Source organism: Parasteatoda tepidariorum, chromosome 8, assembly GCF_982258835.1.
Source record: "Parasteatoda tepidariorum strain Cologne lab strain chromosome 8, Ptep-v5.0, whole genome shotgun sequence".
NCBI classification, from domain to species: Eukaryota; Metazoa; Arthropoda; class Arachnida; order Araneae; family Theridiidae; genus Parasteatoda; species Parasteatoda tepidariorum.
The window spans coordinates 110,959,466-111,020,413 of NC_141762.1; the positions used below are offsets into that span (position 1 = coordinate 110,959,466).

At 32.2% G+C, this 60,948-nt stretch overlaps 1 long non-coding RNA gene across 1 annotated transcript; it reads left to right on the forward strand.

Annotated features, from left to right (window-relative positions):
- The first annotated feature begins 27,247 nt into the window (after positions 1-27,247).
- On the forward strand, positions 27,248-56,840 carry LOC147806687 (uncharacterized). Its single transcript, XR_015428510.1, has 2 exons — positions 27,248-56,227; positions 56,298-56,840. It is a non-coding gene; the product is annotated as an uncharacterized LOC147806687 (long non-coding RNA).
- Positions 56,841-60,948: the final 4,108 nt, after the last annotated feature.

The window sequence follows — 60,948 nt, forward strand, 5'->3', positions numbered from 1 at the left end:
AGCACTGTGAGAGCCGTGGTGTGGTTGTTTGCGCCACAGGAAAAGATGATTGTAGACTCGGTGGTCAGGGGTTCGGTCCTAGTCACGGATTAATTTTTAATTTTTTTTTCTATTTACTTTATTTCATTTTTTAAAATTTATTTTTCGATATTTCAACGTGAATAAAGTGCTATATTAATAAAAATAATTATTTTTCTTTGGGAAAAGGGGCATATAAGCTAAAAAACGAATAAATATCGACTCTGGAGCTACGCACATGACACACTCCGTAAACCCCTTTAATATTAACTTATAATTTTCAAACTCTGCCAGAAATTAGAGTTTTATATACCAAAGAATCGTACCGAAGGAAATTTTTATACACTAATTAGGGGGCACATAATGGGCCAAAATAGATTTTGTTAATTAACCGGAAAGAAGTTCTTTAAGCTATATATTCGTTGAAGCACCGTGAGAGCCGTGGTGTGGTTGTTTGCGCCACAGGTAAAGATGATTGTAGACTCGGTGGGCAGGGGTTCGGTCCTAGTCGCGGATTAAATTTTAAATTTTTTTTCTATTTACTTTATTTTATTTTTTAAAATTTATTTTTCGATATTTCAACGTGAATAAAGTGCTATATTAATAAAAATAATTATTTTTCTTTGGGAAAGGGGGCATATAAGCTAATAAACGAATAAATATCAACTCTGGAGCTACGCACATGACTCACTCCGTAACCCCCTTTAATAGTAACTTATAATTTTCAAACTCTGCCAGAAATTAGAGTTTTATATACCAAAGAATCGTACCGAAGGACATTTTTATACACTTATTAGGGGGCACATAATGGGCCAAAATAGATTTTGTTAATTAACCGGAAAGAATATCTTTAAGCTATATATTCGTTGAAGCACCGTGTGAGCCGTGGTGTGGTTGTTTGCGCCACAGGTAAAGATGATTGTAGACTCGGTGGTCAGGGGTTCGGTCCTAGTCACGGATTAATTTTTAATTTTTTTTCTATTTAATTTATTTTATTTTTTAAAAATTTTTATTCGATATTTCAACGTGAATAAAGTGCAACGTGAATAAAGTGCTACACTAATTAGGGGGCACATAATGGGCCAGAATAGATTTTGTTAATTAACCGCTAAGAATTTGTTTCAATGGATATTGGAAGGGTAAAATGAAAAACATCCAAACCTCTCAGATTGTTGAAAAAATTGTATTGTTTCTTTTTATAATGGCCTTTCAATTCCTCTCGTTTTTTCTGTGTCGTAGTTTCCTGACAGGGGTGGGGGGATTATCGCAGTAGGCGGTAAAGCCCTTTTGCAGGGACCTAATAAGATTGTGGGTGATTAAGAGATGTTATGGATTTTCGGAAAATTTGGAATCTATCTTTATCTGATCTATTCTTTATCTTAATTAAATATACTATTTTTCAAATTTAGAAATTTGTTACTAGAAAACTATAAAGTATGCAAATATTTGTTTGTTTTTAACACTTTTTATAAAGAATTCTTGAATGTATTGGTAAGATAGTTTATTTGTATAATTTATGTGCTTTTTCTTTCTTCGTGTGATAATTCAAAGGGATGTTCTCAAATATACTTTACCTCACATTTTTTGTTTACTCATAAAGTATATATATGTGATTAGATTTTTAAAATTATTTTACTCATAGTAGTACTAATTAAAAAGAATCAGGGGGTGGATTGCAGGTCTACCTAATAACATTTTTATTATATTGACGGCATTGAGCAGTAGACGCAATTCTGAGTTTACGACTATCTATGTTCAACTATGTAGCCTTGTAATTTTGAACTCAGGCCAGAAGACAAGAGAACTCATAGATCAAGCATTGGGTCCAACTAGCTTTCACGGAGGTCTTTTTGATGAAACTAACTCGCCTTTGCGTTATAGTGAGAGGAAAACCACGAAAACATCTCGCCGTTAGTCCGAAGGCTGAGGTATACTAACTCTTGATCCATCTACCACTGGGGATATCCTACGAGTACACTGTGTTCGGTGCGAGTCGGGACCGGAATTCGAATCAACCAGCACCTCTGGGTTTCCAAACTAGGGCATCTCATTGAGAGGTGAACGCTCTATCTACCGCAGCTCTGATAAAATTTGTCAAAAATTTTTCTAAATAAAATATAAGAAAAATATTTAAAGTATTTAATTTAAATTTCAAAATGATTCCACTGAATTTATTTTTACGCAAAAGCACTTAAATTATTTACTTATGATAGAACTCCGATGTTAAGCATCACTGGCTGCTGTCAGTGTGCGAGTGAGTAACCACTTTGATCAGCCTGCGTAGGGACCGAGGATGCGCCGTATCGGTCCGCGTTAAGCTATTCTACCATATAGTGCTCGACTTCGTGCGCAGGTCGTCGGCCTACCAAAGCAGGGGAGCCATCCCCTTTGCAGAGGATCAAAATTGCGATGGTATGTCTTCGGATCATCCTCAGGGATGTTTCCCAGACCGTCGCCAATAGCCCATTGTGTAGCTCTAATGCGACGTCAATAATGTACCTACCTACCTGCATATAAGTTATTTTTACTAAAATTAGCAACAAAAAAAAACGTTTATAGTTCAAATGCATTAGCTATAAAATATATTTTCAATTATTTGAAAGAAAGGCTTCAGAAGAGCATCAAAACCAGAATGTTAAAGGACTTAATATGGGACTAAAATGTTTTTAACTTCATATTCAAATATTTTTATTTTTCTATACGCGGGAGCTGAAAAAGTTTTTCACTTATGAAGAGGACGTTGACCCCACCATGATAAATCGCAAAAAAATAATGTTAAGCACTCAAAAAATATTTTTGATCATTTTGCAAAAAAAAAAAAAAAAGTCGTAACCAGAATCTGGGCAGTAATAAATTTTTTTTTTCTATCGTTTAAAGTTCTTAATTTCTAAACATAAAATCGATAAAATTTATAACCATTTTCAGAAACTTTACGTAATCATGATAAAATAAACACTGTCTGAGAAAAGTGTGAAAATCATGAATTTTTTCATAATTTAGAACGACAATCGACAAGGAAAAGAGGAAAAAAAATCGCTTTTTAAAAGATAGAAAATTAAGCACTTTTTACAAATTCCAATTGAAAAAGCAACTTTAAGGGCCTTTAGAAAACTTTAATCAAAAATAATAAACTTAGAGCACTTTTTAAAAACGCTAAGCACATTGTCTTCGATTAGCTATTAACGAGGTTTCATAAATGCAAAATAAAGACTGGTTTATTTTTTCTATTTTCAATTGTTATAGCTTTAAACACTCATGACTCATTATTCAAATTTCAGAACCAGAATCAATTAGAATTCGAGCGCTTTCTGCCATTGCGAATATTTATCTTTTACGAGGGTTGCTATTTATATTTCTGGCCTAATAATGAAAAAACAAATATGTAGGATCGAAATTGGTTTTATTGTTTTTCAAAATATTCTCCATGATGATCACTTTTGCATGCGTTTGAACCAATTTTCAAAGCACTTTTTCCAGTCCGATTGAGGTAACTCCAAAACATGCGTTTTGAATGCATCAACCGCTTCTCCGGGGGTCGAAAATCATTGTCCACGTAATTTATTTTTGATGTGTGGGAGTAAGAAGAAGTCATTGGGTGCCAAATCAGGGCTGTACGGCGGATGACCCATCAGTTCGATCTTTCGCTCCGTCAGAAATGCCTTTGTTTGAGTCGATGTGTGAGAGCTCTCATTGTCATGATGAAGAATGATTCGCCTGTTCTTCTGCTTTTTTCGAATTTTTCCGATGACTTCTGGCAAACAAAGGGTCGTGTACCATTCAGAATTGACCGTCCTGCGTTGCTCTAACGCCACTGTTGCCACATGACCGTTCATGCCGAAGAAATAGGCAATCATTTGTTTCGATGTGCTTCTTCCTCGAACAACTTTTGTTGGTTTTGCCTCGTCTTGGAAGACCCATACAGTTGATTGCTGTTTTTTTTCCGGCTCATATGCATAGATCCATGATTCGTCACCTGTGTAGATGTTATACACAGCCTTTGATGTACCTTGAACGTATTTTTCCAACATTTCCTTGCACCAATCGACACGAGCCTTTTTTTGAGCGTTTGTCAGATTATGCGGGATCCAACGCGAACAAATTTTTTTTACGCTCAAATGTTCATGCAATATTTTATTGAAGCTAGTCATACTAATGTCCAAAGACGCCTCTATCTCACGGTATGTCACATGACGATCTTGCTTTATCAGTTCACGGACAGCATCGATCTTTTCTGGCACAACAACGGATTTTGGACGACCTGCACGGGATTCGTCTTGGATCGAACATCGACCACGATTAAATTCGTTATACCAATTTTTTACAGTGCTGTAGGATGGCGCTTTATCGCTGAATAAAGAATTAAGTTCATCGAAGCACTCTTGTCTTGACAATCCACGTCGAAAATTATGAAAAATAATGGCACGAAAATGTTCACGATTCAATTCCATTTTTTGAAAGAGAAGAACTTTTTAATTTACTGTCAACAGCACAAATGAAGTTATACTGGTAAATCGTCTGCTGAATTTATGTTTAAAAACATCAAACTTTCGATTAAAATCGTCTGCGGTCGCCTAGCAACACTTACTGCTGCCAAGGCCAGAAATATAAATAGCAACCCTCGTAATATCAATTTTCAAACCTGTCAATTGTATTTATTTGTTGTTGTTGTTCATTTACGTCGCACATAATAACAACAAACAATATTTGTTGTTATTATCATTTCAGTTATTATTGTTCTATTATAGTTCATTTACGTCACACTAGAGCTGCACAATGGGCTATTGGCGGCGGTCTGGGAAACATCCCGGAGGATGATCCGAGGACATGCCATCACAATTTTGATCCTCTGCAGAGGGGATGGCACCCCCGCTTCGGTAGCCCGACGACCAGCACGCGAAGTCGAGCACTTTACGGTAGAACAGTTTAACGAGGACCCATACCGCACACCCTCGGTCCCTACGCAGGCTGATCCAAGTGGTCACCCACCCGCACACTGACCGCAGCCAGTGATGCTTGACTTCGGTGATCTGCTGGGAACCGTGTCTTAACGATCAGTCCACTGCGGGACAACAACAATTCAATGAAGCAAAAATATTGCAGTTTCAAACCATTCATTCTAAAAGGATTTAAAATGATTTTTTTAAAGCTTTTTTTAAAAAGTATTGTCGCTTAGGTTTAAAATGACGTTTTAGCTGACATCCCCACCAGCGATAGGATCAAATTGCATCGTCCATTCATGACAAGGTGTATTTCAGCTGAGCACACAAGACGCTTGCGAAAAGAAACCTTATAATTACCTAGATTTAAGATTATTTTCTCCTTAAGACGAGCTCTTTAAAATGATTTTTTCACGCCTGAAAACCTCAAGCCAACATCGATTTAAAGTTTTTTTTTAGAAGGTTGTTTTTCAAGGTTTTGTTGTTGTTGTTGTTAATTTTCGTCGCACTAGAGCTGCCCAATGGGAAATTGGCGATGGTCTGGGAAACATCCCTGAGGATGATCCGAAGACATGCCATCACAATTTTGATCCTCCGCAGAGGGGATGGCACCCCCGCTTCGGTAGTCCAACGACCTGAACGCGAAGTCGAGCACTTTAAGGTAGAACAGTTTAACGAGGACCCATACCGCACACCCTCGGTCCCTACGCAGACTGATCCAGGTGGTCACCCACCCGCACACTGACCGCAGCCACTGATGCTTAACTTCGGTGATCTGCTGGGAACCGTGTCTTTAATGATCAGTCGACGCTTTAATTTAGCATTTCTGTGGATTTTGGAAGTAAACAAAAAAACGGGCTGTCGGAAGCGTTCTCGCTTGTAGTAGGCGTTCTATAAAACCGCATCATTTTTCTCTCTCTGCTTGTTATTAAAAGTTTGAAGAAGGGAGTGTTTGGTGCAATGATTTTTGGACATTTTAGAAGGTCAATAGTTTGGGGCCTGCCGTTTGAAACTGATTGAGCTGGTTCCTTTTGAAACTTCAAACAGGTCAGGGTATTTATACGTGTTTTTACGTAATTAGTTAAATTGTATTTTTATAGTTAAGAGTGCTTCCCAATTTCTGTAACTATTTCTTGTATTACTTCCGCATAACTATTTCTTGTTTCTCTGATGTTCAGAATCAGTATATAAAAACTGCAATTCCTGGTCAAATTATACGAGCTGCAGTTTAATAATGACATGTTTTGTACGAGCTTATATGCAATACTTGTATATTTATATAATGGATTTTCATTCAGGAGATTTTTCATATACTTACTATTTATATTTATTTTTAATGTATTGCATTGCAATGTTAGCCAATTAATACACGAACGTAAACAAGTACAAACCGGTTTCTGTCACTTTCGTCGCGTATTTCAGAATTTTTAAAAATTTGAATTTTGAATAATATTTTCCATTTTAAGTGCATTTTGGTTATAAATGCATTTATACAAATGTGTATGTAAACTTTGAATATTGTTCATTTCCTGTAATCTCCAACTACAAATCCTCGATGTTGAACAGAGTTTTTCAAGAATGTCATTTAGAAGGTAATTAGGAAATTGATTAATTCCTATTTATCAGGCTTTTTTACTTTATTTCTCAACTACAGACTCTGGCCAAAGTCTTAGACTCACTCTAAGATTCTATTTAAAATCTTTATCAGGTGATTGGTTTATTGTTTTTACGTGACTGAAACCGGTTTGCACTTGTTTACGTTCGTGTATTAATTAGTTAAATGAGACAATATATAATATAAATTTGACGATTGGATCAATTAGACGAAATATTACATAAATATAGAATATTTATTACAACAGGTATTATATTAATATAATATTTAATAATTTGACCCAATTATTAGCTCTGCAGTTTTTTAATGACATGATTTGCACGAATTTATAGGCAATAGTTTTATATTTAAGCATACTTGTAATGCCTTATTATACCAGAGATTTTTTATATATTGAACTCAGCGGCGCAACAGCCCATAGAGGGCCAAGGTCTACTGTGCCCATCTCAGTTTTCTTGACCTTGGGCTCTGGGGTGCAGGAGCAGATGTTCCGGTCAGATGGTCAGCCGGACGCGGAACCCCCAGTGTTTAGTTCCCAAGCATGCTTGGTACTCATTTATCGACCCACTGAAGGGATGAAAGGCTGTTTTTTATATACTTCCTATTTGTATTTATTTTTAATGTATTGCATTACAATGGTAACCAATTAATACGCGAACATATTTACGAATCATTCGTAAAGTTACTCAAGCAATTATAATCTTTGCTTAAAGTTAAATCATGCTAAAGTTAAATAAATTGTAATTTTAAGTAGAATTGGTAAAAATGACTGTTTGAAAGAAAAACCCATACTAATGTGGTAGTAAAGTGTGATAACCTACAGCAGTGTTTCCCAAAGTGTGGTACGCGTACCCCAAGGGGTACGGGAACAGTTTAGTGGGGGTACGCGTTCTCATGCAAAATATCTAGCAGCAAACGGAAATTTCAAAAAATTTTATTTAAAAATAAAGCTAGCCATGAAAATTAACGATTACATATTTTACTATTGGCTATTTTTTGCAGAGTTAACAGTTAATAATTAGTGGTATCAACAGTCAGTTGTGATTTTTTTTTTCTTTTGTGCAATTTTCTTATTGTAAAAAATGCATTCATTTTTTAATTGGAGGTACACAACGGTACGAAAAATTAAGAAAGGGTACACAAGTCATAAGTTTGGGAAACACTGACCTACAGCATTAAAAGAAAAACTAATTGTCGAAGATCTTAAATGTTCAGCTTCAATTAAAGCATTTTTTTCTAAATGCATTTGAAATATTGGTATTTGATTATATAAAACTAAAATCAAAATAATTTAAAGAAAGTTTGGAAAAAATTTATTTTTATTTATTACACAATTAACCAGGGAAGACTAAGGATGAACAATTAATCCTATTAACACTTGCCTGAGAATTTTGCCCAATTTTTGATTTGGGAAAAATGAAAATTAATTGCCTAAAATAATAATACAATGCCGAAAGGGCAGATTTGTTTCGGATTTTAACATCGTGATTTTTCTCAATTCCAATTTGTTAGTCGAAAATGCTCAAAATTCAGATTTGCAGAATTTTGAGCATAAAACCTAAATGTTTAGTATTATCAAAGAATTTGTCACTCATTGTTTTGCAATGAAACCATTTTTGGGGAGAATTTTTGAATTGCTAGGTTTTTATTTTTTATCGAAAAACAAATAGTTTCCTAAAAATTTAAAATTATTCAAGTAAAAGATCCGAATTATTCAATTCAAATCTTCTCTTTGTCACTGTTGGAATTTTTTTTAAAAAATTCTATTAAACTTTCGCTTACTGTAAATTTATTTAAATTTTTTTCGAAACAGATTGTTTATCAAAATAAGTTAATTCGAAATAAGTTTTGAAAATTTTATTGCAAGTTAATAGCACATTTTGACTGGAACCTGTCTAATGTTAAGCGTAATATATAAATATAACTTACTAATGGGCCGCGCCGCCTGCTCGCTTACGCTCGCCAACCCCCGAAAATTGCTACGCAATCTTATATAGTTTGCTTCGCAAACCAAGATCGCTTCGCTCGCTACTAACTTGGGTACATTGCAAATGCACAAAACTCTAAGAATTCAAAACAATCATTCAAATCGATATAACAATTTTTTTTAAAAAAAAAATTGCATCTTTTTGGCAAATACTAAGTCATTAAAATAAATTTGAATTCAAATAAATGACATGTAATTCGTTAAACCTATTAGAAATGTGCTGTAGTATAAAATCTTAAGATGGAATTTCTTAAACTGATATCTCTTTAAAAAGGTTAAAATTTTGGCTATAATTAAGTCTATTAAAAATTGAAATAAGTGAATTGCAATGGAAAAACCTGCATAAACAAATTCTAGTAAAACAAATAAATTCGTGATGTAAATCAAAAAACGTCAAATAAATTCGTAATATATAAATTCGTGAAAAAAAGCGCTTTCGACAAAATACTAAAATAGAGATCTGTCGTCAAAGACTACTCACTTCTGCCTAGCTTTTGCTCTTTCTGGTTATTTCAGTTTCCGTTTTTAAAAGCGCTATATGTTGAGCCATCGCAGCTAGATTTGGCATGTGACATTTTTGGCGGCAATCATGGGTCGATTTTCTAACGTTGCCATTCGGGGAGTTGTAATGGGGCTTTTTTTGTCACCGTGTAAGAGAAATATATATATATATATATCGATTTGCTATTTCATAATTGCATAATGATTAAGTTACACACCATTTTCAATGAGTTTTTCATAAAAATATATAATAATGTAGTGTTACGAAATAACTATGAGAAAAAAAATCCCTTTTTTAGTTATAATCTTTAATTTGGAAAAGTGAAAATCAAATATTTTTGTTATAGTGGAGCATATAATAAATGACGATAAATAATTATTGCAAGTGCATAACTTTAAAAATTGAATAAATTAATAATTTATAATGTATTTTAATGTATTTTAGCCTAAAAGCTTCCTTCTTGAAACTTTTTTTACTTAATGAGGAAAAATATGCTTGAATTTTAATTTCCACCTTTCACAATAGAACTGGGAAAACAATTTCTGAAACCTAATAAAATTCTGATGGAATAATAAAAAATTAATATCAATAATTTTTATTGAGATTGATTTCATTTATTGCTATATTTTACAGTTCGCTTACGAAAATCCACTCACATTTTAAAATTACATAATTTTTGTCTTTCTGCAATTTTTCTCCAATAAATGAAGCAAATCTATACAAACTGTTTAGATATTCAAAAAATGTAAAATTTATATCATGACAAAAAATTAAGAAATTGTTCTGAAATTTCGCTTTCTAGAAATATAAGACTAATAATTAATTATATGTAAACTGAAAATGATTTAAAACGTGTTCTTCATGTAAACAGACCTCAGTTTTTTTATTTTAATTAAAGGCACAACCATTTAAAATAAGTTATTAGCATTTCGTTTTATTTACCGAATTGAACCCGAATTGATTTAGCTTAATTGTGTAATAAGTAAAGCTAAATCAACAAGTTAATTGATCTCCAATTGTTTGGAAACTCCTGTTTAAATTACAATAATTTACAATTACTTAGCTTTTGAAGAAAAATCTATTTATCTAGTAAAGGAAAGTCTGAAAAAGCCTATCTTAAAAAACCGAGTTTTTTTTTCGGGTAGGGCTAACTTTGGCTTACCCTGATATTCACTAAAAAAGTTTTCAATGAATTTTTGCAATAAACATGAATCCTTTGAAAAACTTATTTGTTTTACCTAATATGCAGTCTAAAATGTAATGATTGCTTTTATTGTTGAGCTAATCGTAGGCCGTTGGTGAGTGCAAGTTTATGAATTGCAAACAAAAAGTATGGTAATTATCTGATATTCACTAAACAAGTTTTCAATGAATGTTTGCAATAAACATGAATCCTTTGAAAAACTTATTTGTTGTACCTAATATGCAGTCTGAAATGTAATGATTGCTCTTATTGTTGAACTAATCGTAGTCCCTTGGTGAGTGCAAGTTTATAAATTGCAAACAAAAAGTATGGTAATTATCTGATATTCACTAAACAAGTTTTCAATGAATGTTTGCAATAAACATGAATCCTTTGAAAAACTTGTACCTAATATGCAGTCTGAAATGCAATGATTGCTCTTATTGTTGAGCTAATCGTAGGCCCTTGGTGAGTGCAAGTTTATGAATTTCAAACAAAAAGCATGGTAATTATCTGATTCACTAAGCAAGTTTTCAATGAATGTTTGCAATAAACATGAATCCTTTGAAAAACTTGTACCTAATATGCTGTCTGAAATGTAATGATTGCTCTTATTGTTGAGCTAATCGTAGGTCCTTGGTGAGTGCAAGTTCATAAATTGCAAACAAAAAGTATGGTAATTATCTGATATTCACTAAACAAGTTTTCAATGAATGTTTGCAATAAACATGAATCCTTTGAAAAACTTATTTGTTGTACCTAATATGCAGTCTGAAATGTAATGATTGCTCTTATTGTTGAGCTAATCGTAGTCCCTTGGTGAGTGCAAGTTTATAAATTGCAAACAAAAAGTATGGTAATTATCTGATATTCACTAAACAAGTTTTCAATGAATGTTTGCAATAAACATGAATCCTTTGAAAAACTTGTACCTAATATGCAGTCTGAAATGCAATGATTGCTCTTATTGTTGAGCTAATCGTAGGCCCTTGGTGAGTGCAAATTTATAAATTGCAAGCAAAAAGTATGGTAATTATCTGATATTCACTAAACAAGTTTTCAATGAATGTTTGCAATAAACATGAATCCTTTGAAAAACTTATTTGTTGTACCTAATATGCAGTCTGAAATGTAATGATTGCTCTTATTGTTGAGCTAATCGTAGGCCCTTGGTGAGTGCAAGTTTATAAATTGCAAACGAAAAGTATGGTAATTATCTGATATTCACTAAACAAGTTTTCAATGAATGTTTGCAATAAACATGAATCCTTTGAAAAACTTATTTGTTGTACCTAATATGCAGTCTAAAATGTAATGATTGATCTTATTGTTGAGCTAATCGTAGGCCCTTGGTGAGTGCAAGTTTATGAATTGCAAACAAAAAGTATAGTAATTATCTGATATTCACTAAGCAAGTTTTCATTGAATGTTTGCAATAAACATGAATCCTTTGAAAACTTATTTGTTGTACCTAATATGCAGTCTAAAATGTGATGATTGCTCTTATTGTTGAGCTAATCGTAGGCCCTTGGTGAGTGCAAGTTTATGGATTGCAAACAAAAAGTATGGTAATTATTTGATATTCACTAAACAAGTTTTCAATGAATGTTTGCAATAAACATGAATCCTTTGAAAAACTTATTTGTTGTACCTAATATGCTGTATAAAATGTAATGATTGCTCTTATTGTTGAGCTAATCGTAGGCCCTTGGTGAGTGCAAGTTTATGAATTGCAAACAAAAAGTATGGTAATTATCTGATATTCACTAAGCAAGTTTTCAATGAATGTTTGCAATAAACATGAATCCTTTGAAAAACTTATTTGTTGTAGCTAATATGCAGTCTGAAATGCAATGATTGCTCTTTTTGTTGAGCTAATCGTAGGCCCTTGGTGAGTGCAAGTTTATGAATTGCAAACAAAAAGTATGGTAATTATCTGATATTCACTAACCAAGTTTTCATTGAATGTTTGCAATAAACATGAATCCTTTGAAAAACTTATTTGTTGTATCTAATATGCTGTATAAAATGTAATGATTGCTCTTATTGTTGAGCTAATCGTAGGCCCTTGGTGAGTGCAAGTTTATGGATTGCAAACAAAAAGTATGGTAATTATTTGATATTCACTAAACAAGTTTTCAATGAATGTTTGCAATAAACATGAATCCTTTGAAAAACTTATTTGTTGTAGCTAATATGCAGTCTGAAATGCAATGATTGCTCTTTTTGTTGAGCTAATCGTAGGCCCTTGGTGAGTGCAAGTTTATGAATTGCAAGCAAAAAGTATGGTAATTATTTGATATTCACTAAGCAAGTTTTCAATGAATGATTGCAATAAACATGAATCCTTTGAAAAACTTATTTGTTGCACCTAATATGCAGTTTGAAATGTAATGATTGCTCTTTTTGTTGAGCTAATCGTAGTGAGTTGAAGTTTATTAATTGCAAACAAAGTATGGTAATTATCTCTATATAAAAATTATTATTTTAATATTGTCTACCATTCATCGGATTATGTATTCTGTTTTGGAAAGTTTTAAAATTTTTATTATGAAATTTGTCTTCCTGCTACAGTTTATTTTCAGTAATCGTCATAAAAATTTCTCTTCAATATTCAAATTCGAATAAAAAAAATAACCTTAATTACAAATTTTAACGCATCGCAAACTTGCCGTGAAATGACAGTTCTTAATTGAGCCGCTCAGAAGCAAATGCGGTTAAGTCCATTTTTTGATATTTTCTGATTTTCGGAAATTTTGATGAAATAAATAATAATCTTCTTAGTTATTAAAGGATTTATTCTTTGGTTACTTTTTTCTAGGTCAGACAGCCCTTTTTTTTAATAGCTTCTGAATATATTGTATAATAATTTCAGAAGCCATTGTGAATAAGTCCACCTTTTATCAATATTTTTTTACATAAGCTTTGAAATTAAAATTAAATTCTTCTTTCGATATTTGTTGGTAACACTGAAAAACAAGAAATTCATAGTAACTTCAGGGTTGCCAGACGTAGTATTTTTAATACTACGGTAGTATTTTTTCACCAAAAAAAGGGGTATGGTATTTTTCGTAGTATTTTTTTAAAATGTAGTATTTTTAGTTTTTTTTTTATTTATTTGTTTTATTTTCATTTCCTAAAACAAAGAAAAGCGCCACTCTAGTTTTGAAGTAAAAAACAATTTTTGAAATAATCCAACAGTTTATTTTCTATTAGTCACTGTATCTAGTGATTGTGAAAAATAAAAGTTCGTTTATACTAGTAGACTATATATATTTCTTATTTTTTTCAGCTGCCAAAAGGTATAAGTCCTAAAATTTTTAAGATGCTGTCATTATTTCAATAAATACTTACTTTTTTATTTACACATCCCGTACGTATCTTGTTTCTTTGCAGAGTTTACACCTCGAAAAAAGACTTTATACACTTTTCTAATTAAAATAATAAACCAAAAATTTTAAAAACTAATGTATCAAAAAACATTAATTTTCTCAATTTTTGTGTTTTGGACTTAACCGCATTGACTTCTGAGCGACTCGATTCTTTTTAAACACATCTTTAAACCGAAAAGGTAAAAAGCTTCGTTTAAAAATAAGTTTTCTTTTAAGTAAGTTTGTTTGGAATTTTAAAAAAAAAAAACTGAAATTCATAAAATTTAATTTTTTGACTAGATATTCTACGTTGCTATTTATACACGTGAGATATAAGATGATTATTACTGACTTAAAATTTATCAGAAACAAAAAGAGTTCGGGAAAAGTCACAATTTCTGGAAACTTAAGCTGCAGTTGATTGTATAAGTGTGTTGCTGCTTAAACAATCATATTGAGTGAGGTTGAAAATACGATTTAAAGTTATAAAAACGGGGACTTTCTCACAACAGTAGAAACAGTAACAGCACGTGCGAGTGACCAGTGACTATATGCAACAGTCCATTTTCTTTTTAGAAAAAGTTGCACGGCAATTAAAAGTTACGTGAGTATTCACGTATTTTATTTTATCACCCTATTGAACAGCAGACCCAATTTTGAGTTTACGGCTACTAATGTTTAACTCCGTGGCCTTGTCATTTTGAACCCGATTCAGAAGACAAGGGAACTCCTGAATCGAGTATTGGGAGAAATTTTGCATCCGTAGAGGTCTTTTTGATAGAACTAACTCACATGTGCGTTACCTGTATGGAAAACCACGAAAACCATCCACGGTTAGTCTGACTGCAAGGGGACTTTTTTTTTCTTTCCTTCCAGACGCGGATACGTACATAGGTTAGTAAAACCCTTACCCGTATAATCCGCGTCTGGCAACTACTTCCAGCCAACCTCAATCAATTATTTAAAGTTTGAAAAGAAAGGAGGTTACAATTTTGTTTACAAATAGACAGAAATATTGGTTATAGTTTAAACAATATATATATGACACATAGAAATGACAATAAATGAATTTTGGAATGTAAATTAATATAAAGGAAGAAAAAAAAGGGTAATAAAAAATATATAAATATATATATATATATATTTAGTTCTCCATTAAAATTTTGATTTATGGGTGTTAAATAATAAAAGAAAGTGTTATAATAATAAAAAAAAGTTAAATAGAAAAGATATGTACAGTATTTACAACATATAGGTAGGCATTCCAAAATATATAATATTTTTTTAATTTTTTATATTTAAAATTTTAGAATATTATCATTATCAGAAAGAAAATTCATTACTAATAATTTGGTTTTAAGTGTATTGTTATGAATTGTACTGTAACCCATGATCCGTCTACCACTGAGGATATTTGAGGTCCGCACTGTAGTCGGTGCAAGCCGGGGGCAGGATTCATATAGACTAGCCAGAGCTGGGATTCGAACCCGGTTCTCATTGAAAGGTGAATGCTCTATCCCCTAAGCCACCGCTGCTCAGTATTCATATATTAGTCTTTTGCGCATGTGTGTGCAGTTCGTTCACTTTTGATGTGAAGTAATTGTATAGTAGTTCCGTCTCACTAGAATTACACAAATAGTTTGGGAAAAAGCCCGGAGAAAAATCCGAGTACATCACAATTTCGATCCTCAGCTAGGGGTACTGGTGCACGCTAAATATGTCGGGGTCACAAACTCTTCCAAGTGCATCGATACCTCTGGGGGTTCTGGATTGGAGTTAGATCGTGCTCTGGCTCAGATCAAAATTACGATCTGTGGATGGATAAATTCGTTTCGTTTGTGTGTTTTTTAAATTGCATTTATGGCATTTACAGGTTAAATTTGCATAAAAATTTGTATTTTAAAATTGATATGAAAATCTTATTAATAAATTAGCAATATGTTTGCTCGCTTAAAAAGTTTTGACTGTCTGTTTACTGTATAAAATGAGTGAGCATTTTTATTAAAATATGTGATTTATAACATTCTTGTTCAAATGAGTTTTTTTAACTACTCTCCTAATCAAATGAGGTCTCGCAGTGAACTGATTGTTAAGACACGGTTCCCAGCAGATCACCGAAGTCACTGGCAGCAGTCAGTGTGACCATTTGGATCAATCTGCGTAGGGACCGAGGGTGTGCGGTATGGGTCCTCGTTAAGGTGTTCTTCCGTAAAGTGCTCGACTTCGCGTGCAGGTCGTTGGGCTACCGAAGCAGGGGTGCCATCTCCTCTGCAGAGGATCAAAATTGTGATGGCATGTCTTCGGATCATCCTCAGGGATATTTCCCAGACCGTCGCCAATAGCCCATTGTGCAGCTCTAGTACGACGTAAATGAACAACAACCCTTAATCAAATGAGTTTTTTTAATTAATTTATAATTTGTTTTTATATTTATATCAAATAAAGATTATATCAAAAACATTAAAATGAAATGAATACTTAAAAAATAATCGTATAAATTCGATTGTAAAATTTTAAAAGCAAATTCAATGTAAAATATTAAGCTGTGTACTATAATGAAGATAATAATATTAATTAAAATAAATTGCTTACATGTGTATTTTGGATATCGCCTCAGAAAATTCTGCTTCCTACCTACTCTTCAATTTATTATAAAATTCTTTCCTTCTAATTTTGTCAAATCTGGTGCATGGCCATGATTTTTTTATGAATCCATTTTTCATTATAAATTTCGCCTTATAATTGCTGTCTTCACTTCTCCAATAAATTGTTTTGCTCTTATATATACTATACATATTATAAAGATAGATTTTAGGATCCAAGAGATGACCATTTCTGGAAGATTTTATGTACTTCAGACATTTTCGAAACTGGCTCAATAACGGTGATGAAAATAAATATAAGTCAGTGATTCTCATTTTTTTTTTCTCTGGCGGCACACATTTAACGATTTCGAAATTTGACGGCACAAAATGAAAATAAAAATTAGTCTAAAAGTTGTTTACTTACCTATAATACACTGTGTTAAATAGTTTGTGATAATAATTTTGAATGGGAAATAAAATAATATGCACTACAAAAGCACCTTTATTAAGGGATTAATTATTTCTTCCGACTAACTTTTTGTTAGTTAATAACTAGCAAAAATGAATAACTGTTACTAATTGTTAGCTTGTTTTCTATAGTTATTATCTGTTCGTTTTTTTACATTAATTCTTATTTTTTTGTGATTTCCTGTAAACTAGTATTTTTGTTAATTATTAATTGTTAGCTTATTTTTTGTTAGGTATCCTTTGTTAATTTGTTAATCTAACTATTTATTGCATAGCTTGCCTTAATGATTAGTTTTTATGTCCGTTTGAAAGTTAATATTTAGCTTGCTTTCCTTTGTTAATTAATAATTTTAATAGTCGTTAAATTTCCTACTTATTTCAACTTTTCTTAAAATTGTCAAAGACAATTTAAACACTTCCTTCTTATTCTAACTTATTTTACGATTGTCTGAGATAAGACAATAACCGAAAAGATGTTCACGCGGTTACATCTTTATACACTTTTTTTAAAATTTAAACTTTACTCGTAATAAAAAAAGCATTATAATTTTCATTGTATCATTTCCAATATTTGGCGGCACATTTTAAGAATTTGGCGCGGCACAGTGGTTGAGAATCACTGATATAAGTAAACGAGAGTATAATTGAACGATGGTAAGGGGAAAATGTCTTTCCCTTTCAAATTGTTTTCCTGGAGAAAAGTATTCTGTCCCTATATAAAATCTCTCTATGGAAAGAGTACCCTACCCTGTGTGCGACAGGTGCAGACCATTAATTATCTCTTAGGTTAGAGATGGGTTTAGTGAAAAGTAGGAGACACAGTTGACCCCCTTCCACTATTGGGGCACCCCTTTTTGACCACATGCTAACCTTTACTGACACATACATTTCTGTAAAACACTTTTTTTCTTTTTGGTATTTTCTGTGGGTGTGAACAGGTAACCACACAAATAATTATAGTTTCGCACATGCATTTAAAAAAAATAGTGCGTCGATTCCCTCCGCGCGGAAAAAGTTAAACTTCGCAACGTTAATTGTAGAAGAATCAGCAGTCGTAGAAGGATCACTAGTTTTATTCAACGACTCTTTTTCCTGCTCCGCTCGCTTCCGTGCTCTGTAATAACGGTAATATTGTGCATTTTTCCCTCGTGGACCTCTTGAACCAGTGGAAGTGCTTGTGGTTGCCTCATCGTCTCGCCCTGGAAAATGTATTTGTATTAATAATGCATGTGAATGCGTCATAATGTAATTTCAGAAGAGAAAACCTAACAATCAATTGATATTCACAAGAGACGTACCTTGACATAACCATAAATACGTCGCATTGTCCGTGGGATTGTTTTCACTCATTTTTTACAATTGTTATCCACTAAATTTGAAAGTAAAAAAATACTACCCTATTAAATTATACGTGTATCAAAACAAACTATAAAAAAAAATAGTGCGTGGAGTCCCTCCGCGCGGAAGAAGTTAAACTGAGCAATCTGCGACGTTAATTGTAGAAGAATCAGCAGTCGTAGAAGGATCACAAGTTCTATTCAATGACTCTTTTTAATGCTCCGCTCGCTTCCGTGCTCTGTAATCACGGTAATATTGTGCATTTTTCCCTCGTGGACCTCTTGAACCAGTGGAAGTGCTTGTGGTTGCCTCATCGTCTCGCCCAGGAAAATGTATTTGTATTAATAATGTATGTGAATGCGTCATAATGTAATTTCAGAAGAGAAACAATCAATTGATATTCACAAGAGACGTACCTTGACATAAACCTTAAATCCGTGGGATTGTTTTCACTCATTTTTTACAATTGTTATCCACTAAATTTGAAAATAAAAAATACTACCCTATTAAATTATAGGTGTATCAAATCAAACTAAAAAAATATTTATAGAACTTTTATTATTTTTATGCTAGTGAGAACCAAAACAAAATGAATGAGGGAAAACTGGATCCTACCACGTGATTTCCCGGTCAATAAAAAATGCAGCGTTAAACGCAACCTTGTTTGAAGTCTCACAAGAAGTATCACATCAAAATGAATGAAGCTGTTAAATTAGACATATATTCTAGAAACATGATAAATAATACGACATCCATTGCGTGTGTTGCTATCGGTTTAGTTATGTTATTATGCACTAAAAAATAAGAAATAAATTTGTAATATTCCTCTATGAATAATGTGGATGGTTCTCATGAATAACTCTCACTTATATGGACAACACTTTTTTCTTATTGAAACATGTATAAAATTAATATGAAATTAAAGGTGTGACATAATACTTCACACTTCTCTGTGTTTTTATTTAATTATTTTTCGGAGGAGCGAAGATGTTCCCCCACGCAAAATTGAAGTATCTCCCTTGATACTTAATCTGACAAAACACATAAATTGATAATAAACAACCATATCATAAATATATAAACTAAACTGACAATTTACATTCATCACTAATATTAATGAATATTTCAAATCATGTAGTTAATTCAAATGATAAAACTTTTTTAGTAAGCAGATAATGCACTCAATTATTTAACATAACGTGGCATTAAACTATTAAAATTTATAACTTGCTTATAAAATCAAAATAATATATATATCAAAACTTATCAAAATTATCAAAAAGTAAACAGTCAATCCCTGTAAAAATTGCCACCTTCAAGAACCCTCAGGGGTCCCGCTCTAGAGGTAGACCACCTACTCGATGGCTCAACGACACCGAAAACGACCTCAAAGTCCTAAAACTTAAGAACTGGAGGGGAGTTGCCATGGACAGAGTTAGCTGGAGAAGGCGTGCTGTTGAGGCAAACAAGGCCTGCAAAGGACTGTTGCGCTCCTGAAGAAGAAACAGTCAATATTTGTCATAGTGGTATTTGGAAACAGGCGAGATAATGCATGCGGCATTTTCGAACCAGGGCAATGTTTTAAAGTTATATTATACTTTTGAAGCGCGAACACCCATCGCTCTGACCGAGATGGTTGTGGTCGGTGTAAAAATTCTATTTCAGAGTCAAATATTAACGACTCAAATTTCTTTAATGACCACACAATAGCTTAAGCTTCTCGTTCTATAGTTGACCAGGCTTGTTGTGTTTTAGTCAATTGATGACTATAGCTTAAGACACTGGGAAAGTTTTATCTTCTATTCGCTGAGAAAGACAGGCTCCTATTCCAATCTGTGATACATCTGAGTAAATGATGTAAGGACTACCGGGCAATGGTGTGTGAAGTGATAGAGGCTTCTGCAAGGGCTTGTTTGAGACGAGCGAACACAGTCATGCACTTCACTCCAGGGAATTTCTTCTGGCACTCGCTTTTTTGTCAATTCTGTTAGAGGATACACTAATTCAGCATATTTCGGAATATATTCTCTGCAAAAACCACATAATCCAAGCAGGCTTCTCAATTCTTTCTTAGTATTTGGTCTTGGAAGTTGTTTAATGACTCGAACCTTTTCTTTATCGGGTTGGTGTTCAATCAACCCGATGATATGTCCCCAAACCTTGATACTTGGTTTAGCGAAAGAACATTTCTTCTGGTTAACAGTGAAATTGAGTTCTTCTAAACTTTTCAGAATAAATTCCAAATGTACTAGATGTTCTTCAAAACTGTTCGAAAATATTCCAATATCGTCTATATATGCCTGTGAAAACCTTTTAAATGGTGCTAGGGTTTTGTTCGTGACTCTCTGAAACGTTGCGCTGCAGCATTCAGGAGTCCAAACGGCATAACTCGAAATCTCTACTGAGAATTGTGAGTTTTAAAGTAAGTTAAATCATAACTTGCTTCCTCCATAGGAATAGTATAGTAACCTTTTAGCAGATCTAGGTTTGAGATTACGTTAGCTTCCCCTATAGCAGGGATGGCGAACCAATGGCACGCGTGCCATTTATCGCACGTGACACAATATTTTGGGCACTCCACCGATCGCAATTGTTATTGCACTATGAATTGTTATTACATTATGAAGCATATGTAACAATAAAATTGAAATTCACAAAAACAAACAAAATAATAAACAACTATTAAAAAAATTAACCATTAATGCTAATAAAAACAATTAATAACCATAAAAAACAAGGTAACAATAAGTAACTAGCAAAAAAAAAATTAGCTGTCTTGCTTAAACTAACATCTTACAATCTAATATTATATATATCTAATAAGTTATTTGTCATCGAATCTGCAGCAACAGAAGTCACACTGTTACTTTAAGTTGAATTACGCCCATAACTGAGACGTTGCAAAATGTATTTTTTTTTTTTCAATGTAAGTAGTTTTGAGTTGATAGTATTTAGTATTATTTTCCCAATAATCACGAAGTCAAAATTATTTGACGGCACGTCTATGAAATCATTAAACAATTTTTAAGAAAAAATGGCACGTTGGCGTATAAAGGTTCGCCACCCCTGCCCTATTATATTACTATGTATTATTATAGCGTTTTTTTACTTACGGTCTTTTTTCTTTATGGTGCTTCTGTGTGTGTCACCGCTTCAGGAAAGCATTTCCGACCCCACATTGCTATATGATTTCGAGTCGTCAGGATGCCCCTACCCCTCTTAGAAGTTCTGAAACGCTTAACTGAGACACCCTGTATTTAGAATCTTTTCGAGTGTAGTTTTGATTATAAGACTGGGGTTTTTGATAATTAGAATATGTATCAGAAAAAGATTTTCCTTTCGACGCAAAATACATATCGCATTCTTTACCCGTTTGTACCGGTTTAAACCAATCTTGCTCTTGTTTTATATTTATATGCATCGCGGTTTAATGATCTAATGATTGATATAATTTATCGCTTACAATTAATTCTTTCAAAGTATTTAAATAGTTTACATTTCTTAATCTACAATATTGTTCCAGACTAGTAGATAATCGAGATGCAAATTGTACTGGAGTTTCGTTTGACATACAACGCGTTGTTTGAAAGTTTTGTAAACAAATTAGATGTGTCGGTTCTTTAAAATTGCACTTTTTAATTTCTCATAATCCTTTATTTTCTCATCTTTGATATAAACTAAAATATTTATAGCTTTTTCTCCAAGGAGGTTTAATAAAATTTCCCCCTTAAACAGAGCCGGATTATACCTTTCGTAGGCCCTAGGCATAGCCGTTTTTGGGCCCTCCCCTCCTCCCCGCACTCCTCCCCTCTTTTCAAAATATATGCTAAAATTTTCTTGCATATTTTTTTTTTACATTTTTATTAATATGGATTTTAATTTACAAATTTGTTTATCGAACTTTTTGCGTAGTTTGGAATTCGACAGCATAATACAAGATTTCGTTGAATCCAAAAATCGCAAAAAAGTAATATCAGATCATAAGATTCTGCAAAATAATTTATTACCGAAAAATATTATATTTTTATTTGTATCTTCATAATTTTGTGCAAAATACACTTGTTGTTTTTAAATCTAAATTTTTTCTCCCAAGTTTTTCGTAGGCCCCTGAATTTCGTAGGCCATAGGCACGTGCCTAGTGTGCCTATAGGTTAATCCGGCCCTGCCCTTAAATTCCTGAGGTACATTTCTGCTTCGAAAAGCTCTCTCTAAAGTCTAAAAGAATTAATTCAAACAACCTGTTCTTTTCGGAATAGGTATAGTTAAAACTCGTACACTTTGAATATAGTTTTCGACTACTACCTTCTCTCGTACTCGCTAGTTTCGTTTTCTCAAAGTTTATTTTTTCTAGATCAGCGTTTATTTTTGCTTTGACTAGATTTATTTTTTCTAAGTCTATCTCAGTTCTTTCGAATTCAATTTTCGCTTTCTGTTCTTCTCTCGCCTTTCGCTCAGCAATTATCGAATCAGCAAATTGTTCTATAAAATCTTTATCATTCTTATAATGCGCACTATTTCGAATTAAATTTCTCAAATCACTTATCTTCCTATCGGGATTTATCAAGTCCCCGATCTCTTCTGCAATTAATTTTTAAGATCCTCTTTTTTTTAGCCCCCCTTTAAACATTTTTATATTTACAACTTTAAAATACAAACAACTTAAAAATTAAGTTCGCTGTTTCAAAGTGTGTATGTTTCAATTACAAAACAAGGATAATTATAATTTTCAAACAGCTGTAAATTATAACATATTATATTAATAATTATTTCCTGTTCTGTTAAGCGTAGTTCGAATCTGTGCTGTGTGTAGTCCCGCAGTGGACTGATCGTTAAGACTCCCACCAAATCACCGAAGTCAAGCATCACTGGCTGCGGTCCGTGTTCGGGTGAGTGACCACTTTGATCAGTATGTGTAAGGACCGAGGGTGTGCGGTATTGGTTCTCGTTAAACTGTTCTACTGTAAAGTGCTCTACTTAACGTGCAGGTTTTCTGGCTACCAAAGTGGGGGTGCCATCCTCTCTGCAGAGGATAAAAATTGTGATGGCATGTCTTCGGATCATCCACAGGGATGTATCCCAGACCGTCGCCAATAGCCCATTAAGTGCGACGTAAATGAACTACATCTGTGCCGTGTGTAGGCTTTATTTCCAAAATTTTTATATTAACAGGGTGCGTAGTGCTTTTAAAAAGTGCTTAAAGGTGCTTATTTTCGAGTTTCGTTTTTTAAAAGCCCCTAAAGGTGCTTTTTTCATTGGGTGATTTTAAAAAGTGCCTAATTTTCCTTTTTTCAAAATGAAATTTTTCCTTAACCATGTTGATTTTCGCTACGCATTATGCGAAAGGCCAGTTCACATTGTTCTATTCACAATCTTTTTCAGCGTATTGTCAGTTCATAGCCATGAAAACGCCATTCGTTTTACATGATTTAAAATTTTACGATTTTTGACAATTGTCAAAGACAATGCCAAAAGTTTTTTTTTTTTTGACATGACAATTAAAACAAAATAAAACCGTCAGTTATCAAAAACTTTCTCACCCTGCCAAATTATGATATTTTTTAAAGTGCTTAAAAATATTTTTGGAGTGCTTGAAAAGTGCTTAAAAATATTTTTGGAGTGCTTGAAAAGTGCTTATTTTTTTGAATAATTTGGCTACTCACCCTGTTTAAGAATGGTGTTTATGCATCCTAAACTATTCTCGCTTAAGATTGTACCATAAAAATAAATTCTACCCGTATATTGTCTTTATAAATTAATAAGTAAAGCTGGTGTAAATTACTTTACGTCAAAAGTAGTGTGAGCATTCTTGGTGTTTCATTAGCTCAGGGGTCGCCAAACTTTTTTGATCATCGACCCCCACAAAAGTAATTTTCTGTTAATTAAAATAAAACTCTATTAGATACTGTGTTTGTACATTTATTTTATGATTTTAAACATTTATTAAAGTAATAGTACATTGTGTAACAATAGTTTTATGAAAAATATATTAATATTGAAATTTAAATTCCTTATTATTAAATAATAAGTAATTATGCATAAGTAGATATAATAAGTAAAGTAACTAGAGATTTACTGCTTCTTGATCAATGAGATGGGTTTGCCTGGTGTTTTTTCGCAAGGTTCGCTATATTGGGTTCAAAATTGTTCAATTTTAATTTTCGACAAAATTGGTCAATTTTGTAATTTTCATAAAATACAAAGTGTGCTATAGTTTTGTCGCGGGCTGCACTAATCCATATTATTAATGCTTACCTTCTTTTTTGTGCATTGATAATTAAAATTGATATCTAAACCAAGCGAATGGTTTTATCGAAACAATAACTAATTATCCAAAACTATAAAAGTTTTAATAATGACACTGCAAATATTCAACACAGTTTGCAAAGATAGCTGAAACTGCGTATGATATCTGCATTCGTAACGTCAATGCTCGTCACACGTGACATTTGGACAAGCGCACATATGCCACTGCGCGGTGGAACGTAAATACTTGTTTCACCCCAATAAATAAACGTTTATAAACGTTTATTAATTTATGTTTTTTAAAGAGACTGATATTGAGTCAATTATAAAAAAAATTCACAAATTTTACATACTTAATTAGGTTTGTGTGATTGTATTGAGAACTGTTTTGTTTTTTCGACCCCCATTCGCCTCCCTGTCTCAGATCGACCCCCGCTTTTTTTAAATAGACCCCTGGGGGTCTATATAGAGCACTTTGGCGACCTCTGCATTAGCTGTTCCCCTTAATATACACACTTTTTTTAAATAGTTTAAGTCTTCGATGTCTTATAGAAATTGGAGTAATTTCTGTGATATAAGCTACAAACTTTTTCTCCATCCTAACTGCTTGTAGACATGGCCGTCTTAATGGCATGCAGGGCCCCCGGGCACAAAAATATTTTAGACCCCTATAGCATGCCATAATATTTAAAAACTAACTAAAAAACTTTACATACATAAAATAAATCCTTTTCAAGATATGATACAATGATTTTAACAAACTTAACCACGTTATGATTACCCAAAAAAACTCAAAGCTATGCATAACTTTTTTTTAAAAAAAAAGAGATGCTGGCCAGTTGTAATCCTCAACTAGTAAAATAATTATCAAAACCATGGAAGTTAATTAAAATAATTAAATTGAATAAACACGAAGGTGTAAAAAAAAATCAAAGAAAATTCGAAAGGTATGAATTATTTTGTCAAACTGTTGTTAAAACATCTTTCAATGTCCAAGTACCTAAACTTTTCACGAATTTTCGGTTGTCTTTTTAAGTTTTCTTGGTGATAAACTATTCAAAATATTAGTATTTGCATTATAATGAATTACTATTTGTAGAAAAAAATGCACACTTAATACAATATTTATTTCGAAAAATACATAAGGCAATGTTGTTCATTGGCTTTATTTTTTATACAGCTTAAAAAATTAAGATTCTCAAGGGCCCCCGGGAACAGCCCGCGTGTGCCCATACGTAAAGACGTTACTGCCTGTAGACAAGTAGGGGAGATGCGGGTAGCCCAGCCCACTTAAGGAGTATTGCTTATATTTCTGTATAATATTGAGTAATAATCAATATTTTTATATATTTCTATTGTTTTATCATCTAATTAAATAATGCAAAAAGAATAAGCCAAAAAAAGAATAGTTTAACTTAAAAAAATAGAAATTTAAAAAAAACATGTTTTTCAGCTCTTTTCAAAATGTGTCGGGTAGCCCCGCCCAGTTACCAAAATTATGTTTTTTGACTGTTTTTTCAGGTGTAAAGGAAAATGACCAATGTATTGACAATAGGCAAACCTCGTTTATCATTTTTATCACAAAATTATTTTATTTATTACATATTTATATACTTTTAGTGAGTTCTATCATTTTTAATAACAATCATTTAATAACAATCATTTAATAACAATCATTTAATAATCATTTAATAATCATTTAATAACAATCATTTAATAACAATCATTTAATAATCATTTAATAATCATTTAATAATCATTTAATAATCATTTAATAACAATCATTGAATAACAATCATTTAATAACAATCATTTAATAACAACAATATTTGTTGTTAAAAATGCATAGAACATTCAAATTTGAAGCAAAGAAATAATCTTTGCGACCGTACATTTATCGACGAAATAAAATTGAGAGGAGCTACCCGAAATCCAATTTTTTTGTAAATTTGTAATTACTCGAACAATTTTTCACATATAAACTTTTTTGTGTAAATTAAACTTAAGACTACATACTTTAATGCTGTATGTATAAAAAAAATTATTTTTTAGTATTAAAACGAAGTTTAATCAAACATTCAACCAATTTTTCTCAATTTCATGACTACTGTATTCGACATATTTTCAAAACTATTGTTTACCATGTTAACAGCTGCATGAATACTTGAAAATGATCTTTTTTTTAATATAACAATTAATGTCCGATGGCCCATTGACTTGAAAAAATATTCTATACATATGAAATTGACAGTGGGCGGGGCTACCCGACTCTCCCCTATTACAAGTCATTGTTGATAAAAGTGACGAAAGCATCTTAACAATGAATGAGGTTAAACATAAGAAATGCTGGAATATAATCTGAAAAAAAACTGTGCATTATTCTGAATTCAACTCAGTTTGAATGTATGACTTTGAATGTATGTCAAAACTTTTAATTGATTCTCTAAAATTTGGAATTTTTAAAGGAATTTTTGTTAATGATTAATTTTGCTTATCAGGCTAAATATTAAACATATTTTTTAATTTTTCTTATAAGTACCCAGTGAAATTACTTATTCCTAAATAGTTCGTTCTCATAAGTAATTTAACGAAGCAGTTCTTTTATCAAATAATTACTTTAGACTTGCCTACATTAATACATTTTAAAATTCCTATATAAATGACTAGACCAGGGGTTGAAAAACTTTTTTGATCATCGACCCCTACATAATTTTTCGAAATCTCCATAGACCCCCAGAAAAGTAATTTTCTGTTAATTAAAATAAAACTCAATTAGATACTGTGTTTGTACATTTATTTTATGATTTTGAACATTTATTAGAGTAATAGTACATAGTGTAACAATAGTTAAATGAAAAATATATTAATGTTGAAATATTACCTTAATATTTATGAAATATTAAGTAATTATAAGTAAGTAGAAATAATAAGTAAAGTAACTACGGATTTATTGCATCTTAATCAATGACATGGGTGTGCCTGGTGTTTTTTTTTTTTTTTTTTTTTTTCAGGGTTCGTTATATTGGATTGAAAATTGGTCCATTTTAATCTTAAATCCTCTCGAAACTAAACATTTAATTTATTCCTGTTCTTAGTTAAGATTGAATTTACGTGACTGAAACCGGCTTCAACCATATAGGAACTTGGAAATGCTATCATAAATGGCTGAGCTATTTCGTAAAGTTTTACATATTTTTGCATTACATTTATATTTGTCCAAAATTTGCTTATTGTTAAATTTTTAAAAAGCGTCTTTGCTTCAAATCCCCATAATAATTCAGCAAGCTCATCTTGCAGGTTGATGTCCACGTTTTCAATTTGAGCAGAAAATGGCACAATAATCCAATCAGGGATGTCAATGTTTTCCAAATCAACAAAACTCAGTTTAAAATCGTCGCTCGATTTTTGAAAATTACCTGTATATATTTCCAAGTCTTCTTCTTTTATTTCTAATTGTCACATATCTGAAAAATACTGATAATCCTTCGACCAATCGAACCTTCCGGTTCGGATCGACCCCCATTCGACCTCCTGGCTCAGATCGACCCCCGCTTATGTTAAATAGACCCCTGGGGGTCTATATAGACCACTTCGGCGACCTCTGGACTAGACTATTGTAATTAAAATAAGTCTAATAATAAACAGGGTGCGTAGCCTTTTAAAAAGTGCTTAAAGGTGCTTATTTTCGATTTTTGTTTTTTAAAAGCCCCTAAAGGTGCTTTCTTTTGGTGTTTTTAAAAAGTGCTTAATTTTTCCTTTTCTAGAATGATATTTTTCCCTTACCATGTTGATTTTCGCTACGAATTATGCAGTAAGACAACAGTTCACATTGTTCAATTCAATCTTTTCACAATTTATTCAACTCCAATCTACTTGGGCGCATTGTCAGTCCGTAGCATGTGAAAACGCCATTTGATTTACATGATTCAATAATTTTGACAATTGTCAAAAACAATGCCAAAGGTTTTTTTTTTTTTTTTTGACTTGACGATTAAAACCATATAAAATCGCAGGGCTCGAAAAAACTCAGAAATTTTACCCGTCCCCGAGGACGGCTTGTCCAACAATGCACCCGTCCTCCGTTGAAACTAACCCGTCGCTTTTCAATAAATAAAAATATAATTTTCTCCTATTTATTACAAACATTTATATAAATTGCACAATGAATTAGTCGTTACTAGGATTACATTATACAGTAATAAAAGAAATACTAGGTTACTAATTGTAACCTAGTATTTCTTTTATGAAAGAATTTAAATGACAAAGATCAAGTTATCCGAGGGTACTGCTTTTTTTAAATGAATCAAATATGACGTTTGCCAGTTCCACAATCAAGCCTATGATTTACAGAGGTTTCTGAACAGAAATCTGAAAGGGGTTTTCCATTTAGGTAGATGTTCATAATTGCTTTTAAAGCTTCTTGTTTAAGACCAGTATGTATTGTGTTTTTTTGTAAGTTTGCTGCAAAGCACCTTTCAACCGCTGCAGTATGTTGCTGTATTGTGGGTCATTTTGCAGCCTTGTAACTTACAAGACTCTTGTAAGATAACAAAAATTGAAAAATGTATCACGAACATTAACGGGAAAATGGCCGTCCGCGCGGACGTCGGATTCGAGAAATTCGTTGTCCGCGGAGAATTTTTGACCGTCGAGGACGGGTGGATGGGCTGTTTTTCGAGCCCTGTAAAATCGTCGATTGTCAAACTTTCCAATCCTACCTAATTATGATATTTTTTTAAAGTGCTTAAAAATATTATTTGAATGCTTGAAAAGTGCTTAAAAGGTGCTTATTTTTTGTTGAATAATTTGCTTACGCACCTGATAAACTAATTTTTGCTTAAAATAAGTCTAATTTTTCATTTATAGTTTTCATACATAACAATCTTTCTTTTAAACCTTTGACTTTAAATTAAATTCGGAAAGTAACAAGGGCGCCATATGAGTAAAAAATTCCCGCACAGAACTGAAAACGCGAACATCTTGGCATATTCTATTTTCCATGAACTCTAATAATTAAACTTATTTTTAACACATTTTGCAAAGTTTTGTCATCTCTGCAGCTTCGTGTACTCTTAATTTCTCTTTTCACCATACTTTAAAAGTGATTATTAAGGCCCGGATTTTGATGACATTTGCATTTTTTTGCATTTTTGGACATTTTTTGTTCTTTAGAGCATTTTTTAAGATTTATAGAGCATTTTTTAAATTTTGGTGTGCATTTTGCATTTTAAAGCATTTTTTAAGCTTTTTGTTAATTTTTTCCAATTTTCATTATTTATTGGGCATTTTTATTACATGAAATGCAATATTTGTCTTATAATTTTAAATTTCATATTGTAGCTTTCAATACCGCCTGCATGTCATTATGTTTTTCCATTATGTCATTGATTGATATAAAATCTTTAGAAGTAATTCTTTGTTACAGCTTTCCCATTTTCTCTGATTTGTATAGTTTAGAACATTACAATTTTCTTCTCCAGGAATAAAAATTTACTTTCAGAAGAGACGCTCGTTTACATTTCAAAATATCAAAAAACATTTAATAATCCAATGTAATTCTGATATTTAGTAATATTATGAGATGAAAGTTGTTATATTCATTAAAGTTTCTGTACAAAATGAAAATGTTTTGGAGTCAACATATTTTCCTCTTTGTTATTTTAGGATATAAAACATATGTCTCAAATTTTAATTAACGTAGAACAAGAATTGCATTGTTTTATATTTTTTGAAATGACTCATTATAATTTTAAAGAGTAAAACATTGTTTAATATTTTTACTTTATTTAAGTCATGTCATAAGGCATTTTTAGCGCATTTATCGCATTTTTAAAGGCATTTTTCGCACTTTTTAAGGTCATTTTTCACACTTTTTAAGGGCATTAGCTGAGACTTTTTGGGTCATCAAAATCCGGGATCGAAGTGATTATACTATCAGTTGCGATTTTTGAATAACCACTATACGTAGTTTGGTTTCTAAATCTATTGTTTGGTAACCATTCTTCTCTTGGAGGGGGGGGGGAACAATTTCGACAGCCCTAGGGGCAAGGCCGTAGCCAGGATATTAGGAGGGATGTGGTAAGAAGCAAGGACAGTTTCAGACTTGCAAAGTAGGGGGAAAACATTGTAACAAATATTGTTTATTCTGTTTGCAAAAGTTAAACTAGTAATTAAAAATATGTAATATTAATTAAAAAATAATTTGTAATAATAATTATAATCAATTTGTAAACAAAGTTTACAAAGACATGCGACAGGGATTTGAAGAAAATGTTTCGATTACTTTTTTAGGACAAACCAGAATATCCCGAAATATGCTTAATAAAGTTAGCCCTGTTAGCCTTTCTTCTTTAGTAGCATTTCTTGTTGCTGTTTTTACGCGTTTAAGAATAGAAAAAAGTTCTTTCTGCAGTTGATGTGGTGATTGGCAACGTAGCCAATATTGATAGCAAGCAATAAATGTTTGGGGAAAAAGATACTGTCACATTCTTCCATTGTTGAAAGTGCCGTATCTGGTCTAAGGGGGTTCAAGCAGGTTTCACTTTTATGCCCATTTCTCCCATGAGGCTTTTATGTCAATGAAATCTGCGTAGATTCGGAAATCGCATAAATTAATATGCTGAAAAACAATTTGATTTCGGGGGAGGAGTCTAATCGAAGGAAAGATGAGCCACAAGGCAGAGCCGGATTATACCTTTCGTGGGCCCTAGGCATAGCCGTTTTTGGGCCCTCCCCTCCTTCCCCCACTCCTCCCCTCTTTTCAAAATATATGCTAAAATTTTCTTGCATATTTTTTTTACATTTTTATTAATATGGATTTTAATTTACAAATTTGTTTATCGAACTTTATCTGCAATACCGACATACTGCCGATATTGCAGTTGATATCGATAATACCATTATGATTAGTTCGATCGATAACCATGTTAAAGATAAACTAGTGAATACTTTTCCTAACGTTCACATTGCATTAAGAATATATTTGTCGATTCTTGGATCAAATACAGAAGGAGAAAGATCTTTCTCCAGATTAAAATTGATTAAAAATTATTTGCGTTCAACAATGAATCAAGATCGTTTGGCATCGCTCGCACTTATGTCTATTGAATACGACATTTTGCGTAGTTTGGAATTCGACAGCATAATACAAGATTTCATTGAATCCAAAAAAGTAATATATTAGATCATAAGATTCTGCAAAATAATTTATTACCGAAAAATATTATATTTTTATTTGTATCTTCATAATTTTGTGCAAAATACACTTGTTGTTTTTAAAGCTAAATTATTTTTGTCAACAATTTTTTTTCTCCCAAGTTTTTCGTAGCCCCTGAATTTCGTAGGCCCTAGGCGCGTGCCTAGTTTGCCTATACGTTAATCCGGCCCTGCCACAAGATCAAGTGAAGCTCAAGTGAGAGGCTCAAAGAAAGACTAAAAAGTTTGAATCCCAGAATTTCGGTGGGCGGATTTGTCCGAATGGTCCCCCCCCCCCTCTGGATACGGGCTTCCCTAGGAGGACAGACCTTTTACATGATGTTCCAGCTCTCCAGGATGTTCACTTCTAGTATTTTAAAAATTTCCGTTTATGCAGCCAACCCACATCAGTCTGGAACCTGTTTCAGTTTTAAAATGAGACTCTGAATCAGTGATTCTCGATCTTTTCACAGATTTTGTCTCTGCACTTTTGTGCGTCGCCAAATTTTAGAATTGATATAGTAAAAATTTCAATGCTTTTTTTTTCTTCAAATTACCAGTAAATTTTATAAAGTATACTTTTTTATAAATTTTCAACGGTGTGAACATCTTTGTCAGCGATGGTCTCTGCCATTTTTGAAATGTTAAAATAACAAATTTAATGACTATAAAAATTATTAATTAACGAACGAAAGCAAGATAGCTTTTATTTCCTTTTGTAAATTCATAATTTAACAATTAAAATAAGCTATGCAATCAACAATACTGAATTGTATGAAATCTACAGAGAGCCAGATATTGTGAAATTCGTAAAAATAAATCGAATGAACTGGGCAGCTCACATTTTCAGAAGGAATGATGACTCAAATTTGAAGAAAATCCGATTACACAAACCCCTAACGAACAGGAAAAGAGGTAGACCCAGGCTGAGATGGCTGGATTTAGTTGAGACTGATTTCCTTACTCTAAAGGAGAAAAACTGGAGAACAAGTGTCAAAAGTAGAGAGGAGTGGATTCGAATTCAAAGGAAGGCACTGGCCCACCCTGGGCTGTCTAGCCAGATATGATGATGATGCAATCAATAGTCATAATAGCAAATTAACAAAGCATGACTAACGAAAACAAGCTAACAATAAATAACTAGCAAAAAAAAATTACAGTTAAAGTAATGAATCCCTTACTGTTTTTGTGGAACTTACTGTTTTTGTGGTACATATTTTATTTCGCATTCAAAATTATCTTAAAACTAAACTCAGTGGCGCGACAGCTCATAGAGGGCCAAAGCCTACTGTGCTCATCTCAGTTTTCTTGACCTTGGGGTCTGGGGTGCAGGAGCAGATGTTCCGCTTTAGGTGGTCAGTCGAACGCGGAACCCTCAGTGTTTAGTTCCTTGGTACTCACATTTATCGACCCACTGAAGGGATATGAAAGTCTGAGTCAACCTCGTCCGGCCCGAGGTTCGAACCAAGGACCTGTGGCACGACAGCGCTATCGCTCAGCCACCGGGCGTCAAAATTATCATCAAGCTATTTTACAGTGTCTTCCAGATAATTATACAACTTTTAAACTATCTTAATCTTTTTTCACATTTAATTTCGAAATCTTTAAGAATACCGCGACAAAAAAAAATTTGAGAATTACTGTTCTAAATGTTGCGGAAGATAAATCAGATGTGTTCAGCAAATTTGTAGTTGATTGTAATGTAATGGATAACATCTGCCTCCAAGGGTGCCGGCAAGGGGGTGCAAGGAGGTGCACTTGCACCCCCCTAGATTTTTTTTAAACAATTAAAGAGAAACAGAAAAAAATTGCTATAAAATTTTTTTACTAAAAATATTTTTATTCTAAACAAATAATTAAGGGGCAATCCATTAAAAATTTACACCCATGATGCAAAATTGATATAATTTATTTTTTTATTGTTCTTTATTGAAAATAGACACATTTATTTTTGCTTTTTTGTTTAAATTGCATATTTTTGACTATACGAATTTTTGAAAATTTCGCTTTTTTGCGCGCACGCCTTTGCAAGAAATTTTTTAACGTATTGCCATCCAACAACAAAAATATTTAAATACACTTTCTTGAAGTAATTTTTCTCAAATTTTAAGAAAATCATCATTAAAATGTAAAATTTCTTGTTTTTAACAAAAAAAAATTCATTTTTTGAAAAAAACAATATTTTTTTTGCATTTTGGTCTTTTTTGATTTTTTTATATTTCAACAGTGTAAAGTATAATCAATAATGATATCAATTCCAAATTTTTGGAAAGGTAAGGCACTTTGTTCGAAAGATATAAACAAAGCAGTGACTTTGTGTTTCAAAGTCAGTAGCTATGACAGCGCCATCAATACAGTTTTTTGCGGTATATACAAGAAATTCGTACTTTTTTTTAAAAATATCTTGTTAGCAATGATGAAATGTATCTTCAAAAAATATTAACCCATGAAAGTATAGGTAATAACAAAACAAAATGTAATAACAGAATATCTTTTTTTGTTTGTTTTTTTGTTAGAGGATTGCACCTCCTTTTATAATATTCTGCAGGCGCCCTTGTCTGCCTCTCTATATGTTGCATCCATAATTGTTACTCACTGTGCACAGAACCCAACTTAGCTCTTGAATTTGATTAGTTTCTTTTGATTTTTCACACAGCCTAGGTTTCTGAACCTCAGCACAGGTCTGGTAATCTATACATAATAATAAACGCGGCTGTGTGTGTGTCTGTAATCACAATATATCGCCCCAGAAGCCTCGCCCAGGCACGAAACTCGGCACGTAATTGTGTTTTGACATAATGAACAAGTAATTTCTTTCTTTTTCAAAAATTTGGATTAGTTTTTTAGTTATCAGTCATTTTGTAAGAAAATCTATGCTTTTTCGTCTTCAAAGAGCCATATTCAAAAAACTATTAAAAAATGCATATACTTTTCTCCACTCTTATATATGTATGCTAATGCGAACCTTACAATTGAAATATTAATTTTCGACAACTTTAGCCATTAATATACGAAGGAATTAATAATTTAATTGTAAAGTTCGCATTAGTTTACAATTATCGAAGTGGAGAAAAGTTTAACTTTTGTGTTAAAAATGTGGCAGCATATTCGATATGTAAATAGAACGCTTCGCTTTGATATATTTGTCGCTGTTATAATAAGTTTTTCTTCTTTCCACGCTCTATTTTTTTTTCTTAAGCGAGGACGATAATTTTTGTAGCGATATAGAAATAGATACCATAAAAAATTATATAGAAATAGATATCATAAAAAATTAATTTGCTTTCGTGTTCTCATGTATTTAGCATTTTAGTTTTTTTTCTTAAGCGTTGTAGCTATATAATATATAAAATAGGAATTTAATTGTTATAGAAGGAACGATCACACTTATCTTGGATTTCTTTGGTTTTTCTATTCTTTATTTTAAGTTTTTATTAAATGTAATTAGCTATTTTCAGAAAGTTTCAGTTTGCAGGTAAGCACTTAGATTTTAATATTGAAGTTTCATGATTTGCTTTCGTAGTAATTGTTGTTCTAAAGTATTCGTTGACTTCTTAAAATCCCGATTACTGACATGGCAGAACCGCCTTCCAAAAAACTTTGTATTTTGTCAAAGAAAAAGATATTAAGAGATTCTCAAAGAAGAAGGGCCCAAGAAACGTCTGTGGAACGTCAAAGAAGGATGGAACATGACCGAATTTCGACAAGCAATTCTAGAGCCCAAGAAGTATCAGAGAAACGTCAAAGAAGATTAGAAGAGGTTTTCAGCTATTGGCCAATGATGATTTCGAAAGCAACTTTTGTATGCTTTTACAATTTCTGAGGCCTTTTTTTAAAAAAAAACAAGTCTCCACCTGATTGTTATATTATAGGTTAGGTTACCATAGGCCTTAGATTACCATAGCAAAGTTACATCTTCAAACATCCTCAAGAGCTATAACACATCTGCAGCAGAACTGGATATGAAGACAAAATTGCAGGACAGGAACACTAATTTCAGATCCACTAATCTTCAGATTTCCTGCTATGTTTTAAAAAACTTTATTTGTGAAAACCTTTAGCGGGGCGGACAGCTGGCCGCCTTTGGCGGCTAGTAGTTCAATATAACTAGTTTTGTTTCTTCTTTTATTCATTAGATTGTAAAAAAATTCTAAACCATTAACCCTTTGTAACTCAACAACTCTGATTTAAGAAATATTTACGTGGATGTTAGAATACATCATATTAAGCGTGTAAAAAATAATGAAGAAATTAAGACCTTAAAATTAAAAAATTATTGATAAAAAGCATTTGTTGAGCATCTCCACTATCGTGAAAAATAGCTCAAAAATTCCAATATATTTAAAACTTCATGTGAAAAATTTTGAAATTGTTGTTTTTATGGTAACAAGGTCTCACACCGCATTTTTCAATCCCTCCTTAGCCAAATATACAATCAAGGGGATTGTTGTAAAAAAATTGTATATCCTGCCATCCTGTCGTGGAGCAATTCCTGCTAAACGCATTTTAATATTGGCAGCTGCAGCAAAACTTGGTTCCCCCGAGTTTGCAATATTTTCTTTACCTGAATTTAGTTCGATTTTATAGGTCAATCCAGCTCATTATAGGATTGAATTTTCATGTATGTTGCAGATGTGTAACGCGGTGATACAAATGGTTCAGAGTGACTTGGTGGTTTCGGGAGATAGAACCTTCCAATTAGGTGAACTTGGTTCGAATCCCAGCGATTGCTGGTCTACAAGAATCCCGTACCCGACTAACACTAATCACTGTCCTGACGTTAAATATCCTCAGTGGTAGATGGATCATAGGCTAGATCCCTTGCAGTGAGACTAACCGTGGGAGGTTTTCGTGTTTTTTTTTATCACCATTTAAAGCAAATGCGGGTTAGTTTCATTAAAAAAAAATTTTTTTTACTTTATAAAGCACGAAAACATGCGAAGGCGGGAAACGCAGTATTAAAAATGCGTAGTTAATTTTATTTAACATAATATTGTAAGAACTTTTCTTGTGACAATATTAAAGTATTCCTAATTTTCCAGCCGTAGTTGAATAATCTAACGATAACTTATTAGGAGAAATCTTTTCTGATTTGTTTTGTTACGCATGCGCTCCGAAACTTTTGCTAACTAGAATATTTTTGTCTGCTTCAGTTAAATTAGCGATTCCACAAGAGCATGTTTACTTTGGTTTTAAGAGTTTCAGGGCGCAGAGCTTTTTTCCCCAACTACTTTGGAAATTTGAAGTATGTTCGAATTCAGTTTTTCATTTTAAAGTTGTTACTAAATAGTTGGTAATTTAGTGTTATTTCGTTATTCGATATTAGTTTAATTCATGTTAGTATTCCCCACATCTAGATTTAAACTAAATATGTTTCTTAATGGATTTTATATAAAATTTCAACTTTTTATTAGAGTATTTTCTTATCTTTTTAAAATCACAGATTATTCAAATTGTTTAGAGCAATTTTTAAATTTTGATATATACTTCTGTTCGTTTCATTTCTTAACGATTAAAACTTAACTTGAACTCTATATTTTTGATTACATTCTTTTGATACTTGTTAAAACTAACTCTGTGACTTCTGTATATAAGAAAATATAGATGAAAATTAAAACTCAAAGTAAAAATTCATGATCTCCATTTTTCGCTTTTTACAACAAAATATACGAACTGTTTACATAGAAAGCATTTAAAGCTCGTATAAAATTCAAACTTTTAAATCTAATTTAATATTTTATTTTCAAAACTTGCTGACATATAGCTGAAGTTAACCAAATTTCTTTTTAGTATTGCCTTAGAACAGGAGTGGCGAATCTTTCTGCACCAACGTAGATCATAGACGTGCCGTCAAATAATTTTGACTTTATGATTATTGGGAAAATAATAATACTATCAAATCAAAACTCTTTATTCACTATAAAGAAAAAAAAACATTTTGCAGTGTCTCAGTTATAAGTGTAATTCAACTTAAAGTAACATCAGTGTGAATTCTGATGCAGGTTAGATGACAAATAATTTATATTAGGTTGTAATATGTTAGTTTAAGCAGAACTGTTAAATCTCTTTTTGCTGGTTATTTATTGTTAACTTGTTTTCTATGGTTACTAATTTTTTTGACATTAATTATAATTTTTTTTGTTAATAATTATTAATTTTCTTGTTTTTTGTGAATTTTAATTTAATTGTTAATATGCTCCGTAGTGAACTTTGTGATCAGTGGCGTGCCCAGAATAGTGTGTCGCGTGCCATTGGCTCGCCATCCCTGCCTTAGAATATTTAAAAATTAATTTCTTTTACTTTTCAAACATAAAGGACCTCCAAATATTTAACATTGGATTTGAAGTTTTCGCACTGTATGATTTAAATAAACCTGTGTATTACTTTTAATTTAAATTGTATTGATCTACTGTAGGCTGAATGTTGTAAGAGCACTTTAGTTGTGGAAAATTGGGGCTCCTACCCCAGTTCAATAACCTCTAGTCTTATTGCTGTGGCGGTGTACTCATGGGGCTCGGGTGGCAGAAGAATTATTTATTTGTCTGAATTTTTAATTCTGTTTAATAATCTTTAATTTAATACACGGCTGAGTGTGCTCCGGAAAAAATCCGGATTTCCGGATTTTTCGCTAACAGTGATCCGGAAATTTCCGGAGATCGAAGGTCCAGACTTTTCAAAAAATTATTGATCACAGAATTTCCGGAAATCAAATTTTCAAAGGTGGAACTGAAAAACACTGTTTATTTGTTTGTAAGGGAGAGCCAGGTACTTTATAAGCTTATATTCATGATTAATATTTATTTTTTTATCAGTAAATAGTTATTATAATCATAAACTCAAGAAAGAAAGACATATTTGAAAATTTTAATTACTTCTCCAGGCCATCATAGGTATGCGTAAATGGTATAGGTATGTGTAAGTCAAGAAATTTTCCGGAATTTTGACTTGGGTTCACAATTACCCCTGCTAATAAGATTATTTAAATTATTTTTAATTTAATATTTATTTTTTTAATACTTCTAATTCTTTTGCTTATTTTATTTATTTATTTTATTATAATTTCCACTTCAGAAAATCATTTCCATGACGTAATTTGATGAAGAAAAATATTTTTACTTTATTATTTTCAATAATTTTTATGTAATGTAACAGTTTTTGTTGAACTTTTGCATTTTATCAACTGGTGGTTACTGGATAATTCTAGAGGAGGTTGATTGAACGTATTCAAATAATGTGTTCGTAAATAATGGGTTTGATGGAAATATTTCAGATTCGGCAGCAGTAAGAGAAATAAAACATTACAATCGAGATTTTTCTGAAATTGAGGGAGATCATGAGATCCCCTTTTTAGATAAAAGTTATTATAAGGAAAATATTTTTTTTTTATCTCCTCTTTCGAAAGTGGTGGAATTATTTTTATTTCTTGGACTCTGAAATTTTCGCTAGTTTGTATATTTTTATTATGTTTTCAATATCTATATATATATATTTCTCTTACACGGCAACAACTCCCCGAATGGCAACGTTAGAAAATCGACCAATGATTGCTGCTAAAAATGTCACATGGCAAATCAAGATGAGGTGGCTCAACATATAGCGCTTTTAAAAACGGAAACAATAACCAGAGTGAGCATTATCAGGTTGTTCAATTCAGATTCATGCCCTAAAAACATGATAATATTTAATTTAAACTCAATTCGGAATTAATTAGGCTGGCTTTCTCCATGACTATAAATAAGTCACAAGGTCAGACTTTTGAGAAAATCAGTTTAGTATTGACTAAACAAGTTTTTAGTCATGAACAACTTTATGTTGGCCTGTCAAGAGTTAAGTCATTTGACAGCCATTCAGTAATTGCTCCAAGATGCCAAATCTATAATTGTGTTTTCAAAGAAATTCTAAATGCTTAGTGTTAATTTCTTAAAGCTTTGCAGAAAAAAATGTTTTTTGGAAAAAAAATTAATTGAAACTTCTATTGGCAGTAGGCAAGGGGAACTGTCAAAATCAAAACTCCCCGATTAGAAATGCAGTATGGCGACCTCCACGTGGTATTTCTCGGGAAAATGCTAACAGCCATGCATTTTAATTTATTGTATGTAAAACATCCTTATTTTGTTCTAAAATGTTATGTACTTTATCACAAATGTTAATTAATATAGAAATTGATTTCAATAATGATGATCACCAAAAAATATTTCATTTGGCGATAAAACAAATTTTTGTGTTCTTGAAAATGAAAGACTTTTTGAGGGTTATTATCTCACAAGGAAAAGTTAAGGTTTAAAGTTTATATTTTTAAATAATAAATTTTTTTCTAAAACTTCCAGAATTTCTAGCATTAACTAATTTATTATACACATTTAGTTGAATTTAGGTGAGTAACTGCAATATTTGATAATTTAGTTTGCTAATATGTTTCTCATTTAGCTAATGTTTTGAGTTTTTCACCATGTACAATCTAAATAGCTATTATACTTTTTTTAAAAGCCAATAAGAACATTGATAGAATTCTTCTACATAAGTACAATACTATGTCTTTGATGATAAAATACTATGTCTTTGATAATATGCAATGTCTTTGTGCTAGGACATTGTGTTCATTGGCGAGCGAGCGCAGCGAGCCTTGGTTCACCGCGTGAACCACATAGGATTGCGTAGCAATTCTCGGGGGATGGCGAGCGTTAGCGAGCAGGGGGCGGAGCCTCCTAGTTTAAATTAATGTGAGTTATTGTTTTCCCTATAAAGCTTTATAATTACATTGATTTAATTTCTAAATGAACCCTTCTTTAGAGATTATTAATTTTAATTGATATGTCTAATAATTCTGAACTGTTAAAATAGTTTTATAGTCGCAATGTTTATATTTAGTGAGTTGATGTAATAAATGTTTAATAATCATTCTAAGTGATAATTATCTATATTCAGTTGAATAAAATGATTTATGAGTTAGACATGATGAATTTGCATACTCATTATCAGTAATATAGTGTAATTATAACCCATTACGAATTTTCCCTTAAAATTCGTTTTATTAAGAAACAGTTTTAAAATATGAACACAATACTGGGCGCCTTTGACATTAACCTAAAAATGCTAAGTAATAGACATAGTAATAGAATTCTTGGACTTTTAAATTTTTGCAAGCTTGTATATTTTTATTATGTTTTCAATATTTAAATTAATGTGTGAGTTATTTAAATTAATGTGTGAGTTATTTAAATTAATGTGTGGGTTATTGTTTTCCCTATAAAGTTTTATAATTACATTGATTTAATTTCTAAATGAACCCTTCTTTAGAGATAATTAATTTTAATTGATATGTCTAATAATTCTAAACTGTTAAAATAGTTTCATAGTCACAATGTTTATATTTAGTGAGTTGATGTAATAAATGTTTAATAATCATTCTAAGTGATAATTATCTATATTCAGTTGAATAAAATGATTTATGAGTTAGACATGATGAATTTGCATACTCATTATCAGTAATATAGTGTAATTATAACCCATTAACAATTTTCCCTTAAAGTTCGTTTTATTAAGAAACAGTTTTGAAATATGAACACAATACTGGGCACCTTTGACATTAACCTGAAAATGCTAAGTAAGCTCATAACGTCACTCGATAAATGTAAGTTTTGATAACTACGTCTAGATTTTAATCACGTGTGTACCAAAATTTTTCTGATTGGCTGTTAATTTGAAGTTAGAAAAATTTTCAAACAATTCGAACTTAGAAACTTTCTGTTTGCACTTTGAATAACTTTCAAATTGTTTTAACTTCGAAAAATATTCAAAATTTTTGTACCTAAAAATATTTTGAAGTTGGGTAAGTTTTAAAATTTTCGAAGTTGGAAGAAAGGTCTTTCAAGAGTTTCAGAAATTTGGAGTTGGAAAATTTTTCAACTTGTTTGGATTTTGAAAATTTTTTCCTTTTTTTGTACTCTGAAAAATTTCGAAACTGTTTTGCTTTAGAAATTCAGAAAATGTTTAGAATCAGGAAAATTCTGAAGTTGTTGGTACATTGAAAATTTTTTAAATGTTTTGTACTTAAAAATATTCTTACCGTAAACCGAGGCGAGTCTACCAATTTTTTCAGTTTGTCAACTTTCAAGTGGTCAAACTTTTGTAAATATTAAAGAAAAAAGGCTTTTAATAGGTGTTTCGGAATCTCTATTTATCCCTCCTTAAAGCTGTGAAATCGATTTTAGAAAATATTAACAGTTACGCTGTTACTGTATATTTTATAGAACTGCTGACAAATCTTTCGTATGGGGCGAGTCTACCCATTCTACTAAAATGAATGTTAACACTGTAAATAATCAAATTTTACTATTAAATTGTTATTTTAGTTACTATATAGGATATTTATGAAGTAAAATTCATCACTTTATTATATATTCCATTATTTTATTCATAAAATAACACAAATTGAGTATTAGAATTGTAAGAATTACTTAAGAATTCTTCTAAGTAATAAATACATCCGAGTTTTTCTAATTAAACATTTGAAAAATTTTTCCAAGACCAAACTTCCTGTATCCAAGCCGTTTTTTTCCAACTTTGAAAAAAAAAATTCATTTTCAGAAAACTTCAGAATTTTTCTAAATTAGATAAATAATTGTTCAAAGTACGAAGAATTTGAAAGTTTTTCAAAGTCGAAACAAGTCGAAAATTTTTCTAACTTCACAAAATTTCACATTCCCACTTCTTCAGAATATTTCTTAGTGCAAAACATTTAAAAATTATTGAAAGTACAAACAACTTCAGAATATACCTAATTCTTAACATTCTAAATTTTTCTGATACCCACAGATTCAAAATTTTTTAAAGCACGAAAATTTTTAAATTCTCCAAAATCAGTTTGAATCAGTTCAAAAATTTTTATTGACCAAACACCTGCTACTGATTATCTATCCCTTTTTTCAGACTTCAAAAATTTCGCATGTTTAAACAAATTTAAATTATTTCTAAGCACAAAAAATTGAAACTTTTTCAAAGGAAAAATTTTAAAGTTGAGTAAACTAAGTATAAAAAAGTTTCAATAGTTAGAAATCAGAAATTTTCAACTCATTAGTTGAAAAAAAAAGTTTATAAAGTTTTCTACATTCAAACAATTTCAGAATATATCTAAATTCTAAAGTTAACAGATTAAGAATTTTTCATAGTATAAATAATTGGAAAATTTTTCAAAGTGAAAACACTTTTAAAAAAAGATACTCCTGTGACTTCTTAAATACCAGTTTTTCCCAACTAAAAGAATTGCTTATGTTCCAAGAATTTAGGAATAATTCCAAATACAAAACAAGTCCAATTAAGTTGAAAATTTTTCTAACTTCTGCGAATCTACGTTTTTTTTTCCATCTTTATGAAATGTTTGAACTTAAAAATTTCTAATCATTTAGGTACAAAAAATTTAAAAATTTCATGAGTGAAAATCAGTTTAAAAATCTTTTTATTACCAACAGCATTTCTCTAAATGTAAACTATTTGAAATTTTTTCGAAGTCGAAGCAAATTTCCAAAACCAAGTACTACTCTGTATATAGCGGTTTTTATCAAATTAAAAAAGTTTCTGCGATTAAATAATTGCAGAACATTTCGAAGTACTAAAAACTTGAAAATTTTTCAAAGTCAAAGCAATTTAAAAGTTACTTGAAGTAAATATGCATCTGAATTTTTCTAAGTAAAGTATGAACACAGTGTTTTTCCAATTACAAAACATTTGAAAATTTTTTAAAAGACCAAGCATCTTCTGTTTATTAAATAGTCATGAAATTTTCGATTTCAAGCAACTTATGAATATTTATAAAACTAACAGTCAGAATTTTTCTAAGCACGAAAAATTTTTGAATGTCAATACAATTTGTAAATCATTCCTTGTTCAAAAGTACAAAAATCTTGATCTTTCGAAAGAAGAGGCAAAAATTTTCTAAGTACCATCCTCATGAGAATTTTTCAAAGTACTGACAATATGAAAATTTTTAACTTACAGCATGTGCAATGTAATTCTTTCTACACCCATTTTTTTAAAAAACTTAAAAATTTTTCAAAGTACCAACCACTTCAGAATTTTCCTGATTCTAAACACTTTCAGAATTTCTGAAGCCAACAATTTCTAAGTTTTTCAAAGTACAAACTATTGGAAAAGTTTTCAAAATCAGTTTGACATTGTTTGAAAAATTTCCTACGACCAAACACCTACCTCTCCTTATATGCTCATTTGTTCAGACTAAAAAAGTTCCAAAAGCTCGCAGCGCTCCCTAGTGTAAAAAACACCATATCTGTTCCAAATATATTGGTTTATTCTAGATTATTGGCTTAGATTATTTAATTGATCCTTTTTTTGTGCATAGGTACAGCTTTTGTGTCGTGTACTTTTCAGAATTTACAGTCTTGGTGATATGGTGCTGGTGGACATGTTTTGGGGAGCTAAAACTTCATCGGATCACTTTTTGGATAAATCCTCAGATAAATCCACATTTTTCTCTGATCTAGAGTTCTCTTATCAATAGTTTTTTTGAGTCTCACTGATAGCATTAAATTGTCGAAGCTGTCGTTATTTTAAATAGGGGATATCTTTAAATCCAATTTGAACGAGGATTTTTAGCACTATGAATGTTATCAAGGAAGAATTTTTGGCTTATTGATTTTGTCCGATATTTAATGAAGCAAATTCCTGATGTTTGCAAATGCATCGCGATGTCGTTGTGAATCACTGATGAACGTGTTATGAAACGGAAAATTTCCGTTGATGGTCTGTACAAGTGTGAAATCCGAATTGGAGCAGAACGGCCGTATATCACTCCCCTCTTCGAGCTTTACACTTGTTAGCCGTTTCGGAACTTTTCCGTTCTTCGGTGCAGTAAGCCTCGGGGTATCGAAAGAACTGGGTGGTCCTGGACTGCGACGCTAGATCGCAAGTCCGTGACCCGAAGTCTCTGAATAACCCTTGCGTTTGCAGCCTGATTTCTTTCTTAAAGCACAAAAATTATTCATCTCGCTCTAGTTAAGCTGAGGTGGGCTAGATTAAGGTCCTGGACTGTAACTAAAGATTGCAAGTCCGTGCCCTGAAAAACCACCCAGCGCTTTACTAACGTTCAATCTTAGATCAAGAACGTTTATAGTGCTCGGAATTCTCGAATTTTGACGTCTCTAATATTTTCTAATTAAGAGGAGGTAAATATTGCTTCAGTATTTTTTATTCATCGCGATATGGTGCTAATGGACATGTTTTGGGGAGCTAAAACTTTATTGGATCATTTTTGGATAAATCCTCATACTGGTCTATGGAAAAAGGAACAAATTGAAGTTATAAATGACAAAAAAGTGTTCAATCGCAGTATTACTGGCCTAGTAGGTGAGACGATAAACTTTTCTCTTCCTTTGCTCTTCCAGGAACTTTTCATTTAATATATTCTTCATTTTTCAGCGTTTCAATGATCATCATATTGTGATCAAGTTTGTTTTAAAATACACCAAGAAACAGTATCCTGGAAGTATAGGCAGTCAAGGGCCAGCAGCGCTCCTTAGTGTAGAGAACACTATCCATAATATCGGTTAATTCTACCTCATTAGTTTAGATTTAATTTATCATTTTTTGTGCATAGGTACAGCTTTTGTGTCGTGTATTTTTCAGAATTTACAGTCTTGGTAATATGGTGCTGGTGGACATGTTTTGGGGAGCTAAAACTTCATCCGATCATTTTTGGATAAATCCTCATACTGGTCTATGGAAAAAGGAACAAATTGAAGTTGTAAATGACAAAAAAGTGTTCAATCGCAGTATTACTGGCCTAGTAGGTGAGACGATAAACTTTTCTCTTCCTTTGCTCTTCCAGGAACTTTTCATTTAATATATTCTTCATTTTTCAGCGTTTCAATGATCATCATATTGTGATCAAGTTTGTTTTAAAATACACCAAGAAACAGTATCCTGGAAGTATAGGCAGTCAAGGGCCAGCAGCGCTCCTTAGTGTAGAGAACACTATCCATAATATCGGTTAATTCTACCTCATTAGTTTAGATTTAATTTATCATTTTTTGTGCATAGGTACAGCTTTTGTGTCGTGTATTTTTCAGAATTTACAGTCTTGGTAATATGGTGCTGGTGGACATGTTTTGGGGAGCTAAAACTTCATCCGATCATTTTTGGATAAATCCTCATACTGGTCTATGGAAAAAGGAACAAATTGAAGTTGTAAATGACAAAAAAGTGTTCAATCGCAGTATTACTGGCCTAGTAGGTGAGACGATAAACTTTTCTCTTCCTTTGCTCTTCCAGGAACTTTTCATTTAATATATTCTTCATTTTTCAGCGTTTCAATGATCATCATATTGTGATCAAGTTTGTTTTAAAATACACCAAGAAACAGTAACCTGGAAGTATAGGTAGTCAAGGGGCAGCAGCGCTCCTTAGTGTAGAGAACACTATCCATAATATCGGTTAATTCTACCTCATTAGTTTAGATTTAATTTATCATTTTTTGTGCATAGGTACAGCTTTTGTGTCGTGTATTTTTCAGAATTTACAGTCTTGGTGATATGGTACTGGTGGACATGTTTTGGGGAGCTAAAACTTCATCGGATCACTTTTTGGATAAATCCTCAGATAAATCCACATTTTTCTCTGATCTAGAGTTCTCTTATCTATAGTTTTTTTGAGTCTCACTGATAGCATTAAATTGTCGAAGCTGTCGTTATTTTAAATAGGGGATATCTTTAAATCCAATTTGAACGAGGATTTTTAGCGCTATGAATGTTATCAAGGAAGAATTTTTGGCTTATTGATTTTGTCCGATATTTAATGAAGCAAATTCCTGATGTTTGCAAATGCATCGCGATGTCGTTGTGAATCACTGATGAACGTGTTATGAAACGGAAAATTTCCGTTGATGGTCTGTACAAGTGTGAAATCCGAATTGGAGCAGAACGGCCGTATATCACTCCCCTCTTCGAGCTTTACACTTGTTAGCCGTTTCGGAACTTTTCCGTTCTTCGGTGCAGTAAGCCTCGGGGTATCGAAAGAACTGGGTGGTCCTGGACTACGACGCTAGATCGCAAGTCCGTGACCCGAAGTCTCTGAATAACCCTTGCGTTTGCAGCCTGATTTCTTTCTTAAAGCACAAAAATTATTCATCTCGCTCTAGTTAAGCTGAGGTGGGCTAGATTAAGGTCCTGGACTGTAACTAAAGATTGCAAGTCCGTGCCCTGAAAAACCACCCAGCGCTTTACTAACGTTCAATCTTAGATCAAGAACGTTTATAGTGCTCGGAATTCTCGAATTTTGACGTCTCTAATATTTTCTAATTAAGAGGAGGTAAATATTGCTTCAGTATTTTTTATTCATCGCGATATGGTGCTAATGGACATGTTTTGGGGAGCTAAAACTTTATTGGATCATTTTTGGATAAATCCTCATACTGGTCTATGGAAAAAGGAACAAATTGAAGTTATAAATGACAAAAAAGTGTTCAATCGCAGTATTACTGGCCTAGTAGGTGAGACGATAAACTTTTCTCTTCCTTTGCTCTTCCAGGAACTTTTCATTTAATATATTCTTCATTTTTCAGCGTTTCAATGATCATCATATTGTGATCAAGTTGGTTTTAAAATACACCAAGAAACAGTATCCTGGAAGTATAGGCAGTCAAGGGCCAGCAGCGCTCCTTAGTGTAGAGAACACTATCCATAATATCGGTTAATTCTACCTCATTAGTTTAGATTTAATTTATCATTTTTTGTGCATAGGAACAGCTTTTGTGTCGTGTATTTTTCAGAATTTACAGTCTTGGTAATATGGTGCTGGTGGACATGTTTTGGGGAGCTAAAACTTCATCCGATCATTTTTGGATAAATCCTCATACTGGTCTATGGAAAAAGGAACAAATTGAAGTTGTAAATGACAAAAAAGTGTTCAATCGCAGTATTACTGGCCTAGTAGGTGAGACGATAAACTTTTCTCTTCCTTTGCTCTTCCAGGAACTTTTCATTTAATATATTCTTCATTTTTCAGCGTTTCAATGATCACCATATTGTGATCAAGTTTGTTTTAAAATACACCAAGAAACAGTAACCTGGAAGTATAGGCAGTCAAGGGCCAGCAGCGCTCCTTAGTGTAGAGAACACTATCCATAATATCGGTTAATTCTACCTCATTAGTTTAGATTTAATTTATCATTTTTTGTGCATAGGTACAGCTTTTGTGTCGTGTATTTTTCAGAATTTACAGTCTTGGTAATATGGTTCTGGTGGACATGTTTTGGGGAGCTAAAACTTCATCCGATCATTTTTGGATAAATCCTCATACTGGTCTATGGAAAAAGGAACAAATTGAAGTTATAAATGACAAAAAAGTGTTCAATCGCAGTATTACTGGCCTAGTAGGTGAGACGATAAACTTTTCTCTTCCTTTGCTCTTCCAGGAACTTTTCATTTAATATATTCTTCATTTTTCAGCGTTTCAATGATCATCATATTGTGATCAAGTTTGTTTTAAAATACACCAAGAAACAGTATCCTGGAAGTATAGGCAGTCAAGGGCCAGCAGCGCTCCTTAGTGTAGAGAACACTATCCATAATATCGGTTAATTCTACCTCATTAGTTTAGATTTAATTTATCATTTTTTGTGCATAGGTACAGCTTTTGTGTCGTGTATTTTTCAGAATTTACAGTCTTGGTAATATGGTGCTGGTGGACATGTTTTGGGGAGCTAAAACTTCATCCGATCATTTTTGGATAAATCCTCATACTGGTCTATGGAAAAAGGAACAAATTGAAGTTGTAAATGACAAAAAAGTGTTCAATCGCAGTATTACTGGCCTAGTAGGTGAGACGATAAACTTTTCTCTTCCTTTGCTCTTCCAGGAACTTTTCATTTAATATATTCTTCATTTTTCAGCGTTTCAATGATCATCATATTGTGATCAAGTTTGTTTAAAAATACACCAAGAAACAGTAACCTGGAAGTATAGGTAGTCAAGGGCCAGCAGCGCTCCTTAGTGTAGAGAACACTATCCATAATATCGGTTAATTCTACCTCATTAGTTTAGATTTAATTTATCATTTTTTGTGCATAGGTACAGCTTTTGTGTCGTGTATTTTTCAGAATTTACAGTCTTGGTGATATGGTACTGGTGGACATGTTTTGGGGAGCTAAAACTTCATCGGATCACTTTTTGGATAAATCCTCAGATAAATCCACATTTTTCTCTGATCTAGAGTTCTCTTATCTATAGTTTTTTTGAGTCTCACTGATAGCATTAAATTGTCGAAGCTGTCGTTATTTTAAATAGGGGATATCTTTAAATCCAATTTGAACGAGGATTTTTAGCACTATGAATGTTATCAAGGAAGAATTTTTGGCTTATTGATTTTGTCCGATATTTAATGAAGCAAATTCCTGATGTTTGCAAATGCATCGCGATGTCGTTGTGAATCACTGATGAACGTGTTATGAAACGGAAAATTTCCGTTGATGGTCTGTACAAGTGTGAAATCCGAATTGGAGCAGAACGGCCGTATATCACTCCCCTCTTCGAGCTTTACACTTGTTAGCCGTTTCGGAACTTTTCCGTTCTTCGGTGCAGTAAGCCTCGGGGTATCGAAAGAACTGGGTGGTCCTGGACTGCGACGCTAGATCGCAAGTCCGTGACCCGAAGTCTCTGAATAACCCTTGCGTTTGCAGCCTGATTTCTTTCTTAAAGCACAAAAATTATTCATCTCGCTCTAGTTAAGCTGAGGTGGGCTAGATTAAGGTCCTGGACTGTAACTAAAGATTGCAAGTCCGTGCCCTGAAAAACCACCCAGCGCTTTACTAACGTTCAATCTTAGATCAAGAACGTTTATAGTGCTCGGAATTCTCGAATTTTGACGTCTCTAATATTTTCTAATTAAGAGGAGGTAAATATTGCTTCAGTAGTTTTTATTCATCGCGATATGGTGCTAATGGACATGTTTTGGGGAGCAAAAACTTTATTGGATCATTTTTGGATAAATCCTCATACTGGTCTATCGAAAAAGGAACAAATTGAAGTTATAAATGACAAAAAAGTGTTCAATCGCAGTATTACTGGCCTAGTAGGTGAGACGATAAACTTTTCTCTTCCTTTGCTCTTCCAGGAACTTTTCATTTAATATATTCTTCATTTTTCAGCGTTTCAATGATCATCATATTGTGATCAAGTTGGTTTTAAAATACACCAAGAAACAGTATCCTGGAAGTATAGGCAGTCAAGGGCCAGCAGCGCTCCTTAGTGTAGAGAACACTATCCATAATATCGGTTAATTCTACCTCATTAGTTTAGATTTAATTTATCATTTTTTGTGCATAGGAACAGCTTTTGTGTCGTGTATTTTTCAGAATTTACAGTCTTGGTAATATGGTGCTGGTGGACATGTTTTGGGGAGCTAAAACTTCATCCGATCATTTTTGGATAAATCCTCATACTGGTCTATGGAAAAAGGAACAAATTGAAGTTGTAAATGACAAAAAAGTGTTCAATCGCAGTATTACTGGCCTAGTAGGTGAGACGATAAACTTTTCTCTTCCTTTGCTCTTCCAGGAACTTTTCATTTAATATATTCTTCATTTTTCAGCGTTTCAATGATCACCATATTGTGATCAAGTTTGTTTTAAAATACACCAAGAAACAGTAACCTGGAAGTATAGGCAGTCAAGGGCCAGCAGCGCTCCTTAGTGTAGAGAACACTATCCATAATATAGGTTAATTCTACCTCATTAGTTTAGATTTAATTTATCATTTTTTGTGCATAGGTACAGCTTTTGTGTCGTGTATTTTTCAGAATTTACAGTCTTGGTAATATGGTTCTGGTGGACATGTTTTGGGGAGCTAAAACTTCATCCGATCATTTTTGGATAAATCCTCATACTGGTCTATGGAAAAAGGAACAAATTGAAGTTATAAATGACAAAAAAGTGTTCAATCGCAGTATTACTGGCCTAGTAGGTGAGACGATAAACTTTTCTCTTCCTTTGCTCTTCCAGGAACTTTTCATTTAATATATTCTTCATTTTTCAGCGTTTCAATGATCATCATATTGTGATCAAGTTTGTTTTAAAATACACCAAGAAACAGTATCCTGGAAGTATAGGCAGTCAAGGGCCAGCAGCGCTCCTTAGTGTAGAGAACACTATCCATAATATCGGTTAATTCTACCTCATTAGTTTAGATTTAATTTATCATTTTTTGTGCATAGGTACAGCTTTTGTGTCGTGTATTTTTCAGAATTTACAGTCTTGGTAATATGGTGCTGGTGGACATGTTTTGGGGAGCTAAAACTTCATCCGATCATTTTTGGATAAATCCTCATACTGGTCTATGGAAAAAGGAACAAATTGAAGTTGTAAATGACAAAAAAGTGTTCAATCGCAGTATTACTGGCCTAGTAGGTGAGACGATAAACTTTTCTCTTCCTTTGCTCTTCCAGGAACTTTTCATTTAATATATTCTTCATTTTTCAGCGTTTCAATGATCATCATATTGTGATCAAGTTTGTTTAAAAATACACCAAGAAACAGTAACCTGGAAGTATAGGTAGTCAAGGGCCAGCAGCGCTCCTTAGTGTAGAGAACACTATCCATAATATCGGTTAATTCTACCTCATTAGTTTAGATTTAATTTATCATTTTTTGTGCATAGGTACAGCTTTTGTGTCGTGTATTTTTCAGAATTTACAGTCTTGGTGATATGGTACTGGTGGACATGTTTTGGGGAGCTAAAACTTCATCGGATCACTTTTTGGATAAATCCTCAGATAAATCCACATTTTTCTCTGATCTAGAGTTCTCTTATCTATAGTTTTTTTGAGTCTCACTGATAGCATTAAATTGTCGAAGCTGTCGTTATTTTAAATAGGGGATATCTTTAAATCCAATTTGAACGAGGATTTTTAGCACTATGAATGTTATCAAGGAAGAATTTTTGGCTTATTGATTTTGTCCGATATTTAATGAAGCAAATTCCTGATGTTTGCAAATGCATCGCGATGTCGTTGTGAATCACTGATGAACGTGTTATGAAACGGAAAATTTCCGTTGATGGTCTGTACAAGTGTGAAATCCGAATTGGAGCAGAACGGCCGTATATCACTCCCCTCTTCGAGCTTTACACTTGTTAGCCGTTTCGGAACTTTTCCGTTCTTCGGTGCAGTAAGCCTCGGGGTATCGAAAGAACTGGGTGGTCCTGGACTGCGACGCTAGATCGCAAGTCCGTGACCCGAAGTCTCTGAATAACCCTTGCGTTTGCAGCCTGATTTCTTTCTTAAAGCACAAAAATTATTCATCTCGCTCTAGTTAAGCTGAGGTGGGCTAGATTAAGGTCCTGGACTGTAACTAAAGATTGCAAGTCCGTGCCCTGAAAAACCACCCAGCGCTTTACTAACGTTCAATCTTAGATCAAGAACGTTTATAGTGCTCGGAATTCTCGAATTTTGACGTCTCTAATATTTTCTAATTAAGAGGAGGTAAATATTGCTTCAGTAGTTTTTATTCATCGCGATATGGTGCTAATGGACATGTTTTGGGGAGCAAAAACTTTATTGGATCATTTTTGGATAAATCCTCATACTGGTCTATCGAAAAAGGAACAAATTGAAGTTATAAATGACAAAAAAGTGTTCAATCGCAGTATTACTGGCCTAGTAGGTGAGACGATAAACTTTTCTCTTCCTTTGCTCTTCCAGGAACTTTTCATTTAATATATTCTTCATTTTTCAGCGTTTCAATGATCATCATATTGTTATCAAGTTGGTTTTAAAATACACCAAGAAACAGTATCCTGGAAGTATAGGCAGTCAAGGGCCAGCAGCGCTCCTTAGTGTAGAGAACACTATCCATAATATCGGTTAATTCTACCTCATTAGTTTAGATTTAATTTATCATTTTTTGTGCATAGGTACAGCTTTTGTGTCGTGTATTTTTCAGAATTTACAGTCTTGGTAATATGGTGCTGGTGGACATGTTTTGGGGAGCTAAAACTTCATCCGATCATTTTTGGATAAATCCTCATACTGGTCTATGGAAAAAGGAACAAATTGAAGTTATAAATGACAAAAAAGTGTTCAATCGCAGTATTACTGGCCTAGTAGGTGAGACGATAAACTTTTCTCTTCCTTTGCTCTTCCAGGAACTTTTCATTTAATATATTCTTCATTTTTCAGCGCTTCAATGATCATCATATTGTGATCAAGTTTGTTTTAAAATACACCAAGAAACAGTAACCTGGAAGTATAGGCAGTCAAGGGCCAGCAGCGCTCCTTAGTGTAGAGAACACTATCCATAATATCGGTTAATTCTACCTCATTAGTTTAGATTAAATTTATCATTTTTTGTGCATAGGTACAGCTTTTGTGTCGTGTATTTTTCAGAATTTACAGTCTTGGTAATATGGTTCTGGTGGACATGTTTTGGGGAGCTAAAACTTCATCCGATCATTTTTGGATAAATCCTCATACTGGTCTATGGAAAAAGGAACAAATTGAAGTTATAAATGACAAAGTGTTCAATCGCAGTATTACTGGCCTAGTAGGTGAGACGATAAACTTTTCTCTTCCTTTGCTCTTCCAGGAACTTTTCATTTAATATATTCTTCATTTTTCAGCGTTTCAATGATCATCATATTGTGATCAAGTTTGTTTTAAAATACACCAAGAAACAGTATCCTGGAAGTATAGGCAGTCAAGGGCCAGCAGCGCTCCTTAGTGTAGAGAACACTATCCATAATATCGGTTAATTCTACCTCATTAGTTTAGATTTAATTTATCATTTTTTGTGCATAGGTACAGCTTTTGTGTCGTGTATTTTTCAGAATTTACAGTCTTGGTAATATGGTGCTGGTGGACATGTTTTGGGGAGCTAAAACTTCTTCCGATCATTTTTGGATAAATCCTCATACTGGTCTATGGAAAAAGGATTAAATTGAAGTTATAAATGACAAAAAAGTGTTCAATCGCAGTATTACTGGCCTAGTAGGTGAGACGATAAACTTTTCTCTTCCTTTGCTCTTCCAGGAACTTTTCATCTAATATATTCTTCATTTTTCAGCGTTTCAATGATCATCATATTGTGATCAAGTTTTTTTTAAAATACACCAAGAAACAGTAACCTGGAAGTATAGGCAGTCAAGGGCCAGCAGCGCTCCTTAGTGTAGAGAACACTATCCATAATATCGGTTAATTCTACCTCATTAGTTTAGATTTAATTTATCATTTTTTGTGCATAGGTACAGCTTTTGTGTCGTGTATTTTTCAGAATTTACAGTCTTGGTGATATGGTGCTGGTGGACATGTTTTGGGGAGCTAAAACTTCATCGGATCACTTTTTGGATAAATCCTCAGATAAATCCACATTTTTCTCTGATCTAGAGTTCTCTTATCTATAGTTTTTTTGAGTCTCACTGATAGCATTAAATTTTCGAAGCTGTCGTTATTTTAAATAGGGGATATCTTTAAATCCAATTTGAACGAGGATTTTTAGCACTATGAATGTTATCAAGGAAGAATTTTTGGCTTATTGATTTTGTCCGATATTTAATGAAGCAAATTCCTGATGTTTGCAAATGCATCGCGATGTCGTTGTGAATCACTGATGAACGTGTTATGAAACGGAAAATTTCCGTTGATGGTGTGTACAAGTGTGAAATCCGAATTGGAGCAGAACGGCCGTATATCACTCCCCTCTTCGAGCTTTACACTTGTTAGCCGTTTCGGAACTTTTCCGTTCTTCGGTGCAGTAAGCCTCGGGGTATCGAAAGAACTGGGTGGTCCTGGACTGCGACGCTAGATCGCAAGTCCGTGACCCGAAGTCTCTGAATAACCCTTGCGTTTGCAGCCTGATTTCTTTCTTAAAGCACAAAAATTATTCATCTCGCTCTAGTTAAGCTGAGGTGGGCTAGATTAAGGTCCTGGACTGTAACTAAAGATTGCAAGTCCGTGCCCTGAAAAACCACCCAGCGCTTTACTAACGTTCAATCTTAGATCAAGAACGTTTATAGTGCTCGGAATTCTCGAATTTTGACGTCTATAATATTTTCTTATTAAAAGGGGTTAAATATTGCTTCTGGGTAAGATTAGTTAGGTGGTAGAATGTTGCATTTTGAAAATGTGAACAGTTGTAATATTCCAAATTTGAACTAAGCCATAATCGGTTTCTTAAGATAAACTTCTATATCTTCATGGATCTACCTCTGCGAATAAGAATTTTCTTGATACCGAAATTATTTATTTGAAAATCTAATTTATCATATTTACGATGAAAATCACTAAATTTTTTAACTTGTGTTCGCGTAGGATTTAGAAACCTGAGCTTAGTCAAAATTTTCTTAAAATGATATTTTTTTGAAGTATAATTTTGCGGATTATGGCAGCAAAGTATGCCACTTGTACTTGAAGGTACTTACACGACGATTGCAAGCTGCATTGCAACAATAAAATGTATAGAATTTAGCTGGCAACTACTGCCAAATTGAGCAATCCTTCTTATTGTTCAAAAACAGTTCATCCTTCTTAATGTTCAAAAAAAGGATCCTGCACTAGATCCAGGCCCAGAGAACAGCGTGGATTGACTACACTAATTTAGATTTCAAAGCAATTAAATGAATCTAATACCTTTTCGAGGAAGATCTATAAAGATACGAAAGTCCTTGGCCCACCAACGGCTGTAGAGTCTATCGCTTATGCTTCCCGATGAGGTGTTATTCATCCTGGAATTACCCTAAATTCACATTTCTCTCTATCAAACGGAGTTTTTTCAAGAAAGCTTATTTTTACTTAATAAATTTTTGTTAGTGAGTCAATTTTATGAGATTAAATTTTTTAGTGTTAACCCACTTTAAGTCACCAGAATTTGATTCTATGAGAAAAAGAAATAAATGAACCTAATGCTTAGGTGAAGCAGGTATAAACTAATTTGTTATTTTACAATGTATGGAAACCCTAATTGTCAAGGTAAGAAAGGTGTAAAAATCCGTAGTTAAATTTAAAACTTGTTATATTTAAGTTTTTAACAGAATATTGGAAGACTAAAATTATTAAATCGTAATTATCCAATTAAAATTATTCAATTATTCCTGTAACGAAATTATTCAAAGTCATTTAAATTGTTTAACTTTATTTTAAATCTATTTCTGATGGATTTTTATCTTCAGTAATTTTAAGATCTTATTCAATATCTTTCAAATTAGCAGTTAATTCAAATTTTTTTAGTATTTTTAAATACAGATTTAGTTTCTTCTGTTCATTTCTAAATTAAAACTCAACTGGAACTCACTCTTTCTTTAGGTTTGCATTCTTTTGACATTTCTTAAAATTTACTTTGAGAAATCTTTAGTAATTGACAAAAGCATTCAAATTTGAATGAAAATAAAAGCTCAAAATAAAAGTTAACAATGCATAAAAACGCCAAAATAGCGTGTTCTCCCTGTGCAATAATATATATGTATTATGATAACATTAAAAAGTACTTAAATCTGGTATAAAATTCAAACTTTTAAAGTTAATTATTCTTTTTTTTCGAAGCTGGTTTAAAGGTTTATTCTACCTTAGTGGCTTAGATTGTTTAATTTCTCCTTCTGTTTTTGCGCATGGATACTGCTCGTGTGTCTTGTATTTTTCAGAATTGACCTTCTTCTCGACATGCTGCTGATGGACACGTTTTGGGGAACTGAAACTGAAAAGGATGCTAAGCTTTGAATAAAGAATCAGATGAATCTAGGAAAAGCTGCACTATCTTTAAAAAACAGAAAACTTTATTCCTTGTTGGTCTAGCAGGTGAGACGATAACCTTTATTTTTCACTCTTACCCAAAGCCTCTATTTAAACAAAAAATCTTATTATCCAGATTCATGGGTTTGTGACATTCAGATGAAAGAGCTTCTCAACGTTGTTCTGCAATCTTTATCAAATGGGGATTAGTTTTTGCCCTCCCAATGAAGTGGCTCAGAATGAAGTGGCTCCAGAATCTGCTGTTGTAGACATATACTCACACAGACCACAGTGCTGACATTAAATGTCTTTAGTGGTAAACGGATAGTGGCTTACCGTCGGGCTAACCGTGGGAGGTCTTTCATGGTTTTCCTCACCATGTAACGCAAATGCGGGTTAGTTGCAACAAAGTCCTCCATGAAGGCTAGTTTGATCCAGGTGTTCCCTTGTCTTCTGGTTTTGATTCCATTCTTATGGAACTGAAGATTTATATTTGCAACATATAGATTTATATTACTAAACAAGCCTGTTTTCCAATCATTGAGTTTTGGTGAATAGATTTAAGTGGTTCTTGCTCAAAGGCCTGCAATAGCATGTAGAATTTTTTCAGCTTATTTATAAAATGTTAAACTCTAAGGTCCGTATTGATTGTTTACTTAGTTGTTATACTGACTTTCATTTGTTGTTGTTGTGTAATGGAAGATAATGTTAGAAAAAAATATTTTTTTAACAAAAACTATTAAATATATTGTGTAAAATATTACCTAGTTTATGTAATTCCAGAGCCTACATGAAAAGTGTTCACAGTACCTGTTTTTTTACTGTTAGAAAGCTTTTGTGGCTAAGAGCAGACAAGCGATCGCAGAGTGAGGTTATATAAAGCGTGGCGTTTAGGAATAATTTAAAAACAAAATGTGACTTTTTTTTTCTAGAAAATTAGTTACGGAAAACTAGTTGTGTAAACATATTCGTGATTAATTGATACGAGCAGTGATTAATTTTCTATTAATATTGGTTAGAAATTTCTTAGATACCTTTAAAGTCTTGAAAAACAAATTAAGCCTTTTGTAGGGAAATTTTTTAAATATTGAATTTGTCATTTTGAAAAGGGGTGTTCTTCACTTTGGATCCATTGGAGAAAACCCCTTTTCAAAATGATTTCATTCAATTTCTAAATTAGTCTAGAAAATTTTTAAATGTGTTATTTAATGTTAAGTAACTTTGATCAAAATCCCCTTTTATTCAAGTTATCAAGTAGATTTATAATTTCATAGAAAAACTTCCCGTATATTTCATAAATACATTTTTACTTTTTTCATGTGTAGGCTTAAATTCATGAAATAAAATGTAATTTCAGATTATTGAAATTAGTTTAATTGCAATTTCTCCCTTAATTTCAAATGTTTTCTGGAAATAAGCTGTTTTCAGGGAGTAAAATTTAAAGATCCATTCAGATTAATAAAATTAAAACCCCTGCTTCTAATTTCTTAAAACTTTTTATTTTAATACAGATTTATGCGAAAATTAACTGTTTCATGGAAATTTTTTTATCTGAATATGCGAAAATATGAGATTCCAAATTTTAAATTAAGTAAGTCTTAAGACTTTGCTTGTATTCACTGCTGGTTGAGAAAAATTATATTTTTATATTAGATTCAATCCTTTAAAACAAACTTTCAGATTAACTGCTCTGAGTCGCCGAAGCTTTTATTGTCCCTGTCAAAGTTTTTCAAACTTAGTATTTTATTCACTGTAATATTCTATGTAATATATTCTGTTCTGTGTAATCTATTCTATGTAATATATTCTGTTCTGTGTAATCTATTCTATGTATTATATTTGTATTGATCATAAGGGTTATAGCTGTGAAAAAAGTAGAAAAATTGTATTAATGTGTTTTTTTTCCTTTCCATAATTTGCCACTTCAAATTTATCCAACTTAAATTGGTAACTCATTTTGATATGGTGTTGTGTTGCATAATTTTGATATTGTAATGGAATATTTCGCTATTGGATAACTGAAGTTGTTAAATTTTGTAAATTGCGTTAAACTTTTTACATAATGTACAGATTAAATTTCCATTTCAACTTTGTCTTGTAATATTTTAGTGATAAATAAATGTGTTATACTTGAAATTTAGTTTTTGATTATTGTTTGGTTGACCATCTTTTTCCTAGGATTCGTTTAAGGTTTTTAGATTGAAATTTCCCGATAAGGGAACATAATTAAACTAATGTTATTGTTTTCAGATTAAAAAAAAGTACATATCTGCGAAAAGTTATTTCTGTAGCACCTGTTTCAACGCTGAGCCAAATAAACTATATCAAATTGAGTAAGTTTTTGTTCTAGGTCGAATTTCCACGAAGTGAGTGCAAATCTTTATTGTTCGAAAGAATGACTTCAATATTTAAGGGTCAGTTTCCGTAGCTTCTCTTCTGATGCATAAAACGTGATAAATAATTGTTTTTTAGCATCTTTAATTTTACGAGTTCCTGTATGAAATACGGTCGGACTTTTATTTAACGAACTTCATTTATACGAATTTCTGTATTTTACAAATTTTTTCGAGAAACTGAAGGGAGTCAACCTTCATCTTATCAAAAGGTACCTAGTGATAGAATCAAGTTAACATGTCTTATATACCAGTGATTTGGTATTTAATATTTGAAGTGGTAGTTACGTTCCCTTCCAGAATTTTATCTGTGCTCGTAATTCGATGAAATATTAACTTCATTCATGCTGTTTTATTTATTTATATTCATTTTTGCTCATTATATTTTTTCTTCGTAGCATTTCGCTCATTTTTTTCCTTCATTTTCTGTTTTTATAGCATTTCGCTCATTTTCTTTTTTATTTTATTTCTTTTTTTCATTTTTTTGCAGCACATTTCTCTCATTTTTTCCCTATTATGCTTATTACCGGGGGACTTTATATACTTCACCGGATCCTTTTTTTTTAGCAGTTTATATTAAGCAAATTTACTGTTTTATTGTGGACCATCCATCATGTTAGCGAGTTCATATCACGTCCGGGTCACCATTTTAGGGAGTTAGGTTAATACGACTATGTCAACCTTTATCTATCAAAAGGTACCTAGTGATAGAATCAAGTTAACATGTCTTATATACTAGTGATTTGGTATTTAATATTTGTAGTGGTAGTTACGGTGCAGAACCAGGAACATTTTGGAAATTTCTTCGTAAAATAACTTCCAAATAACGAAGTGAATTTTCTAATTAACGAACTTTTCATTGAGATCCACCTTCCCTATTTTCCAAAATATTTCTTAACATTTCAAACTTGTTAACGCATTTTATGAGGACCTTGAATTAATTTTTGAAGCCACTGCTTTATGAAATATATTACTGTTTTTTCTAAAATTTATCGTAAAGAAAGCAGTAACTTCTCTTTACCTTTTTGTTTGCATTTCAAATAAATACTCAAAGTTAGTTCAAATTAACTGATTCTATCCGTAGCAATTAAACTTAAGAACGCGTGTGGTAATAATGTATGTTTAAAATCACTTCTATAATAAATGCAAATATATTTTTAACTATATATTTAGCCTTTTCTTAGTTGAAAATGTATATAGCATCATAGTGTAATATTGAATAATGTTATGCACTATTCTTGCTTTCCATGCAGATTTCTTTTATGGTTAAGATTTGTAAAATCAAGAATTGATACAAGTTTACAAGAGTACATTAATTGCTATTTTAATTATGTCTAGTGTTCATGAATTTAAAACCCGTTTTGTGTTTAAGTATTTCGAAAGGTGATTTTCTATTTAACGAATTTTCCATATAGCTAACTTTTTATCTGGATTTAGTGACTTCGTTAAATTGAGGTTTGACTGTATTTCCATTTACGAAAATTCTTAAAATATTTCTATTTACAAGTTGCTGTATAAAAATTTCTATTATAAGAAAAAGAATAATCATGTTTAATAAATAATATGCACAATACAAAGTACAATAAAGTTTTTTTTTTTTCCATTCACATTCTTCTGGAAGAACAAATTTTAAGAATTGCTCTTTTTAAGAAAGTAGCAGCATTGAGAAAGTAAGGCTAAAAGAGCATTGATAGAATTTATCAAAATAAAGGTCAATTAATATAGTATTTCAAATGCACATTTGTTTTTTTTTAAATAAGAAACATATCTAATAATTAATGCTTTCATTTTAGTTATCCTTTGTTAGTAATTTTTGTATTTCCTTCTAAGAAATTTAACTAAAGCATTTTTTTTTATTTACATAAAAAAATAGGAATTAAAAATTTTTTTCTTAAATGTCTATTTGTGTAAAAATACGCTTAAATGTTTTTTTTTTAAATTTTTAATAATTAATGCTGCCATCTGTTGGATAAATAGATCTGCTAGAAATTCGAGGAAGGATTCCTATTCTCTCGAGTGATTAAAATACTTTTTCTGAACGTATAATTTAGGTGATTTAATTTCATTACACTATACAGTTATGCTAATTTTTGAATATTTCAATGATTTAATTTCAAATTGTCAAATTTTTTAATTATATTTTTCAAATCTGGCAAGTTTTAAACTTGAATTTTTGACAGTTGACATTTTTGATTCCGTTGAAATGATCAGAATTAATTAGAATTATTGTTCATGAAAATAATCGTGAAATAAGTTTTTTTATTTAATTTTGCGACAGTTTTTTTTTCCTCCAAAGATTTGGATTCAAATTAAAACAGATTTCACGGAAAGCATTTAATTTACATATAGAAGTATTACATTTCGTGCAAAAAATATTTTGAATTCTAGTATTTT